At 53.0% G+C, this 63,654-nt stretch overlaps 3 protein-coding genes and 1 non-coding gene across 10 annotated transcripts; 2 read left to right on the top strand and 2 right to left on the bottom strand.

Annotated features, from left to right (window-relative positions):
* The first annotated feature begins 8,969 nt into the window (after positions 1–8,969).
* FOXN1 (forkhead box N1) lies at positions 8,970–37,355 on the top strand. Of its 7 annotated transcripts, none has more exons than XM_019423801.2 (9): positions 8,970–9,188; positions 23,726–23,857; positions 24,212–24,670; positions 26,984–27,097; positions 28,876–29,006; positions 29,745–29,841; positions 33,273–33,480; positions 33,682–34,173; positions 35,778–37,355. In XM_019423801.2, exons 2-9 carry the CDS (start codon positions 23,735–23,737, stop codon positions 36,095–36,097), a joined length of 1,944 nt encoding a protein of 647 aa, XP_019279346.1. In that variant the 5' UTR covers positions 8,970–9,188; positions 23,726–23,734; the 3' UTR covers positions 36,098–37,355. The 7 variants fall into 7 exon arrangements, with proteins under 7 accessions (XP_019279346.1, XP_019279347.1, XP_019279344.1 ...); XM_019423802.2 differs by having other exon boundaries at positions 23,721–23,857; XM_019423799.2 differs by having other exon boundaries at positions 23,706–23,857.
* Positions 37,356–42,112: 4,757 nt separating this feature from the next.
* UNC119 (unc-119 lipid binding chaperone) lies at positions 42,113–47,986 on the bottom strand. Its single transcript, XM_019423795.2, has 5 exons — positions 47,701–47,986; positions 44,058–44,171; positions 43,490–43,592; positions 43,113–43,285; positions 42,113–42,827 (listed from the first exon to the last, which is right to left on the bottom strand). The coding sequence occupies exons 1-5, from the start codon at positions 47,924–47,926 to the stop codon at positions 42,715–42,717; spliced, it is 729 nt and encodes a 242-aa protein (XP_019279340.1). The 5' UTR covers positions 47,927–47,986; the 3' UTR covers positions 42,113–42,714.
* Positions 47,987–48,912: 926 nt separating this feature from the next.
* On the bottom strand, positions 48,913–63,347 carry PIGS (phosphatidylinositol glycan anchor biosynthesis class S). The gene is made up of 12 exons (XM_019423784.2): positions 63,242–63,347; positions 62,825–62,964; positions 62,628–62,739; positions 56,958–57,047; positions 56,597–56,688; positions 54,682–54,889; positions 54,259–54,401; positions 53,439–53,553; positions 52,221–52,366; positions 51,546–51,646; positions 50,315–50,525; positions 48,913–49,955 (listed from the first exon to the last, which is right to left on the bottom strand). The coding sequence occupies exons 1-12, from the start codon at positions 63,273–63,275 to the stop codon at positions 49,680–49,682; spliced, it is 1,668 nt and encodes a 555-aa protein (XP_019279329.2). The 5' UTR covers positions 63,276–63,347; the 3' UTR covers positions 48,913–49,679.
* LOC128774364 (small nucleolar RNA SNORA1) lies at positions 59,420–59,554 on the top strand. The gene has a single exon (XR_008418942.1). It is a non-coding gene; the product is annotated as a small nucleolar RNA SNORA1 (small nucleolar RNA).
* Positions 63,348–63,654: the final 307 nt, after the last annotated feature.

Below are 63,654 nucleotides of genomic sequence, written 5' to 3'. Positions count from 1 at the left end.
GGGCCGGAAGCTCATCTTTGTTTCAGTCCCAAGTCTCTCACTGTGGACAGTGGCACGTAAGCCTTGGGTTCATCTGGATGGAAGTTTCCAAAAGTCTCATCCAGTTGCCTCCTGCAGCAGTGGGAGAAAAAAGAGCCATTTACCATCACTGTCATGCCCACTGACAGAGGGGCTGGTTTGTGAAGACAGAAAACCAGAAAGGATGCAATTGTGGATTCCCCCTCTGCTGGGCCGTCACTCAGTCCTCCCGGAGCTGGAGGTTCGAGGTGCAGATGGGAGGGGGCTGCCGCGTGTGGGAGAACATGGCTGTCCCCAGGGGACAAGAGATCCTGACAGGACACGCCAGACACCCAGCAGAGTGAGGAGTGTCAGGCAAGTGCTCCGCCCCCCCCCCAGCCCCCCAGGCTGGCATTCCTCACTCATGAAGCACAGTCATAAATCACGGCTCTCTCCCAGACCCACACTAGGACCCCCAAGGCCCAAGGCAACAGCATCCCTCGACTGGGAGTGGGCCAATCGCTCCAGAATGGTGGGATTTTTCCAGGGGCTTACCCACAATGCAATAGGTTCTTAAGGAGCAGCCCCAGCCTCATCTGCAAGGAAGACCCGCCTGCTCTCCTTTCTTCTGGATCCTAGTTGGGTACCCACCATCCAACCTTAGCTGGGGAAGAGGTAGGTGTGCTTCTCAGGGGCACATGCCCCCACCCACTGTTCTCAGCTTCCCTTCATACCTACCCAGATCCCCCTCAGTCCTACTCAGAGAGGGCCAGATGGGGACAGAGGGCACACAGCAGTCCCAGCAGGGGAGGACCTGAGTTCTCTGCGGATGAGGTGGGCGAAGGCTGGCCTGACAGTTGAGGGGTCGGTGGCGGTGGGTGTTCTGGCAGAGCTCAGGGCAGGCGTCCCCCAGGTGTCAGAAACCACCCTTCTCAGCAGGCGGGAGGGCGGATGGGAGGCAGGGAGCACCTGTCGGCCTAATCACCGTCATTAGCTGGGCCATAAAGTGGCACGGACTGGGCCAGCCTTTGAAGGAAGGGCCTGTCGGCCCAGGTCCGGTTTGCGCAGGCAGCCTGGCAGCTCGTCTCCTCCTGCACACACTAGGGCTGTGGCAGGTGGATGGGGCACTGCAGGGACGAGGGTCTGCCCCCTCTCTGCCTGGGCACCCGCACCCTTTCTCCCACCGCTTCCAGAAAGGTAAGGAGGTGGGGCTCTGGGTGTCTCCCCGAAGCTGAATCTGCACAGTGCTGGGACACAAGAACTTCTGTGGTAGTGAACTCCCTGTTGCTAGAGAAGATGAGTGAGGCCAGAAACAACCTAGGGACAGTCTGCCTCGTGCAGCTGTGTCCCCAGTTCCCAGTACAGGGCCTGGCCCAGTGACTGTTGGGTGAATGAATGCATCCGAAGGGGGGGCTTCTTGCTCCCAGAGGGAAGTTGGACCTGCTGCCCTCAAAGCCCCTTTCTAGACTGCTGGGTGTGGAATGCTTGCTGTGTGACCCTGAACTGGTGTCACCTTTTTTAAAAAAATTTTTTTTTAATGTTTTTATTTATTTTTGAGAGAGACAGAAAGAGACAGAGCATGAGCAGGGGAGGGACAGAGAGAGAGGGAGACACAGAATCCGAAGCAGGCTCCAGGATCTGGGCTGTCAGCACAGAGCCCGACGCGGGGCTTGAACTCACAGACTGTGAGATCATGACCTGAGCCACCCAGGAGCCCCTGAACCGGTGTCACCTTTAAGCTCAGCACATAGGCCCAGATTTCTGAGACATCTCCTACTGTTTCCCCTTTCCCCTAGGGCCCTGTGAGTGTCCTGTTTGCCTCACCCCTCCTCCTGCTGGCCAGCCCCAATCTCAGGGGCAGCTGGTAGCCAGAGAGCCCAGGGAAGACCTTCAGAGCCAAGTTTCCAAAGAGAAACCTGGTGGGGTGGAAAGGGGGCACTGGTCAGGGAGATGGAGAAGGTGGAAGCAGGGTTGTTGACCCCCCTCTCTGGTTCATCTTGGCTTGGCCCTTAGGTCAAAAGCAGCTCTGGGGGTTAGGGTCCTCAAATCCAGGTTAGACCCCTTGGGGGCTCAGGCCGTGACTTCTCTGTCTCCCCAAAGTCTCAGATGGGAGGCTGCTTCCTGAAAAGGAGGGGTGAGCTGCGTAGGATGGAGGGTGGTAGAGCCAGGGGGTGCAGGGTGAAGGGTGGGGGAGGACTGGGATGGGCGAGGTCCTGGTGGGTACCAGCCTGAAGAGAGTGCCGCACGTAGCCTCCGCCCCAGTCTGGGCCCCATTAGTCATGATCGCAGAGCCATGAGGTTTTACTAGGGCCAGCCAGTCAAAAGTGAGCCCTCGACTTCAGGGAGGGGAGCGGGGGGAGGGGGGGGACAGAGTCAGGGGAAGAGGATAGAGCAGACTGATTGGAAGGATCAGGATGCACAGTGTCAGACCTGAGTATTCTCACCAGTACGCAGGTGTTCACGCACATCAGGACATACGTTCTGCATTGGACACGCCCAGCATCACAGTGTAGCTCCACGGACTTAATGCACACTCAGAGCATGAGCACAGCAATGTAAATACTTGCACGCTCACACGCAGGGACACCTGTACTTCCAGAGACACTGATGCCAGTGCGCACACACACACACACACACACACACCCTGGCATTACTCCCCGCCCCCGCTCGCTCACAGCTCACAACCTTGCCTCCTAAAGCAGGAGGGATTAAGACTAGCCAGGAGAAGCCTGTCCTGCTCACCCAGCAGGACTCTAGCTGTGTCCCTCCCTCCCGAACCCCCCCACCAAGCTCTCAGCTTGGAAACTCCCTGAATTTCCCAGAGGGTCAGCCAACCAGAACAGGCTCAGACCTCCCAACCTGGTGCCCCCGCCACACGCCCTCCACAACTCTGGCCGGTGCTCCTCTGCCACCCACAGCCAAGGAGCTGCCCGCTCTCCCCCAGGAAGCCCATCCGGATTAACCTCAGATCTCTCCAACCCTTTTTGACATGGGGTCCTAGGGCCTCAGAGCCTCAGTTCCTCTGCAGATGTTCATCAATGTCTTCCATGCCAATGGAGCGAGACTTGGAATCCATGTTGGGAAGACAAGTCCAGCTCACGTGAACAGAAGCGGACAGAAGATGGCTAGTCCCGATGTGGGGTGCAGGGAGGGGGCCCCTCCTCCATCACACTGGGGCCTCCAAGGGTGGAAACATGTTCTTCCTTCTCCCTGGGGTCACCAGAGTCGTACCCAAGACTGGAGCGTGGCAAACATTGGCACCAGGGATTTCCATCCCCAGTTAGGGCTGCTACAGGCTCAAAGCAGCACAGCCCTGGGCAGAGCTCAGCGGCAGGCCGTGAACTGATTCTGACGTCCAGTCTCCAGAGAGAATAAGAGTTTCCCCTGGTCCCCGTCTGTTTGAACACCCAGCTACGGTCCCACCAGGCCAGATCCCAGCTCAGCTACATCCACAGGCCCCGAAATGAGGGTGCTGATGTGTGTGGCACCAAACCTCCAGACACAAGTCCCTTCCAAGGGGAGCAGAGCTAACAGCCCGGCAGCTAGAGTTGAAGTTAGACAGCAAGACAGACTTTCTGAGTCTAGGAGAGAACTCTGAGGAGCCAGTGTGACGAGAGAAGGAGACGGTGGTCCTGTCCGGAGGTGGAGAATGTGAGAAGAGAGACCTCACAAATCCCCGTTCAGTCCAAAAAGCTGCAACTCCCAGGCTGCCTGCAATGAGGAAGTAATACTTCCCAAAGGAAAGAGGGAGCCCGCACCCATTCCTGGGGCAGAGGTGGATCCTGTCTCTGAAGAAAAAGAAGTTCATCTCACCATCAAAAGCAGAGTCCCATTGTGCAAGAAGGTGAAAACCACAGTGTCTCCGGCATCCCATCAGAGCCCCTCTGGGACCCTTGGCCCCTGAATTAATTTGCATTTCCTTGATTTCGAATGAAGTTAAAAATCTTTTCATGTGTTTATTGGCCATTTGTATTTTATCTCTGAATTGCTTACTCATGTCCTTGGCCTATTTTTCTATGATCATTTTATCTATTTAGAGGAGTTCTTTATATATTACGGATATTAATCCTTTGTCTGTTATATATATTGCAACACTTTCTTCCAGGCTGGGTTTTTTTTTTAATCTTTTATCTTTGTTTATGGTATATTTTGTTCTAATAAAATTTATACTTTTTACCTTGTCAAGTTTATCAACATATTCCTTTATGGCTTCTGGATTTGACGTTGTGCTTAAAAATGCCTTCTCTATTCCATAATTATTCAAATGTTTTCTATATTTTTAAAATTTATGGTTATGGCTTTCATTTTTATGTCAGGTCTTTCATCTGCCTTTTTTTTTTTTAACTGTTTATTTTTTTTTAAGTTTATTTATTTATTTTGAGAGAGAGAGAAAGCGAGCACAAGTACAGGAGGGGCAGAGAGAAGGAGAGACAGAATCTCAAGCAGGCTCCTCACCATCAACACAGAGCCTGATGTGGGGCACAAACTCATGAACTGTGAGATCATGACCTAAGCTGACCCTAACCGAATGGACCACCCAGGCACCCCTCTGCCTGAATTTTTTTTTTTTTAATGAATAGTGTGAAGCAGGATTTAATTTTACTTCTTTCAAATAGAAAGTCCATTATCCCAAGTCCATTTATTGAATTTTTTTTACGCTTTCCTGCTGCTTAAAACACTTGCTATTATACACCGAATTCTCACAAATACCTATTTATTCTGAATTCTATTATCTTCCATTAATTTATTTGTTGGGGTGCCTGGATGGCTCAGTCAGTTGAGCATCTGACTCCTGATTTTGGCTCAGGTCATGATCCTAGGGCCGTGGGATGGAGCCCCGAGTCAGGCTCCTTGCTGAGTGTGGAACCTGCTTAAGATTCTCCTCTCTCTCTCTCTCTCTCTCTCTTTGTCTCTCTCTCTCTCTCTCTCCCTCTGCCCCTTTCCCTGGTCCATACTCTCTCTCTCTCACTCTCTCTAAAATATATATAAATAAACAAACAAATAAATAAATAATAGGGTTTTTTATTTATTTGTTAATTTGCACCAAAATCACACTGGTTTTTTGTTTGTTTGTTTGTTTGTTTGTTTTGAGAGAAAGCACATGCGAGTTGGGGAGGGGCAGAGAGAGAGGGAGAGAGAATCCCAAGCAGGCTCTATGCTGTCAGCATGGAGCTGGATTCAGGGCTTGATCCCATGAACTGCAAGATCGCGACCAGAGCCAAAATCAAGAGTTGGTTGCTCAACTGATTGAGCCACCCAGGTGCCCCTAAATCACACTGTTTTAATTGCAGAAGCCTTATCAAACATTTTGAAATCCGGGAGGCAAGTTCTCCTGACTAGTCTTCTTTTCCAAAAGCTCTAAGCTATTCTCATGTATTAACTCTTTCCCAAAGTTTAGAATCAACTCATCAGGTTCAAAGGGTGAAAAATTAGACTTGACTTGAATTACATGCAGTTTATAGATTATTTAGGGCAGAACTGACATCATTATAATATTATATTGAACTTTCCATTCAGGAACATGATTGCCTTTATATTTATTCAGGCTTTATTTTATGTCTGTCAATAAAGTTCTATTTTCTTCAAAGAGATTTTTTTATACTTTATTTTATTTTAGAGAGAGAGAGCATGTGCATGCAAATGGGGAAAGGGAGAGAGAGAGAGAGAGAGAGAGAGAGAGAGAGAGAAAATCTTAAGCAGGATCCATGCTCAGTGCAGAGCCCAGTGTGGGACTCAATCCCATGACCCTGGAATCATGATCTGAGCTAAAACCAAGAGTCAGACACTGAACCAACTGAGTCACCCAGGCGCCCCTCTTCAAAGTGATTTTATGTACTTCTTATGTTCTCTGTGTTTCATTTTGGGTTATTTCTATTGTTACGTCTTCAATTTACTAATATTTTCTCCTGCAATGAATGTCGACGCCATTCAGTAAATCTTCCATCTGATGCATTGTAATTATCATCTCTATAAGTTTAATTTAGATTTTTCCCCCCCTTCCATGTCTGTAACTTTCTGCAACTATGGAATTCAGATATGAAAACTCTTTTTAATGTCCTTGCCTGCTAACTCTAACAGCTTTGTCATTTGGGTTTGGTATTAATTGACAGATTTATCTTCTCATTACAGGTTAAATTTTGTTTCTTATTGCTGGGTACTATATTTATTCCTGGGTACTGTATGCTATTGTGACTATTGTGAATGGGATCTTGTGTCTCCTTTTAATTTCCACTTGGCTGTTTTAGTTGCATAGAAATAGTTTTCGTTTTTCTATACTTAACATATATTCTGGTATCTTACTAAATTCTCTCATTAGTTCTAAGAGCTTTTCAGCTGATTCTCTTAGATTTCCTATGTAAACAATCACATCATTTGTAATTTTTGAAGGTTTTGCCTCTTTCCTTCTCATATTTATGTCCCTTATTTCTTTTTCTTATCTTACTGCACTCGTTAGGACCTTCAGAATAATGTTGATTCATAGCAGCCTCCCATTTACAACTTCATGGTTCCCTGTGTCCAGACTATCCCTATGGAAACATCCATGAGTCAAAAACTAACAATTTGGGGCACCTGGGTGGCTCAGTTCAGTTAAGCATCTGACTCTTGATTTGGGCTCAGGTCATGATCTCACAGTTCGTAAGTTCAAGCCTCACATCGGGCTCTGTGCTGACGGCTGGAGCCTGCTTGGGATTCTCTCTCCCTCTCCACCTGCCCCTCCCTGCTCTCACGTGCACGTGCACTCTCTCTCTTTCTCTCTCTCAAAATAAACATTTAAATAAAAAAATAATAGGGGCGCCTGGGTGGCGCAGTCGGTTAAGCGTCCGACTTCAGCCAGGTCACGATCTCGCGGTCTGTGAGTTCGAGCCCCGCGTCAGGCTCTGGGCTGATGGCTCGGAGCCTGGAGCCTGTTTCCGATTCTGTGTCTCCCTCTCTCTCTGCCCCTCCCCCGTTCATGCTCTGTCTCTCTCTGTCCCAAAAATAAATAAAAAAACGTTGAAAAAAAAAATTTAAAAAAAAAAATAAATAAATAATAAATTTTTAAAAAGCATTAAGGGACCTCTGGGTGACTCAGTCAACGAAGTGTCCGGCTCTTGATTTTGGCTCAGGTCACGATCTCACGGGTTCGTGAATTTGAGCCCCATGTTGGGCTCTGCGCTGGCAGCATGAAGCCTCCTTGGGATTCTGTCTCTCTCTTTCTTTCTCTCTCTCTGCCCCTCCTCCACTTGCACTGTCTCTGTCTCTTTCAAAATAAACAAACTTTAAAAAATAAAAATTTTAAAAAGCATTAAAAGTAACAGTTAGCCCAGCATACATCAGATAGGAGTAATTAACAAATACACTAGAAGGTCTTGACAGCTGCTCTTCACTACAAAACTTCATTGATGATCAGGTTAAGGGAACGGGGCTTTGATTGCCAACATGAGCCCCAGAGAAAGGTGGCTTGAGTCAGGGCCCCTGTTCTAGCCCCAGAATACACTTTCTATAGCCAAGCGGGCAAACCAGCAATTTCCCACCCAGCACCACTGGGCCCGGTGAAGAGAAAGGGGGCACGCATTTATTGAACACCTACTATACACCGGAGATTGTGCTAGGGACTTTAAACACAACCCGGAGTCCTCACAACAACTCTATGGGTAAATAATTTAACAGATGAGGAAACTGAGGCCCGAGTGGTCGGTATGCAAGATGACACAGCTAACCGTCACTCACAGATGGGTTCATTATTATCTGCCTCTGTACTCTCTTTTCTGAAATGATTATTCCCTACCTAGACCAGAAAGTCAGGAAACGTTTACGTGTGCTCCACGCCGGTGCCTGATGACCACCACCATCCTCCAGCCCAGGTGAACATTACCTCCCTTCTTGGAATAAGAGTAAGTGGTGAGGAGCTGCCCCCTCCGTACCCTTAGGCCAGAAGCCAGACCCCAGGCCCCGCTGGGGAGCAGACCCACCGCTAGGTCCCTGGAGCCTTCAGCTCCAGGAAGAGATACAACTGGGTTTAGAAGCCAGGACGAGTGGGAAGAGGGTGGAGGGAAAGGATGGCCAGGAACGGGAGACAGGGGTGGGGCAAAGATGAAAAGGGAAGCAGCGAGAAGGGGGTGGGGCAGGATCCCAGGCAGAAGCAGGGAGGACTGTCAGGGAGCCAGAGATAGGCTGCAGGCCTGGGTCCAGGTGGGAGCCGGGGAGACCAATTCCCAGGGCTCACGAGGCACTCCACTCTAACCAAGGGACGCCCGTCTCCACCTGCACCGACACACACAGAGCCAGACCTCTGACCCAGAGCACAGACCTGTGCACAGACCCAGATGACCTACAAGCGGACACGGACATAGGATATAGGGTAACAGGCCTGCACACAGACGTGGGGGAAGACGTAGCTGCAGGGGCACACTGCCCCAGGTGACGAATGTACAGACACATGGAAAGACTCACGTGCCCACGGACACATGGAGGGAGTCACAGACACAGAGGCATGTGGGTGCACACACCCACACACACCCACCCACACAAGGACACACCCTGAAGGTATCAGAGGGACCAGAGAGACAGACAGACGGATGGACCCCATGGGCAGACAGTTCTCTGCACCTCTGTGCTTGTAACCTGGCCCTTGAGGGGTCACAACCCCTGCCCGTCCACATTAGGCCGCAGAGAACCCTGGGCCGCCACGCAGAGCTGCTCCCTGGAATCCCTTTGCAGGCGCCGTGAACATACATGTGGTGGCCCAGCTCTCCTGACACACGTGTGCGTGTCCCGACAGGCCTGTGCCCCACCCGTGAGGGCTGACATCCCCCTTCTGGGGTGCAGGTGGGGGCCATGGGACAACCCCCTCCTCCACGGGCCACAGGCCGTGCCCGCTGGCAGAGATTGGGGGCCAGGGCTGGCCCAGGAGAAGGGAGGGGTTGGGGGGAGCCGGGGTGTGGCTGGGGCGGGCACAGGAGCCGGTACCTGTCAAACAAGAGCCAAGGAGCAAACTAGCTTCTTAGTCACCTTGCTCTTCTCCCCGTTTTGGCAGCAGCCCCTCGGGGCAAGGGGAAGCTGATATCATAATTATTGGCTCACCCAGCAGCTGCCTCCCCTCACCTGATGTCAGCACAGACCCAGGACGGCCAAGCTGACGGACTGACAGGCGGACGGAGCTCCTGGCCCCCCAGACCCGGGCCCCCACGCCGACCTGCTTCACTGAGCAGGTAAGAGGAGACCTGTCCCAAGTCAGCCGTGGAGGCCAGCAGGGCCGGGCCAGAGCATGGGGTGGGGGTTTGCCTTTTTAACGGGCCCTGGGAGAGACTGGGAGCCCCTGGGTGCTCCCCATCTTCTCACTGCAGCTCAAGGGAGACTCAGGAAGCAGGGTGAGTGCCTGGAGGCCAAGGAGGACCCCCTCGTGGTCCTCCCTCTCGTCCCTGTCCCAGGCCGTCCAACTCCAACCCTTCTTGCTGTAGGAGGGCTTTTCATTCTGGTGTTTTGTTGGATTTTGTGTGCGGCTCTGTGCTTGGAGAGGCTTTGCTTTGCCACCCCGCGCTGGGAGAAAATGAGGACTTGGCAATGCTAGAACTGGAAAACAAGAGCTGAAAGACAGGGAGGCAGATTCCCAATGTTAGTGGCTTTCTGGGGGAGAGGGGGGACCCCAGCTCTGGGAGCTGGGTGGTGCCAAGGGGGTGTGTTGATCAAGAAATCGCTCAACATCTCTGGGCGGTCTGGGCTGGGGTCTAGATGCCTGGGGGCTCCGGGGAGGCCTGGGGTGCAGGAAGGGGGTGGTGCACCTGGTGGAGAAGCAGACAGGTGGCAAACAGGTGCTGTGGCCGGTTGCTGATGCTGAGCTCAAGGCAGAATCCCCTGGAGGTTTAGGAATACCTCTCTCCATCAAGACTTCTGAAATCGGAGGGCCTAGGGAGCAGACCTGGGAGAGGCAGGCAGCTCTAGGACCCCTGAAACCCAGAATTGGGAGTCTGGGAAGCAAAGGCCCTTAGGGAAACGGCTGGACCAGCAGGAAGCCCTCTCTGGCTCCCAGGGCTTCTCCCCACCCCCTCCCCGCATCAGGTAAGCTTCTGGCATTCCCCAGGGAGTCCCCCAGGTCCTCCCGAAGTGTTGTTCAAAGAAGCAAGTTAGATAAAGCATGGACTCTAACAAATGTTTGCCTCTTCTCTCTATACCCAGAAGTGTGTGTGAGGGGTATGTTTGTGTGCGTCCCGTGGCCAGGCACAGCTGGCCGGTGGGAAAGGACCCAGGGGAAGAGGGCACACCCCAGGGAAGTCACTTCATCCCTCTCCCTGCCTCTATACCACGCATCCCCCCTGCTCGCAGGGGTGCCCTCCTCATTTTGCTAATCCTGAGGGAGGACGTTTGGTCAGCTCCCTCGAAGTCATGAAGTCTCCACTGCCACGGAGTCCAGCTCTGCTTGACCGTGGCCTTCCCCCACTGATGAAACCCAGCTCCTCTGGGCTGAACTGGAGGGTGTGGTGGAGGGATGGCATCGCACTCCAGCCCATCCCCGCTCCCGCCCCCCGCAGGGCCCGGCTCAGGCCCTTATGCTACATTGGTCATTCTCTGACCCCCAGGACACAGGCGGTAGGGGGGCGTCCCCAACTGATGGTGTGTGTGGGGGGGGGGGGGATGGACAGCACCTCCTGTCCCGGGACCTCTCTCACGTGGAGGGCCAGGCAGGGCCACAGTCAGGCTGGGACTGGGGAAGCTCGGGATCGTCAGGGGCCACGGTGCCATGGGGAGAGGCGCTCATCCTCCCAGCTCCCCGCCCGGCCCCGCCCAATGCCGCTGCCTGTGCGGAGCTGAGCTCCCGGCTCCAGGGCCTGCTGAGGCATGCTGCCCCCCCAGGCCCGGCGCCTCACTCACCTCCCAGGGCCAGGAACCTGTTCTCCCGGGAATGCCAGGGAGTTCTCAGAGGACTTTATTTCCCAGGGGCTCGGGGAGCCCCAGAATCCTCTCAATTCTGCTCTTGGGAAGGAGGGCAGGACCCCTCCCTGCCCCCATCTTTGTTTCACTCTCACACCGAGCCCACATTGGCCCCCTACCGACAGCCTTTGCCATTCCTTGTGACAGAGGGAGGCAGGCTGGGAAAGTTAAAGACAAGGGTAAAGCCCACGGGAGACGCGTGCCTTCTGGGAAGTTGTGGTGTGCCAGCCCCCACCCCCACCCTGGTCTCAGGGAGAGCCTTTTTCTTTAGCCCCCAAGGAGAGTCCCATCTGCCCTCTAAGAAAGCGACACCTCTTCCCATGGGCTCTGTCAGTCCTTCCCAGCCAGGAAATCCTTCCTGATGTCTAACTTCCTCCTCCCAGCCGGAGTCTTCATGTATCAGCAGAATATGCCAGCACAGGGCTCACGCGGATAGCCAGAGACTGTTCCTAAGTCACGCTGAAATTTCCTGAGACCTTGTGTACAGGAAGGGACGGAAGGAAGGCCCCCTGTCCACTGCCCCTCTAATGGTCTTTCCAGCTCCGTATTCTCATGAGGTGGGGCTGCTGGGAGCCACTTCTGCACGCCTCCCCTGATTCCCCCATAACAGAGGGATGCAAGGGACAGGGGTCCCAAAGGTATGCCCTCCCCTTTTTCCTTCCCAGTCACAGCCCGCCATCCCTGCTCGGCCTGCAGGGAGCGAATCCAACAAGCCGAGATCGGCTTCTGCCACAGGAGAGATTGGCATTAGACATCATGACATGTTTCAGTATCGTAACTTGAGTTTGGCTGGACTGTGTGACCACAGGAGGTGGTTTCCTGAGTGGAGAGACAACCATTGATCTGGGATGGGTGTGGTTGGGCTGGCAACATGCCCAGGAGCAGGGAAATGACAAGATGACCTCTGGGAGAGTGCATTTCAAAGTATCAAACGTCCCTGAATAATTTTGGTCTTTCCAATTTATTGCCCCTTCCTCCACCTCTGTGCCCGCCTCCAACCTCATCCCCAAACCCATCTTCCACCACCACCTCCCCAGAACGGATCTCTCCATACACCAGAGGTCCCGCTCGGAGCCCAGCACCCCCGCATCATCACCCTCACTACGTCCTTCTGTGTCCTTCACATTCTCCCAGTGTTCAGGAAAAGCCCAGAGCAATGCCACTAGAACAAAGTGGACTGGAGGGGGTCATCCCTGGAGAAGCCCTCTCTACTTCCTGATCCTATCCAGGCCTTAAAGGCCGGGCGTTGACCAAACAGTAAAAAATGAGGCCAAATGCAACAAGACAAATTGAGGTCTGATGTCCAGGTGGACCTCTCCACACTGCAGGTGGGTGGCAGGTGGAAGGGGAAGATGGAGAGACATGCCCGGAGGGCCCCAAAGGGAGGCAGTGGCAACCTTTCTTGGGGGGCTGCAGGTGTAACCGATCCAATTAGGCACGACCAGGCCCAAAGCAGGGAAATGGACAGAGGCTGAGGCAAGAAGGCCTGCGGGGTTAAGAATGACTGCTGTCGTGAGCGTCCCCAGGTCTCTACCCTGCCTGTGGCTCTTGCTTAGTCAGCTCAGATGAATGGGGCCGGGGAGAGAATTAGCTGAATCGTGATCGCTCAAGGAACTTGACTTGAGAGCCAGCTGTGAGTCACAGAGAAAAGGGAACCCTTGCTCTCACGGTTACTCTGGCCACTCCAGGGGGTGGGCACCCCTCGAGATGCAACAAGAGAACCCACTGGGAAGTCTGGCCTGAACCTCCACCCCATGCTCAGGGGAAGATGCATAATCAGTCAGCTTCAAGCCCTGCTCCTCTAGCCTGAAACTATTGCTTCTGACAAACTACAGCCGGCTTGGGCACCATCACACACACACACACACACACACACACACACACAAACACACACCCCTAGAATGGGGTGTGTCCCTAGAACTGGATCGCCCGGAGACAGTTGGAGATTCCACCTACACTTGTAAATTCCATAGCCATGTCCCAGACTATACCAGCCAAGGCATAGGATGTGCTCAAGGACACACACACACACACACACACACACCCCACCATGCTCAGAAAACCCAATTATCAGACTCCACTTAGCAGAACCAGAGTGATCTTAGCAGAGACAGAGCAGAAGTGTCCACTGTCAGAGACATCCCCAGGTCCTTCTGGGAGGGGTTCCTGGAGCCCACACTGAGCCCCACAGAGCATGTGGTTTTGGAGAGGAGGCTTGGCCTCTCTGGGCCTTCCCATAAGTATGCCCAATCTCTGAGGCAGGAAGGGTTTTGGAGAGAAAGTTCTTTGGGATGACCATGCCAAGCCCAGGGGGATCTGGAGGTGCTGACGGGAGAAAGGTGGGGGCTGGAGCCCAGGAGCTGTATGGGCTTGGGGGAATACCCCCCAGAACATGCCCCTTCTCCACATCCTTCTCCTCAGAGGAGCAAGGGAATAAGTAGGCACTCAGCCAGCTTCACCCAGCCCAGGTTCCTGGAGGAAGGGTCGGTGCCCAGGTACCTACAGAGCAGAGAACAATCTCCTCCACAATCCCTTCAGTTTCTTTATCTGTCAAATAGAGAGGGACTTGGGGGGAGGGGGAGGGGAGGGCTCCTCAGTGCTCTTTTCACTTCAGTTCAGTGAATTCAAGCACTAAGCTTACTGTCTGCCTTGTATGCGCTCGCACGTGCTCAGGATGGCTTGGGGGGAGGGGCTGCACAGTATGTATTTGTCTGGTACTAGATCTGTATTATTAGTAGTGGTGGCAGAATTAATACCCCTAATGATAGACTGGTAATAATGAGCAGGGCTTCCGGAAATGATATGTACAGAGCACAAGAGGCCCCTGGCCCAAGGGATGGCAGGAACCTGAGCCCCCACTAGGGTGGGCAGGCAAAGAGGGGGCCACCCACTGGATGTGAGCACTCCTTTTTTTTTTTAAGTTTATTTATTTTTTGAGAGAGAGAGAGAGAGCGACAGGGGAAGGGCAAAGAGAGAGGGAGAGACAGAGGATCCAAAGCAGGCTCTGCACTGACAGAAGAGAGCCCCATGTGGGTGTGAGAGCTCTTGACCACCCCCATAGGGAACAAACACCCTGGGAAGGGCACATGGTTGAAGGGCAAAAGATCTCAGCCCTCCTCCCTTTCCTGAAATCCCATGGGCCCAGAATCTGAGGGGAGGACACAGGAGCACCAGAAAAGATGGTGTCAGTTCGTCTTCCTTCAGGCATTTTTATTGCCTGGTTCTCACTCCGTCCCCAGGAGAGTCAGGTGAGGTACGTAGGGCAAAGATGAGCCCATTTAATAAAGGAGGAAATGAGATTCACTCCCCCACTAGCCGATGCTGATGGCAGAGCTGGGAAAAGGACACTTCTGGGGTCCTTGATCAGAAGGATGATGGGGCTTATGAGATGACAAATGCCAGACTAGGGGATGAGGTGAAACAGGGCTCCAGTCATCCCTATTGGTCTCACAGCTCAAATCCTCAGCTGCCAATCATACCACAGCCAATCAACTCTGCAGCCAGTTATCAATGCAGCCCACAGGGGGAGAACCACAGGTTCAGCTCAGGGACTTCCTGATGGGGGTGGGACTTCCGGACACAGGACTGCAGCGCTAATGGGTGCTCAGAGGCAAGCAATGTGGTCCCGTCCCTCAGCCCATTCCTCTACCTCCCTACAGATGGCATGGCTGGAGGAAGCCTGTTGTAAGGGAAAACAAGGCCATATTTCATAATCTGTGAAAAATCCTCCTGTTCCTCCCATCACTCCCCACCTCACCCCCACTCTTCGGTCCCTTTCACGGCTGGGCAGACTGAGGATTGGAAGGAGCTTGCTTCTCTGGGAATCAGTGTCTAAGGCCTCAGACCACTGCTCTCTTCACACTGTGCCCCAGGGGGGATTAAGCAGACAAGAAGTCCCCCCCTTCCAGGAGCCCAACTCTCTAGTCAAGCCGCCAATGGTTCTGGGTCACTTTGTCTACCTACAAGTCCCTTGTCAAGCCTGTTCTCACCATCAGACCCAATCATGCTTTTTTTTTTTTTTTTTTTTTTAAATTTTTTTAACGTTTATTTATTTTTGAGACAGAGAGAGACAGAGCATGAATGGGGGAGGGGCAGAGAGAGAGGGAGACACAGAACTGGAAGCAGGCTCCAAGCTCTGAGCCATCAGCCCAGAGCCTGACGTGGGGCTCAAACTCACGGTCCGTGAGATCGTGACCTGAGCTGAAGTCGGACGCTCAACCGACTGAGCCACCCAGGCGCCCCCCCAATCATGCTTTTAAAAACCTCTGGGGAAGGTAGGAGGTGAGGGGCATCTTCTCCCTAAATTGCCCATCTAAGGGGCTCATGGTTTTGGAATTGAGAATTTTGCTTCCCTCTTCTCCTGCTAGCCTTGGAGGGCAAGCTGACCTTGCTTCTGGGAGCAAAATCTGGAGGTGGGCTCACAGCCTCAGAGCCTGGACTCAGGAATAGGCAGGAGGAAGGAAAAGATGGTCCGTCAATGATCTGCAAGAGTAAGAGCAAAAGATCTTTGGGGGTTGGGGTATTTAGGTGAGAGGTCTCCGGAAAGGGGCATCCGAGGAGAAGGGAGACCCAGCAGAGCCAATCCCTCAGACTAGGTGGCCAGTCTTTTCTAGGAGAAAAGGGGTCCTGGGAAGTGTGTCTTAGAAGGGACTGGATGGGAGCGTGAGGGGTAGTATTTCTTATTTCCTTAAAACCAAGCATCCCTTATTTCCCATCTACCAAATGAACATCCATAGGCAGTTCAATCTGTCCCCTGTCTATTCATCCATCTGTCTGTCCATCTATCCACCTATCCAGCTTTCCATCCAGTCATTAGTCCATCCATCAATCTGTCCATCCTTTGATCTGTCCACTCTAACCATCCGTCTACCCTTCTGTCTATCCACCTGTCCATCCACCCATCCATTGTCCATCTATCCAGAAAGGTCAAGCCCCAATTGGTCTCCCCAGGGCTGCTGGGAAGGGCCTGTGGTCCTGTGGCATTTATGGGGCATGTGACCTGCCTGCCAGGCCTGGGGAGGCAGCCCCGCCCCAGCCCTCAGGCAGGGGGCTGGTCCAGGCATGTGGGAGTATTTATACCTCGATGGAGGCTGCTGGCTTGTCGCTGGGCTCAATGACTCCCCGAAGCCGTGATGGTGGCCATGGCCCAGAGCCCACTGTGAGTGCTTGGAATCAGCTCCTCTGGGGCCAGAGCTGGGTGGCAGGGGCTGGGGACGGGCTGGGGAGATGGGGAGGTGGCCGGGGATGGCGGGAAGGAAGGGGTGCAGGGCCAAGGAGAGTGGGAAAGCAGGAAACTGTCGGAGTCAGGCACCCACAGCAAGGCTGTGGAGAGGGGATGAGTCCATTGCCATTTAACAGCCTCTGGAGGATCCCTCGGTAGATGGCAGGAAGAACAGAGCGGGAGGGCTAAGATGACATGGGAGATTAAGGTTAGATATCTGGAAGAACTTCCAGGTCAGCCCCAGACACAGAAGGAGGCTCAAGTATTTTCTCAGGATGGGCCTGCCTAGAGTGATACTCTAGGACCAGCCTACTTCCAGAAGCAGGGGGATGGCTGAGGTGGCTTTGGGTGAGCTCTCCTTTGGGGGGTGGGAATGGCTCTGCTGTGGGTGACAGCGGCTCAGACTTGAAGAAAGTCTCACAGCGGGGACACGCTTGCTCTTGTCGCTTTGTTCTTCCCCACTCCACCCCACCCCACCCCCCCACCACCCCCTCTGCCCGTAGCTGCTTCTCAAACCACTTGAATCAGATCTGAAGGCAGGGGCAGCTGCCACTTTTCCTGAACCCGAGGCAGGGCGAAGAGCCAGAGGGGCCAGAATTTTGGCTTCAGAACCCCCAACCTTGACGGGATGAGAGGATCTAGAAATTTCTTCCTTGTTGGCACTCTCAGACTCCCGCTGTCCTGGGGTGCTCAAGCCTCAGGAGCAGGCCCCGGGCCCTCCAGTGCCAGCCCCAACTGGGTAATTACTGAGCTGCTCCAGGGGCCCCTCCCAGCAGCCGGGGCGGGCGGAGCCCCGGGTGGGGCCACAGGCGCCCTGGGCAAGGCCCGCCCCTCATAAAACATGCTGCCGCAGCCAGTGACAGAAACCATTAAGGCGGAACTGCGCCATCTCCACCTGGCTCATGAAGGGCGGGTAGGAGGCTGCCCGGTGGGAGGGAGTGTGGAGAGAGCCCAGTCAGGGCCCTCGGTGTCTTCTGTGACTCAGCTGCCCACAGAGGACACAGGGACAGACCCTCCCCAGGAAACCTCCCACGTTGCCCGCCTCCCCCGCCCCACCAGCCGCTCTGGCTTCCAGGGGTGAGCGAGGAGGCTAATGTGCCCCCGAGGCTCGGCCGTGTAGTACAGTGGCTAAGCCCACTGGCTTTGAGACCTGTGTCTGAATGCTGGGGAGCAGAATCTGGTAGCCGAGGGAACTCAGGCAAGTCAGGCTAACCTCTCTGAGCCGGTTTCCTCATCTATAAAATGAGGATGATGACACTCTTCTGGGGTATAATAAGTCACCCAGCTATTCCTGATCCTCTTGAGGATCTCCTCAGGGAGGTCCCTCCTGAAGGCAGGCCAGGGGTGACGGCCCTGCGGACGGACGTAGTCACCTCCATAGGACCCGCCTCTGCATCTTCAGATGCAAATGGTCCCAGCCTTTCACTGTACTTATAAGGGAACAAAGGTACGGAAAGAGGATGCCACTTGCCCAAGGTCACACGACCAGCAAACAGGATGTCCCCCAGCCCCCACCCCCAAATGGCCCCTTCTGCTGAGTCCTAAGGCACTAGGAAAAGGGTCTCAGAGGTGGGGAGATGCTGGGTAGAGGGAGCACAGGGCCCAGCTGTTTGCGGGAAGGGCACAGAGCAAGCATTCATTGATGCGCCTTGTGGATCCTCTTGTCATGCCTTTTGGGGAATTTCTTTTTTTTTACTTTGTTTTTTTAAGTTTATCTATTTTGAGAGAGAGAGAGAGAGAGAGAGAGAGTGCAAGAGCTGAGGAGGGGGCAGAGAAGAGAGACAGAATCCCAAGTAGGGGACGCCTGAGTGGCTCAGTTGTTTGAACGTCTGACTTTGGCTCAGGTTATGATCTCACGGTTCTTGGGTTCGAGCCCCGCCTCCAGCTCTGCGCTGATCGTGTGGAGCCTGCTTGGGATTCTTTTTTTTTTTTTTTTTTTTTTAGTGTTTATTTTTGAGAGAGAGAGATAGAGAGAGACAGAGTGCAAGCGGGGGGAGGGGCAGGGAGAGAGGAAGACACAGAATCTGAAGCAGGCTCCCGGCTCACAAACCTTGAGATCATGACCTGAACCAAGATCAAGATCAAGAGTCAGACGCTTAACCACTTAACCGACCGAGCCATCCAGGCACCCCCCTCCTGGGGAATTTCTTACCATCATGCTCCTTACTCAAGTTAGGGAGCAAGGACTCTGCTCTGACTTCCCTTTGACTCCAGGGAAGATCAAGTCTACTTCTTCCATCCCCACCCATGCCCTCCTACTCTCCAAGGGTGATGGACAGAGGAGAGGTAGTTCAAAGAGCAGAGGGCAGACAGAATGCCCAGATACTGAAATGGTCTTCGGCTAATGTTTTGCCAGGGTTGCACCTCAGGAGTGTGTGTGTGTTTGGGGGTGTGGTTGGGGCTCTGGAGGCCCGAGAATCAGATGTGATTTTCAGCTTTTAGCTATGTGGCACTGGGCAGGACATTTCCCCTCTCTGGGTCTCAATTCTCTCCTCTGAAAAATGGGGTTAATGACCTTGCTCCCCTACTGGGGGTGTGCTGATCAATGTTCACCAACCAGCTCTCAAAAAAAGAGAAAAGGCTCTGATTTGTAGCGTTTGCTAGTTTCCATGGGTAAATACTTACACGATGGCCAATTTGGGCTCATAGGACTGAACCAGGAGTTGGAAAGAAGTGGGTACAGATGACCCTTGCAAACCCATAGTAGGTGTTGCCAGCACACCTAACTGCTTGTTAGCCTCTAGGGCAACAGGTGAATGAAATGAGATAACAGATACAGATACAAGTGCTTGGTAAGCCGCAGAGTGCTTTATAGATATAGAGTTGTGAGAATGCTCGTCCACACAGTCGAAGGGACCCCAGGGCACAGTCCACCATTGAGAGTCCAGGCCTGGCTCCAGTCCAGGAAGGGGGCAAGCTGTGGGGTGGGGAAGCCTACCCTAAGTGAGAGGGTCATGGGAGCTCCTGGGATCTGGGAAAGGAGGAGAGCAGACTGGACTTCCCACACTGGTTGGCTGATATTTGCAAATACACATCCCATCATGCTTCTTGGAACAGAAGCAGATAGGACAGAGGTTAGACTTCAATGAAAAATTGCCTCTGGAGATGCCTGGGTGGCTCAGTCAGTTAAGTGTCTGACTTCAGCTCAGGTCATGATCTCATGGTTCATGGGTTCGAGCCCCGCGTCAGGCTCTGTGCTGACAGCTCTGAGCCTGGAGCATGCTTTGGATTCTGTCTCTCTCTCTCTCTCTCTCTCTCTCTCTCTCTCTCTCTCCCTGCCCCTCCCCACTTACATCTTCTCTCTTTCTCAAAAAATGAATAAACATTAAAAAAAAAATTCCCTCTGAATGCAGTTGCCAGCCTCAGGACACTGGAGCCATTAGCAAAGCCTCCTGAGGGATCCAAAGCAATAGAGTAACCCCCCTGCCTCCCACTTTCCCTGGGAGTTTCTACAGGCACTAACTCTACCACAGGGGAAGAGTTGGAATGATCTCTGAGGCCGGAGAATCAAGCAGAGGGAAGTTTAGCCTCTGCCAATGCAGGAGGGTGAAGTCATGGAGACCGAGGTGGGAGGCAGGAAAGAGGAGTTCCCTCTGTTCTCCTTCCCCCACCCCACCCCCAGCTCATGCTTTAAATTAACTCTGTCCCACTGCTAATTATTAATAATAGCTATTCTTTATTGAGCATGTACTATGCATTAAGCGATTTACAAGCAATATTTCATCTAATCCTCCAGAGAGGTACGTATTATTAGCCCTCTTTTACAGATGAGGAAACTGAGGCCCAAGGAAGGAGGTTAAGCAACTGGCTCAACCAAAGTCCCACAGTTACTGGACTCAAACCCCATCCTGACTCTAGAGCTTCTGAACCAGATCGTCCAACTTCAGGGGCAATGCCGGCTACCCCAGGGAGGGGTCAGGGACCAAAGCAGCTCCATCCCTCTCCCCACAATGAGCTCTTCCCTGTGCTGGACAAGAGCGTCCCATATACACCCATCAGAGCCCCACTGCTCAGCCCCTGAGGCAGGAGGGCCCTTTTGAATGCAGTTGGTAGAGGCTGTGTGGTCTTAGGCAAGTCACCTAACCTCTTCTCTGGGCCTCCTTTCCTTATTCGTAAAACAGAGCTTGGGCTGAGGCAACCAAGGGGGTGCCACTGAATCGGGAGTCGTCACTTATAAAACCAACCCAGAAGAAGCCCCACACCGAGGACCATTCGAGGGCTTCTGCATCCTCCGCGCAAAGAGAGGGGTGGGCCTCTAGCTCTGTACTCGCTCCTTAGTTTTAATCCTGTCCCTGGGGGCCTGGAGGTGGAGGGTGAGGGGTGGGGTGGGGAGGTATAAAAGTCACGGCTATAAACTAAAGCATTCAGTCAGGGCGTCTGAGATGCAGGAAGTCAGACAGGGCTACAGATAATGTCCGGGGACATAGAGGCTGGTACAAGGATGGGGGTGAGGCAGCTGCGGCCGCAGGGCTCCTCCTGTGAAGGCCGGACCCTCAGCAGGAGGCGCGGCCCAGGCTGCGGCTCCGAGAGGCCTCCTCAGGTTCATGTCTCAGAAGAGCAAGGGCAGCCGCCAACTGGGGCTCATTAGCCCATGTCCCCAAGCCTGCCAGGCCTAAATTTGAGACCATCGGGAAGCTAGGGTCTGGGGTCAGAGGCCACAGCCACATCTGACATAGGTCCTTGAGCATTTTCTATGTGCCGGGCATCTTACACGCATCATCTCTCTTAAGCTTCATGGCAACAACCCTGTGAGGTAGGTCCTCGTGCTCCATTTATCAGAGGAGCAAGATGCAAAGAGTTACACAGGTACACAACTGGGGCTCAAACTCAGGCCAGACAGACCAAATCTACCCCCCTTGCTGTTGTAACCATGCACAATTCTGCCTCTGGAGAAGGGGGTGACCACCACCGGTTACAAGCCTGAGACCTGGGGGGGCGGGGGGAGGGGTCGGGAGAGGCAGGGAGAGCCCGGGGGCCTTGCCTCTGGAGGTGCTGGAGAACAGCTTGGGAAAGCGGCTCTGGGCCAGATCCAGGCGTGGCAGGCAGGCCCCAGCTGTCCCAGAGCTATCCGGGGAGCAGCGGCCAGGCCTGCGGTCATGCGGAGCCAGAGATGGGCCGCCCGGCACCTTGGGCCCCATGCCTGCTCCACTGTGGTGTCCAGTTACGGCCAGCTCGGCGCTTCCCTGGTCACGCCACATTTAGCATTGCCGAGTGAGAGGGTGCCGGGACATGGAGAAGGGGCGGCAGAGACTCTTGAAGGGGAGGGAGAGCCTCCCACCAGGCCCCCACCTGGACCCCAGCTACTAGCCTCCTCTGTCACTGATCCCCTGAGGGACTTGGGGCAAGTGCCCTCCCTTCCTAATCCCCATTACCTCCAATCAAAGAGAGGAGGTAGTTTATTCCCCAAAGGTGTGCCAACCCTAGGCTGGGCACCATGGGGCCACCAAGGCCATCCCTCCCTCCCAGAGCTCCCAGGAGATCATGGCCTGGGAAATGCAGTCATCCTGATCTGCCTGGTAGAGGTCTTGGACGGGAGGGGTAAGTGTAAACCTCACACGTTTCTTGTTGTTTGGCCCACACCCACTCTGACCCCCACCAAATGATGAAATCGTAAGAGTACAGCCTCCAGAGTCGAACAGATCTGGGTTCAAATCCTTAATTTTTTGTAATTTTATTTTTGAGAGAGAGAGAAAGCAGGGGAGGGGCAGAGAGAGAGAGAGGGAGACACAGAATCTGAAGCAGGCTCCAGGCTCTGGGCTGTCAGCACAGAGCCGGACACGGGGCTCGAATTCATGGACCGCAAATCATGACTTGAGCCGAAGTCAGACGCTTAACCGACTGAGCCACCCAGGCGCCCCTGGGTTCGAATCCTTACTCTATTAAGGATTAGCTATGCGATTTGGGCAAGTCAGGCAACCCTTCTGAGCCTCAGTTTCCGTATCTGTAGAGCGAGGTTAATGATGTACCTTCCTGACAAGTTTGTTCTGAGAAACCAGTGAGAAAATTCTCCAAACTGTTTACGCAGCAGCCAGCCCAGAGCAGGTCCTCAGCAAATGGCAGCCTTTATCGGAGACTACTTGGCAAAGAGGAGGACATTCAAAAAGAAATGCCCTTTGCAGGTGGTGGAGAAGGAAAGCAAAGAGCTGAGGACGATAACAGTAAGGCCGTACTGATAATGATATTAATAACGAGAGCTGGCGTCTACTGAGCACTTACAATATGGTAGGCACTGTGTTAAATTCTTCCTATGCGTGATTTCATTTACTACAGCATCTCCATGCGGGAGGCCCTACCTCTCTCCGTGTTTTGTAAATGATGGGGTTCAAGCTCAGAGAGCTTCCCTGACACAGCGAGCAAGGAAAGGCTTGGAGCTGAGTCCTCTCAAACTCTTGGGCTGTGCCGGGGACAAAGTGCTTATAGCACTTCTAGAAGGTCTGAGCAGAAAGGGCCCTCCGCTATCATCCAGTACAAGCCCCTAGTTTTTCAAATGGTGAAACCAAAGCTCAGAAAGGGCGGTGGCCTGGGGCACCTGGCTGGCTCGGTCTGTAGAGAATGTGGCTCTTGATCTCAGAGCTGTGAGTTCGAGCCCCACGCTGGGTGTAGAGATTATTTAAAAATAAAATATTTTAAAAGGGGGGGAGGGGGGCGCCTGTGTGGCTCAGTTGGTTGAGCGGCCGACTTCGGCTCAGGTCATGATCTCACGGTCTGTGAGTTCGAGCCCCGTGTCGGGCTCTGTGCTGACAGCTCAGAGCCTGGAGCCTGTTTCGGATTCTGTGTCTCCCTCTCTCTGCCCCTCCCCCATTCATGCTCTGTCTCTCTCTGTCTCAAAAATAAATAAATGTTTAAAAAAAAAAAGGGCGGGAGGAGGGGCAGTAGCCAGCACAAGGTCACAGGTACGAGATGCAGTTTGGAGGAGGTAGGAGAAAACAGCACTGGCCCGTCACTGCACATTGGGCCAGTGGCTGCAGCCCGGCGTCATGCCAGGCTCACAGGGCCACCAGGCAACCGGGTCACCTCAAGTCCCCGGTGGCACTTGACACTTTCAGGGTCATGCCAGCCCCTGAAATGGCACCACAGGCCCAGCCTCTACTGAGGGCTGGGTCACCTGCAGCGTGAGGGTCACTCCCACCCTCCACCTGGGCTTGACCCACTCTCCCCAGCTCCCCTTCTCTCAGGACCACCTGCTTGCTCAGCCACTGAGCAGAGACTGCTTGTCACGGTCACCTAGCCCAGTCCCGCACTGGGGAGACGGGGGCCGGAGGCAGGGTCTCCATCTGCCACTGAGCCCCAGAGCAGCCAACTCTCCTTCCTGGGACTGTGGGGGTGGCGGGTTTCCTACCTGGTGTGTTTTGTTCCGTCTCCACCAGTCTTCTCTCTGTGCTTTCTTCCTCTGCCTCTCGTTTATCTGCTTCTTTCTGTCTCTGATGTTCTCTCACTTTGTCTGTTTATCCGCCTATCTGTCTGTGTCTCACCGGATGTCTGGTGGGAGTCAGGGTCCCAGCCCAGGGAGGGGGTGGGTGTGGAGGTGGTGAACTTGGGGTCGGTCACCGCAGGACCCTGGTCCTCACTCTCATCACAGCCGGCTTTCTTCGAGGCCAGGACCGGGTGATGGTGTCGCTACTCCCGCCGCAGTCTGACGCCACGCTGCCCGGCCCCGCCAGACTGGAGGGCGAGCCCCAGGGGGACCTCATGCAGGCGCCGGGCCTTCCAGGCTCTCCTGCCCCACAGAACGTGAGTATCTGGCACCTAGGCCCCACCCCCAGAGCCCTCCCGGGGTCTGCCTTGTCCCTTCCACCAGCGAACGAGTACCCAGTGACTCCAAGATCCAGAAGTGTTCGATAGAGGCCTCTGCTTCTCCCTTCCATCTGGGGCTTTCCCGGGGCAAGGCTGTATATCCATCTGACTCAGGGCACCTCAGATCTAAGAGCAGCATACCCTCACAGACGAGGGCTTCCAAAAGCAGGCTATGTCTCCTCCATCGTTTGGGAGCCCCTGGAGCTCAGCCACAGACCCCTTTACCCTAGCACAGGGCAGAGTCCTGGTCCAGCATCCACTCACAGGCTCTCTACCCTCTGTCCACCCCAGAAGCTTGCCGGCTTCAGCTGCTCATCATTTGTGCCCGACGGCCCCCCAGAGAGGGCATCCTCACTGCCCCCACAGAGTCCCAGTGTCGCATCACCTGGCCCTGAGCAAGTCCACTGCCCAGCCGGCCCTGGCCCGGGCCCCTTCCGGCTCTCACCCTCAGACAAGTTCCCCAGCTTCGGCTTTGAGGAGGGCCCAGCAAGCAGCCCTGGGCGCTTCCTCAAGGGCGGCCATGGGCCTTTCCACCCATACAAGCGGCATTTCCATGAAGACGTCTTCCCTGAGGCCCAGACCGCCCTGGCCCTCGATGGACACTCCTTTAAGACCCCGGGGGCACTGGAGACCTTCGAGGAGATCCCCGTGGATGTCGGGGAGGCTGAGGCCTTCCTGCCTGGCTTCTCGGCAGAGGCCTGGTGCAACGGACTCCCCTACCCCAGCCAGGAGCACAGCCCCCAAGTCCTGGTGAGTACCAGTGGCCGCTGGGCATCCCACCTACTCCTGTCCTAGTTCCCAGAAGCCCTGAGATCAAACTCCGCCTTCCCTTTCCAGACTTTTCCACTCAGGGTCAGTTTATGCCAGGGAAGCGGCAAGTTCAGAAAGTTGGGGTCTCGGCTTCATTCTGGCCTCCAGGTCAGCTGGGGAGGGGATGCTGACCTGGCCTGGCATGGAGAGGGCAAGGTGGGGGAGATCAGGCTAAGGAAGCTGGCAGCTTCCCAGAGGCTCCTGAGTCAGGATTCCAGTGTGTGACTTCTCTGTTTGCCTAAGTGTCAAGAATCCCCAGCCAGACCTACCCGCCCATATGCAAATGTGAGAAGGAAAACACATTCCAGACGTCAAGAGAAAGGGTTTGGGGATAAGCCACGGAGCACAATGTTCTCCTCTCTAGCATCAGCATAGAGTCTTGAGAGAGGGCTTAAGTCTCCTCAAAGGACTTTCCGGGCCCCATTCTTTGCCCACAATGGGGCCTGGGTATATTCATAGAAATACCTTGAAAGCACCTTGGAAGGTCAACCAACATATCCCTTTCACAGCCATACCCACAAGCTGTATGATCTTGGGCTAGTCACTTAACCTCTCTGGTCCTCGTCTGAAAAGTATGGTTACGAGGACCTGCCTTATAGGCTTGTTGCCTTGGGCAGAGGAAATCTAAAGGGAGGTTTGGAGACCCCTGAGATAGTGAGCACTGAGTGGCCTCAGCCTGGGTTGTGCCTTCTCCAGATGCCCACCAGCTCTCCTCACCCCTTGCTTTCTAACAGGCTCCCATTCCATCCCCAAGCCACCCCCAACAAAGCCTGATTCCTAGACTTGGAAGATAGAGAAGGGCTTGGGTACCTACCAGCTGTGGCCAAGGCAAGAGCCTTGGTTCTGGGGCCCTTTGATGGCTTTTCCTCAGGCCCACTGAACACGACAGCAACTCGTGGTGAGGACACCATCATGTTAGCTTCTGCCTCCCAAATGTCCACTCAATGCCAGCCCCTGCTTGCTGTGCCAGATCTTTTCTTCCAAGTGGTCCATTTAATCCTCATAACAACCCTCTAAAGACTCCTCACTACCCTCATTTTGTAGGTGAAGAAACTGAGGTTCCATAGAGGCCAAGTGACTTGCCCAAGGTGTCCCTTGGCCTGTGAGGCTGATTTGAGGCCACTCCCTTACTCCTTGCACAGTGGAGAGGAGCTCAGGCCCAGAGAACCAGCTAGCTGGTCGATTCACTGGGTGACCTTGGACACATCACTTCCCCTCAGTGGGCTCAGCCCCATCATCTTCCAAATGAGGAGGTTGGACACAGTGCTCTTGACCCTTCCAGGCCTGAGATTCTATGATTATGGCTATCTCTGCATCAGCAACCCCAGGGCACATCCAGAAAGAGCTAACCGTTGAATTTGACCCTCTGGGCCCAGATGCTGGCTCCCAAGGCCCCTGATAACCCAGGAAGAGTGTTCCACCTCCTCCTGGCCTGGTTCGCCTTCCAGGACTAGCTGTGCATGCTTTCTGGCCCTACTCAGGGTAGAGATTGTGCTAGACTCTGGGGGCTCCCTGTGGAGCTCACAGCCCCTGGGAAGCCAGAGTCTGGCCACCACCACTGGCAGCAGCTCAAGACAGGTTCCCTGTGTCGGGGTTGAAAGTGTGCCATGGGGCTCAAGCAGACCAGCTGCTTTGAGTTGAGAGTGGCCAGAAGATAGAGCGGAGAGGACTCACTAGCCCCCTCCAAAGAGCCTGCTGGAGCTCCCTTAGGCTTTGCCGAGGAGGAAGTACAGAGCTTGGGGTCATGAGCCCGACCAACCTGTCCGGCCACTTCCTGTGCTCCCCTAAATATGGCTCTGCGATGGGAATCCTAGAGCAGTGGCCTTTTCCAGATGTCCTTCACAGACCCGCTCTGAGAGGCTGGCAGCTCTGAACGCAAGCAGGCCCCAAACCAGGCTTGATGAGTGGACTCAGACACTGCATCCTTGTGCCATTCCAGGGAGGTCTCTGACCCTACCCACCTTCACTGTGACCCAACTCCTCTGGACAGCCCAGCCTCTGCCTCTTACCTGAAGTGAGGTGGGGGGTGGGGGGTGGGGGGTGGGGAGTGCCGTCGACTCCGGCCCCAGCTCCACCACTAATTTGCTGAGCTCCCTCAGGAAAACCCCTGACCTTCTCTGTCCTCTCTTTGTTCTCTAGGAATAAGCTTTGGGGGAGGCAGAGTAGAGGTTGCATTTGTGTTAAGTTTCAAGCCACAGAAGAGCGGGAGGAAGAAAACTAAGGCCCAGCCTGGTCATCTGTTTTTTCTTCCAGCAGGGATCAGAAGTCAAGGTCAAGCCCTCAGCTTTGGAGACTGGTCCTGGGATGTACTGTTACCAGCCCCCCTTGCAGCACATGTACTGTCCCTCCCAGCCCCCCTTCCACCAGGTGGGTCAGGGACACGTGGGCATGCTTCCCTGGGGCCTCAGGATATTATGTGGTGTGAGGTGTGCAGGCGTGTGTTGTGGGTGTGCACACCTGGATGGGCAGGTGGAGGCAGCAGGACCCTGGACCTCGGGCCAGGCCACCGGGGCTGGGGGGACAGGGGTTCATGGGGAAGGAAGGAAGCCACTGCCCTTCTCTAGGAGTAGGTGGGGTTCCTCTGAGAGTCTCTGAAAAGCGAATGGGGCCTATCGTGGGACAGGGCCCAGATGTGAACCAAAAAGGGAGGGAGGAGGAGGGCCAAAGACAGGGGCAGAGAGAAAAGGGTTATGTGGGGTGACACACAAGACGGAGCAGAAAGAAAACAATGGGCTCCCGTCTGGGTCAGCCACTGTCTCGCTATGTAACCTTGGCTCCAAACTTCCCTTTCACCTCAATAGGGTGGGACCGGGTATGGAGTTAGGCGGCCTTCCCACCTGGAGGGCTCCAAGACCTCCTCATCTTTGGTCCTTTCCCCCCCTTCCCCACCCCACTGCCCAGCCTCCGTGATTTGGACCTGTATAGGATGCCAAGTACTTGTCCCACGTTGGCATGGGATGCAGGCTTTTAAAAAGAGGTAGAAAAGAGCCCCAGAGCAGCCAGGCAGCTCCCAGGAGTCGCTGGGCAAGACGGAGCAAGTGACTGCCCAGCGCCCCAGCTCCATCCACCTGCAGCCTGGCACTGAGACAGGCCCTGCCTGTGGAGCAGGTTCTACTCCCAGCTCTTTGGCTTTGGCCCTGATCTTGGCCAAGCCAGGGAGGCAGGCACGTGGGGGGGAGTGGGGAGGTGGTCAGACTGCTTGCTTTGTGGGGGGAAAGAAAGAGCCGGAGGGAAGCCGAGGGAGCACATGAGGGGTCACCCTCGCTGCCATGAGGAGCCTAGCTGGAGAGGCTAAAGCCATCCTGAGGCTCAAGGTCTGGCCCCGGGTAGGGGGTGTCCCTGAGGCAGCCTGGACCATCAAGGACTGAGCCACAGCAGGGTTCAGGGGCTGCCAGACCTTAAATGGCCTCACCATGCCCAGCCTTGCTTTGATGCTTTCTGCATTCCGCACCCCCCTCCAACAAGATGGCCGCACCCAGGCCTTTATGGAGCCTGCAGAGAGGGTGACTCAGGCACTAAGTGTCTCTCGGGTGACCTGGAAAGAGCACTTCAGCCTGGAGCAGATGGGGGAGTCAGAGTCTCCCACCCCCATGGCCCCCATAAAACGCCACCCCTGGCACCGCAGCCACTCCCTTTGCCGTAAAACCACCTCCTACCCCCACCGGCCCACCACCATGACCTGCCCTTTCAAAGAGCCACTGAAACTCATAAAAGGTGGCAGTGCCCAGCAGACGAACGCCCAGGCTGGACACCCTGCTTCCGGCCCAGCCGTTCCGGGAAATTCCAGGGGAGGCCTGGAGGCCCTCAAACTCTCTAGCCCCGCCAGGCTGCTCTCCCATCACCATGGCAACCAGAGCACCTAGATGGCAGGAGAGGAAGGAAGCCAGGAGGTGGGGGGGGGGGAGCTTTGAGGGCTCTGAGACCCCGAATTTGGGAACGTGGATCACCTCAGAGCCCCTCAGATGTCCACACCCTTGGCCAGCCCCCTCAGATCGTTCTGCTATTGGAGCCCATGACCAGGGAGAGAAGAGTCTGGCTTCAGCTCCCTCTCTGGATGTATATGAATGGGGCGGGGAGGGGATCATCCCCACCTTGGGAAAGACTGGTTACCATGGCAACCATTCTGCCCCCTTTGACCTCTACAGTACTCACCAGGTGGCGGCAGCTACCCCATACCATACCTGGGCTCCTCACACTATCCATACCAGCGGATCGCACCCCAGGCCGGCACCGACGGGCACCAGCCTCTCTTCCCAAAACCCATCTACTCCTACAGGTATGTTTCCCAGCACCCCTGTGATGAAAGGGAGTAGGTGAGAGGAAGAGTGGAGAAGCTGAGGCATGGAATCCTCAAGGTAGAAGGTGATGCCAGAGGAGGGAAGTCATACCCCGCGGGTTTCTAGAGGATGTGAAACCTCAGGCAAGCTATTTGACCTCTCTGAGCCTGTTTATTCATCTGTTTAAAAAAAGGGGGGGGGGAGGACAGCAATATTCAGGCCTTTGGAAGGATTAAGTGAGAGAATATGCCTGGCACATTGCAGGGGCAGGGGCTCAAGGAACCTCAGTTCCCTCCCTTACTATCCAACATTCAGTGTGCAATTGGCTGAGGGCTGACTGGTAATGACAGCTTCCATTTAATGAGTGCCTTCTATGTTCTAGGCATCATCCTTAATCGTCACAACTCTGAGGTAGCTATTACTTTTTTTTACTTCAAAGCTGAGGAAACTGAGGCTCAGAGAGGTTAAGGCACTCACCCAAGGTCACATAGCTAGTGAATGGCCAAGCCAGGATTACAACCCAGGGCTCTCAAGATTCCACAAGACCCTCGTATAGCCGTAATTCCTGGCTTCAGCGGAAGCGTCCTCATCCTTTCTCTTTTCAACCTCATAGAGCCTCTCACCTAAATCTGCGGCAGGTTCCTCCCTCAACCACTCTTGCCGGGGCAGGTGGGGTGGTGACGGGGAGACTCCCAGCCTGCTCCCAAGTTCAAACTCAAGGCTTTCTCTGCCTTCAGCATCCTCATCTTCATGGCCCTTAAGAACAGTAAAACTGGGAGCCTTCCTGTCAGCGAGATCTACAATTTCATGACGGAGCACTTTCCTTACTTCAAGGTGAGCCCAAGATCCACCCCATTCCCGCCATCCCCAGGTCCTGGGCAGGCCAGGCCTCTCTGGAGCCAGAGGCTTCCGTTGGAAGGTGGAACAAGGGTTAGAACGAAAGCCAGGAGAGGGTTTGCCCCACTTCCTCCACATTTCCCCTTGTCTCCATGTCAAAAGGTCAGACTTCCGTGTAAGGAGCAGAGAGCTCAAGCCACTCACACAAGGTTACACAGCAGGCTGGAGTCAGTCCTTAGGCTGCTGGAAAGTGGACCTGTCCGTCCTGACAGGCTTCCAGAAACATCCACCTACCCCAAGTGGGGAGAGACACCTTGGGAAGAAATGAGAGCCTTTCCCCACCCCTGCCCCCAGGCTGCTGTAGGGCTAAAGGAATTTGGGTAAGAGCTAGCCAGCCAAGGTGGCATGGGATGCTGGGACCACAGGACCCATTGCCTTCCAGGGAGAGATTAAGATCTGCCTCTGTGGGCGGCAGGCTCAGCTACAGTTCTGCCAGAAAGCGGGGTGTGGGCTTCACGGTCTTCGAGAGTTCCAGGGAACTGGGTGGCTTACCTGTACAGTATCTAGTTCCTGTCACCCACTCAAGGGGCTTCTGAGGGCTCTACCAGACTCCCTCCGTAGAGGCAGGACAGACGTCCTTCTCTCCAGAGGGGCAAACACATCAGAAAGGGTGATCCACCTGCTCAATGTCACACAGCAGGGGGAGCCGTTGTTGCCTCCAGCTGTTTGGTTTCACACATCTGCCCACCCCACCCCACCCCCGCCCCCAGACCCTCCAGCATAGACCTCTTCTTCCAGGGTGGGTGCAGGGGAGATCAGAGTTTGTGTGTGAGGAATGCCTTCTCCAAGGTCTACATCCTGGGGGATACAGTCCCGTCTGCTAACCGGACAGCAGGCAGGAGCTGAGGCCCGGGTCCAGAGCTCATCTCCACCTGCCAGTAGGTGATCCCTGGCTTCACTGGCTTCCCAATGGTCCTGCCTGGGGATAATTAGAAGCTGATATTCAGACAAGTTTATACTTGCTGCCTTGCCATCAAATGAGCGGGCGAGATGGCCAGAGTGGTCTGGCCGGGAATGGCAAAGTGTGGTCATCCGCCAGAGATTCTGGGAGAGAAAGGAAGAGCGGGGAGAGTGGTCTCTGGGATTTGAGAAGCATCAAAGCCAGTATCCAGGGCTGCCCCTGTATCCCAATCGGTCTGGAGACCAAACTCTTCCTAATCCCTGTAGATCTGGAGGGCCTTCTCTAGGGTTTCCAGGGGCCGGGCTAGAGAGAGGGAATTGAGGGCCCTGCCCTGTTCCTCTCAGCCATTCCTCCCTGCCAACTCCCAGCCTGGCCCCCAGCCCCTCCCTGCATCTCATCTTCCTGGCTTAATTATTTTTCCTGGGAGCTGTGTAATCCCTGTTTTATGGGGCTGAAGAGTGAAGAGGTCTAACAGCTTTTTTTTGTTGTTGTTTTTGGTTCTAGTTGTTGTTCTTAGCCAGTTGCATCACCCCCTCACTCCCGAGTTTACATTTGACTTCAGAGAGAAAGCATCTGTGAGGCTGGGACGGGCCCCGGTGGTGAAGCCAGCCCTATAGGGTGACCTGGGCAGGGCCCTTAATGAGGGGACAGGGCTGGAGTCAGCTCTGTCACTGCCTCCTGTGTGATCTAGGGCCAGGCCCTTTCTTCCCTGGACCTCAGTTTCCCAATCTGTAAAATGGTCAGGTTGGACCAGTTGGCACATACATTCCTTCCAACTCTGACGGATCCCCTCTGACCTGCCCAAGGAATTAGTTCAAAGATCCTCTGCCCCCTTTATCTCTCACTCTCCATTTGAAGGTCATGTTTCTGGGCAAGAACAAGGTGGACCCTGGGGTGCATAGCACTCATGCCCAAGGCAGCTGAGGTGGGTGTCCTCTAACCCCATGAGTCAGGGATGTGGGACCGGGGAAGTGTCCATCCACTGGACATAATTGCTAGTGCTGACCATCCCTCTTCCAAACAGGAAGTGGCTGGGGTGGGGGCTGTCCTGGCATCCCAAAGTCACAGATTTATGGGCCCATAAAAGGGCCCAGTGCCCATTAACTCTGCCCATCGGGCGACACAACCTCGACTCTTAGTAGGGACCGTCGTGGGAGTTGAAGGCAAATCCCCAGCTGGCTGGTCTGGTGGCTCCAGAATCCTCCCTTACGACCCTGGGAGCCTTGGGGGTCATCTCAACCAGCCCCCTGTCCCAGGCCAGCTGCCCCTGACAAAGGCTCCCGCAGCTCCTGCCAGCAACTTGCCGTGACGCTGGCATCAGGACCCAGTTCTGCTGGGCGTGATTCAGCCTGGCTGCTCCCTGGGGCAAGTGAGCCGGGGAGGAGGGAGTGGCCGCCCCTCATTAACCAGAAACTGCAAGCTGAAAGGGAAAAGGGACCAGGGACTAAGGGCATAGGGGCCCCGCTGGCTGGAGCAGATGTCTTGCCCATAGTTGGCCCCTGCTGGGCCCGGGACCATCACAGAGGCTGGAACAGAGCTGGAGGTGGGGAGGATGGGGGTGCCCACTGGCACCCCCGCCACCGCCTCTCACCCAACTGAGTCAGCCTAATGGTTTTTACAACCCTCCCTGAGCACAATTACCGCACTGGTGGCATGACCGGGCCTCCTAATGGGTGTTTATTCTGTTGGCACGAGCCCCCCCACTCCCCACCTGAGGGCTGGCCTCCCCACCAGGGCACGCCCCCCCCCCCCGGGCACACTCATGTGAACACTCACACCCACACACGCATGCAATCATGGGTACCCCCACACACCCAGAGACACTTTCTCACACACACATCCTTACGCTCAAGGGAACTCGCGGCCCACCAACCCAAGAGAAGGCTCACACCGGGGAGACATATTCAGGGACACTTGCGTGTGCGTATGCATAGCCAATCTCTCCCTCTCTCCCTCCGTCACCAAAACCCAGATATTCAGGCCACATGTGTGCAACGCACCCCTCTTTCTTTGCTTCTGAGTTTGCCCCAGCAGGGATGAGGCAGACCCAGGAAAGGAACATTCCATAGCTTCCTCCTAATTCCAAAACTGGCATCCAAGACCTAATTCCAAAACTGGCATCCAAGTGAGTTCCCCGTCCACAGAGGGGTCCCAGCATGGGCCCGAGGTCCCAACTCCAGATAGGGAACGCGCCCTCCCTTTATGAATCACTTCAAGAATCCTCTGAAGGGTCGCCAGAGGTGGGAGCGGGATAAAGGCAGATTTTAAGCAAAAATAGTTTGCAGTCAAGATTCCTGCCCACCACTGAAGGGGGTGCCAAGCATGGGCTGGGCGCCGAGGAGGACGCCAAGATCCAGACGGGTGGCAGTTCTGTGCCCAGAGGGAGCAGGAAGAGTTTCCCGGAGCCCAGACCCCGCCCTGGCTACTTGACCCCGGCCTGAATTCTTGTCTTGCTCCGCTCCGGCAGACGGCGCCCGACGGCTGGAAGAATTCTGTTCGCCACAACCTGTCTCTCAACAAGTGCTTTGAGAAGGTGGAGAACAAATCAGGAAGTTCCTCTCGCAAGGGCTGCCTGTGGGCCCTCAATCCGGCCAAAATCGACAAGATGCAGGAAGAGCTACAGAAGTGGAAGAGGAAAGACCCTATTGCTGTCCGCAAGAGCATGGCCAAGCCAGGTGGGAGGCCAATGGGCAATGCAAGGGAGTGGGGGAGGGCCTGGCATACCCACTAGCAGACAGAGAGGGAGGGAGGGAGGCTAAATAGGTTGAGCAAAGAGAACCTGTTAGTAAGGGGAGGGCCCGAGCGGTTCCAAGGCTGGGGAGGGATTGTGGGGAAAGGGAGGTCTCATGATGTCCCTCTCTCTTGGGTCTTTTTAGAAGAGCTGGACAGCCTCATTGGAGAGAAGAGGGAGAAGCTGGGCCCCCCACTGCTGGGCTGCCCACCCCCCGGGCTGGCAGGCTCAGGCCCCATCCGGCCCCTGGCACCTCCAGTTGGGCTCTCCCAGCCACTGCATTCAATCCACCCAGCCCCAGGCCCCATTCCTGGCAAGAACCCCCTGCAGGACCTACTTGGAGGACACGTGCCCTCCTGCTACGGGCAGACATATTCGCACCTCTCACCGGGCCTGGCCCCTCCTGGACCTCCGCAGCCATTGTTCCCACAGCCAGATGGCCACCTTGAGCTGCGGGCCCAGCCAGGCACCCCCCAGGACTCGCCTCTGCCTGCCAACACCCCACCCAGTCACAGCGCCAAGCTGCTGGCTGAGCCTTCCCCAGCCAGGACCATGCATGACACCCTGCTGCCAGACGGAGACCTTGGCACTGACCTGGATGCCATCAACCCCTCTCTCACCGACTTTGACTTCCAGGGTGAGCCGGGGGTGGGAAAGGGAAGGTGGGACAGGACTGGAGAGGTGCGTCCGGCAGCACTGCCCATCCCCTCCAAGTCTCCAGGCTGCAGCCCGGAGCTGCCAGGCTTCTGGTCAGTTGAAGCAGACAAGTCTCGAGCTGGCGAGGGATGCCAAGGGGCAAAGAGGAAGGTCCTTGCCTCCACCTCCCTCCTCCTGGTGCCCCTGAACATGTTCCGACTGACCCCGTCATCAAACCACCCTCAGCTCTGGGTAGGTGGGGAAGAGCCCAAGTTCCATTCCACATTGACGGTGAGCAGATGACAGTCGGAACATTCCCCAGAAGCGGTTGCATTTTCTCAGAGTTCATCTTTTAATACAGAAGGAGGAAAGAGCTCTCCCCCCAGGAAGAATGTAAGGCCTCAGAACGAGGCCAGTCCCGGAGAGCTTTGGGGACAGGAGTCTGCGGAGAGGTTCTGTCTATTCCATTCCACCTTGCCTGCTCCACCTCTGCTCGCGGCCAAGCCCAACCGTTCTAATCTAAACTTCAGTGCATGCCCAGGCCCTGGTCCCGGCCACAGGACATTTGGAGGAGGGTGCTGACCCAGGCCTCAGAACTTCTGGGCGCACCGGGGTAGGGGGCATCCACAAGCAGGTGGAGACAGCTGGCCCTCGCAGAGCTCCCAGTCCTGTGGGGAGACAGCCCAGGTCTTGGGAAGCTCATTAGAAACGTACAGCTAGATCCTCAGCCCTGTCCAGAAGTGGGAGTCTCAGAGGAAGCCGTAGACATGTGGGCTCCCATAGACACGCATCTGAGCCCCTAGTAACAATCAGACATCGTGTGAGTTGCTTTACATGTGCTCTGTCATTTGGGCCTTTAAAGCAGGAGCGACCGTTAAACCCATTTCACAAAAGCACGCTGAGGTTACGTAACTTACTGAAGGTCACTTAGCTAGAAAGAAGGAGAGTTAGGATTGGAACCCAAGCAGCCAAGTTCAGTCCAGGGTTTAGTCAGGCCGCCTTCCTCCATCCCCGCAGCCCCGATACCCAGGCCAGGCCCTGGCCTGCCGTGACGCACGCAGGGCACACAACACAAAGAGGAGGTGGGGGGGCAGCATTGTCTCCTCCCCAGAGTCAGTGTTCCCGGCTCCTCTCCTCTCCCTTGGGCCTGCAGTGGAGGAGGCCCAGAGAGCCGAGCCCAGCCACCTCATCAGGTCCTGCAGTGCATTGTTGGAAGATCCTTAGCCTTGGCTGTGTAACCACCTTCCTCGGGAGCTTGGGCAGGAGCCAGGGGGAAGAGTTCCAGGGGCTCCCTCTGCAGGCTCGCTCCAGAGTGCGCAGCGTTAGGTATCAGCCCTTCCAATAGGCAGCTCTCAAGTCCTTGACTCCTCCACTCTCCCTCCCCTGACCTCCAAAACACAGAGCCCCAGAGATCATTTAGGCTACAGCAGAGGAATCTGAGAGTTCCGGCAACTGCCTGGGGTCACACAGCGAGTGCCAAGGGGCTGCTCCCCAGCCAAGGTTACCCCAATCCTGTTCTCTTTAGCATGTGAGAGCCATGGGGTCAAGGGGACAGACAGGGCTCCTTTGCACCTCCCAGTGACACCTGTTCTCTCCACCACCTAGGAAACCTGTGGGAACAGCTGAAGGATGACAGCTTGGCCCTTGATCCCTTGGTACTGGTGACCTCGTCCCCGACATCATCTTCAATGCCACCACCTCCGCCACCACCCCATTGCTTCCCACCTGGGCCCTGTCTGGCAGAGACAGGCAGTGGGAGTGGCGACGTGGCACCACCAGGCGGTGGAGGCTCCGGGGCTTTGGGTGACCTGCACCTCACCACCCTCTACTCGGCCTTCATGGAGCTGGAGCCCACACCCCCCACGGCCCCCGCTGGCCCCTCTGTGTACCTCAGTCCCAGCTCCAAGCCCATGGCCCTCGCGTGAGCCACACCCAGAAGCCTTTATGTGGCCTGGAAGTCCCAGCTGGCCGCCCGCGTCGGGCTCACCTTAAAGGTCAAGGAAGGAAAACCATCCCTGTCCCCTGTGCCACTAAGCCAACTGTTTGTTAGCTGGCAGCCGGGGGGTGAAGAAGACACCACCCACGATGCTGCCCCTCACACATTTCCGCCACCTGAGCGAGCCAGCTCCTCACTCAGGGTCCCTGAAGACCCAGTGTCTGGGAAAAAAACAAAAAAAACAAAAACACTCTCCTTAGCTCACACTCATCCCCACTTAAGCGCTTCTGCATTAATGTGTACATACATATGCACCACACACACACACACACACACACACAGAGTCTTTCAGACATACACCCACCCATATACCTTATACCCAGAGGAATCAGAATTACACCACTGAGAGCCTGGCTGCTCCATTCCTGGGGCAGCTGAGAGCTGAGGGCTCAGGGTCCTCATGCCAAGCCCAAGACTACCCTGAAGCCCTATTCTGATGTCTACATTTTCTGCAGGCGTGGCCCCTCCTAGCGTGTTCTCTCCCAGAAGCCCCCTGTATTTATTCTCCCAACTTCATCCCAGCAGCCTTTCAAGGAGGAGTAGGGATGGGGCCTCTCCCCAAGTTGTCTGTGGGTCCCCCACTGGCTGAGTAGCAGCCCCCACTCTGCCAGGCTCTGCCCATCCTCAGTAAACACTCTGTCCGACCTCCCCCAGAAGGACACACAGGAGGGGCAGCGTCCACCCCAGGACCAAACTGAGCCCAATTCTGACACAAAGTGTTTGGAAAAGTCCTTGCCCTTGGAAACTTAAAAGTGTCCTCTCTTCCCAGCCCTGGGTGCAGGAAGGGCCCCTCCAGATCACTACAATCTCACCCCTTCTCTGTAAGAAATTCATGTAGTTTAGGTCCTAACTTACTAATTACTTCCAACCGTCCCGGGCAGTCTCTTCCTTTCAGGGAAGGGAAGCCTGATGCAGGCTGGCAGGGTGGGGAGTGAGCACCCACGCTCCCCTCTCTCTGACTGCTTGGCAGACCCAGGATGTTCCTGGAGCTAGGGGGTGTGTCCAGGCTGCCCACCATGCCCTACCGGAGAGCCCAACCCACACCAAGTGGGAGCTTCTGCCTACCCTGGAGGCCTGGGGGTGACAAGAACCCCCAAAGGTTTTCCTGGGCTCAGTTAGGCACAAGCACATCCCTCGATGGCCTGCCATTATCCCCTGACCTGGAACAATAAAGCAAATGCCTTGTAGTCTTGGCTCCCGAGGCTTCATTTCTGGATTTCCCCTCCCTGGACAGAAAGGCCAGGCCTCACTAATTGTCGATGCCCTGGGTTTGTGTTGTCACCCTGACTCTCGTTCTTTGCTGTCAAGTTTCCAAATCTAAACAGTGAGACATCTAGGAGGACTTCCTGATCAGCCTGGGGAGGATGAGAGGGCAGGACAGTGGGGCCTCTTCTAAGGAGAACTGTCAAAAGGATGCAAGGAAGCAGTTGACCTGCCCACAAGGAGGAAGAGGATTCCCTCCCCCTACACCCCGTCCTACTGCGACCGCTTCCCTCCTCGAATGCTCCCATCTCCTCACACAAGAAGGGGTCACTTCCCCATCCAGCCTGTGCCTTCCTGACGCCATCTTTCCCTGGCTGGAGCTCTGGGTTCCACAGGTGACATGAATGGAGCACAGTCTGGTTCTATTCACACTGCTAGCCCTGGACGGTGATCTCTGGAGGGTAAGGGGCCCCCTCAGTCGCACTTCAGACTCACCTCCCAGGTGCCACCTTGGTGGGCTGCCGTCACCAAAGGATAGCCTAAGAGGAAGCCCCACGCTCTGCCTGAACAGGGACAGGATAGGTGTGGGAGACAAACGCACATACATGAACCTCAAGGCTTGGAAAGTTCTTCCAGGAGCCAGGCAGCACCACTTGCTTGCCCCAGAGGACAGCTCTGTTGAGACACCATAATAGAGCCCCACCCCACAGCGACACCCTCCCTAAGAGGCTCTAAGCCTGTGTCCAGGACGGCAAGGATAGGGTGCCGCCGAGTGTGGGGAGGCATGGCCAGCCAGTGCACCTGCCCCAGCCCAGCCCTGGCTGTGAAGGAAAGGGGTGAAGCCCCCTACGCTACACTTCCATCCTAGGTGGTAAGCAGAGGACATCTCCAGAGGTACTCAGACCTTTGTCCCATGGGCCCCTTTAGCACACCTACTAGTGAGCTGGGAACCACCCGAGTAAGGCAAACAGGATCTGGGGTCTTGTGTTTGGTTTTGTTTGGAACCAGACTGGCCCTTCTTTTAAACCTGGGCTGTAGCCACTCTGAGCTGAGCAGCGCACTCCCATTCATATGCTGCCCCCTGCTGGTCACCTCACACGAACCGTTCACTCATTTGAGCTGAGTGGATGTAGGGTCTGGAAGCGCCCCGTTTGCCGGGAGTTAACCTTTTTTTTTTGCCCGGCGGGGGGAGAGGGGGTGCTAAACATACAGGTTCTAAAACTGGTTAGAATTCATGGGCTTATCAAATTGGATGAAGAAATTATACCTTCATTTTCATTCATCTCTACCTCAAATGTAGTATTTCCCTCAATTACAAATGTCCACAACAAACCACAATAGCTTTAGTGGAATCTGTGACTTGGTCACATAAGGTAGAGAAATCGCAGATTAGAAATCACAGATGTTTTTATATTACAGGTATTGCAGAACAGATATATAGATTTCTATTATATAGTGTGTTGTGTTTAGGATTGCCATATATGTTGTACTCATAAAAAAAAACAAAAAAAAAAAAAACAAAAAAAAAAAAAAAAAAAAACCTTATTGTCTGTAGGCTTCAGCAGACGATAATAAAGGGGTTTGTGACACACAGGAAGGTAAAGCACCCTTGCTTTAGTTGCAGGGTGATGAGGGATGGAGGGTGGCTCTTAAGGGGAGGGGCCAGGAGAGGGAAGAAGGCACTAGGGACTTGAGATAGCAGCTCTTCACCAACTGGAAGTTGGATATTAACCGCAAGTTAATATCTTGCGGTGGGTTTGGCAGCCCCAACGTGCTTCACCCAGACCAGCCTGGGTAGGCATGAATGGTGGGTCTCTTGGGCTTTCTTGCTCAAGCCAGTAATGGGGTTCCCATGACATTCCTGAAGAGTCAAAACAAAGAATTCTGGCCCACTTCAGAGAAATGGAATCTGAGGCCCAGCCCTGGCAGGGTCAACAGCTCATCATCATCAGAGCCAGGACTAGACCCACCCCCACCCTATCTTCTCCCTCCTTCTTCTTCCTGGGGATCCTCTAGGTTCCTCGGGAAAGTGCCAGGAACTGAGGGCAGGACCAAATGCCAGGAACCATTAGCAGCAGGACCAGTGCCAGAGACAAGAAGGCTTAAAAGGAGGCAGGGGGCCAAGACTTCTCTCATCTGAGCTCCTCCAGGCCCAAGGGACCCGGGACTCTCAGGGTAAGTGCTAAACTGCTACCCGTGTCAGGGATGAGGACCTCAGCCCAATCCAGAACCTCAACCCAGATCGACTTAGCAGGCACAGTGAAGAGTAGTGGTGAAGAGTCCTCTTTCTAACAGCTGTAGGTCTGAAAGTCCCTCTTGCTTGCTATAGCTTCTCTGTAGCTTTTTAACCCCATCAACAGCACCTCCAACTCCAAATACTTTGTATACCTATACAGCTTCATCTGCAAACCACCCCCCACCCCACCCCAGGCCCCTTCCTCACTTTTGGGACAACTGACAATTCCTGACCACTCACTTCTTGGTAAAAGTCTTTCTTCCCTTAGCTTCTAACATATCCTACTACAAAAGAGGCTTCTCTTCCCCCTTGTCTGTCTGCTCTTCCTTTCTCCATCATGGATTCCTCTCCCTTTGCCCTGTTCTCAAACACTCAATGGCCTTGCCTAGGGTTACACACTCCCATTCAGTGACCCTTTGTTGGGAGGTGTGGACTATTTGCATGGAGCACTCCATTGATTGGAGGGCATTTAGCGTTCCTGCCTCCTGCTCACTAAACACCAGTGGTGCCAGTTGGGCGCCCCATAGCTCAGCCACCATTGGAGCCTCTGCAATTGTCTTGTGGCCAATAACCTCCAAGGATCACCATCTCCAGCCTGCATTCGCCTCCTGGTCTCAGTGCCTGAATTTTCTGTCCTCCCAGTCGCCTCCTTCAAGAAAGCTGTCCCACACCACAGCAGATCTCAACCTGAACTCATCACCTCCCCCTAGCTCCCACCCTGATCCAACTTGGGTTCCCAAGCCCAGTGACAGCACCCCTACCCACCCCAACATTCAGGCTGTGGACCAGGGCTTCAGCCTCGACTCCTCCCTGTCTCCAACCACCTCATCAGCCACCAGCCCCAGAAAGATTCCCTCTTAAAAATCTCAACTTCACCTATCTCTCTCCATCTCTATGGATATTGATCTAATTCAGGGTCCCTTCAGCAGTCAGTCAAATGACTGCAACACCCTCCTCGGCGGCCCCTGCCCGTAGCATGGTCATCCAGGGACTCCAGAGCCAGACTGCCGGGGTTAGATTAGACTTCTGATGCCACCACTTAATAGCTATGCAACATTGGCAGGGCATGTTACCCCCTCTAGGCCTGCATTTTCTGTAAAGTGGGCATAATAACAGTGCCTTCCTCACAAATGACTATGAACATTCCAGCACATATAAAGCGCCCAGCCAGAGGTCTGGCACCCACTATGTGTTGGCTGTTAGTCTCACTCCTTCAGATCCAGCCTTCCAGAGATCATCTGAACAGGTCATTCCCGATTAATCCTTCCCCCTCCCTCAGGAGAAGCCTCACCACCTGCACTACAAGGCACCTGTGTCTTCCTTCCACATCATAAATACCCACCTTCCCAAATGCCCTGGATAAATCTTGCCTCCAAACATTTGCTTTGTGCTGCTTCCTGTGCACAAATGCTTACCCCACCTCTTCTGGCCAGTCATGCTGAGCCATTCAAGCACCTGCTGCAATGCTGCCTCCTCCAAGTGTCCTCCTGAGATCTCTCCAAGTAGGACCACTCTTGCTCCCCTGTATGCCTGGTCCATCTTACTCCTGCAAACAAGTATTTGTTCCAGGTCTCACTCACTTTGGAATTCCCAGAGTTCGAGGCACCCGGATGGCTCAGTTAGTTAAGTGCCCAACTCTAGATTTCGGCTCAGGTCATGATTTCATGGTTCGTGAGTTCGAGCCCCACAGCCGGCTCTGCGCTGACAGTGTGGAGCCTGCTTGGGACTCTCTCTCCCTCTCCCCAGCGTGCTAAGTAAATAAATAAACTTTAAAAAAAAAAAAAAACAGAATTCCCAGAATTCAGCCCAGGACCCAGTCCCGGCAAGGGCTCCACCAGTCGAATTCCAGCACTTCTAGACTTCTTAGTGGGTTAAGTTAAAGCCTCAGCCCAGAGAGGGCTGTCACCAGGCATATCTAAATTAGTGGGTGGGAAGAGTAGGGTATGAGCTCTCCACCTATCTCAGTTCCCCAGTTTCCTCCACTAAGGGAATTAAGAGCTCTTCTGGGTCTGGGGTAGTGCTGGGGGCCAGAGGCAATGTTCTATGTAGGGCAGCCAGGCCAGGGGCTCCCCAAGGCAGCTGAGGCCAAGGAGATGGCTCCAAACCTTAGCCCAAACTGTGTCCACTCTGCGTCTCTGATGAGGGCTACAAACACAACCTAGTAGTCCCAGTGGGCTCTGGGTGAGGGAAGAAGGGGTGGAGAACAAGACCACCTCCCCCACACCTTCCATCCACCTTAGAGTTGAGGGCTTTTGTCCCAGCCCCCGTTTTGCCAGAGTGGTCTAGGACTTTGAGCCAAAGTTTTCCCCTCTCAGGGCCTGGGTCTCCATCTTTGTCAAAGGAAAAACCCTTTCCAGCTGTAACATGTAGTAAATGCTGACTCTAGATGCTGTGATGTCAGGGCATAGAGGACTAGGGGACAGGAGGAATTGGGAGTCACATTAATGTTCCACCCCCACCACACCCACACCCCCAACACCCACACACGCTGGCCCACAGCCAAAGAACAGAAAAGGAGAGAGTTTATTGAAAACTATATACAGTTGGTCCAGTCCCTACCACAGGCTGCAATCCGGGGGGCCATCCCTCCCACCCCTCGGGCGGTGGCTCAGCCCCTGATGGTAAAGGTTGGGGCTAGGGCCAGGGCCTGGACTCCCTTGGGAAGCTTGGCAGCCAGACACCCTCCCCCACCCACCACAGATGTTCATCTGTGAATTTACAATTCTAAATGGCCTGTAGGTGGGCAGGGGACAGGGAATAGGTCTCTGCCCTGACCTGGTCAAAGCCTGGATAGGGGAACGCTATTCTTAAACTTGGGCCCAAGAGGCCCAGCGAGGCTGTCCAGAAGTCCTGGCTACTCTTCTCACAGGAGGCCTTCCTGGACATGGAGGCGGACAGCCCTCCTACCACCCCACCCCATGCGCCAGGCCTCATGGGCTTCAGAGATTTGGACTGGGGCCATCAAGTACCCTCCCTCCCATTGCTGACTCAGGGTCCAGGGCTCTTGAAATACTCCTCAGGCAGAAGCCTCGGGTGGAGAGGTGAGTGTTGGGGAGGTCACAGTTGAGGGTCCAGGACCCTCCCGGGGTATGGGGCTGTTTTGGGGGTCAGGGCGTTCCACTGTAGGAATAGTCTGCTTTGTTGTGCATCACCAGCCGATCATCCACGAAGTAGAAGCTGTCAGACTGTGTTTCGTATGGGTGACGGATCATCTCGTTGACTGTAAGAGAGGCCCAGCCAGATAGGGCAAAGGTCAGAAGCCTGAGCCAGGACACTGCAGGGGCTCCAGGACTGTGGGATGGGGCCAAGCTGAACAACCTCAGAACCACCACAAAGAGTCCCCCCAGCCCATTTGAGCCTCAGTTTCCCCACAGGTGGCATGGGAATGGTGGCCAAAACACAGGTGACCCAGGGTAGGAGAAAGGGGGTCGGACCCACGCTACCCCCACTTTGGTCTCTCTAGCCCCTCCCACCCCCCTACTCCCACAAAGCCCTGCCCACGCACTCAGCTCCTCAGAGAGAGGGGGGAAGTCGTAGATGTGTTCGCAGGTGTTCTTGCTGCTGGGGATGCAGAAGCCAAAGTGGAAGTCAAAACTTTTGAGGAGCTGGTTGCGAAAGTAGTGCCTCTCAATCATGCGGAAGTTGTTGACAGGCTTATCTCCCACTGTGAACTCCACCCTGAGAGATTGGAGGGGGCGGGTCTGAGTTTGGCTTTGAAGTCAGCTAGCAAGGCTCAAGACAGACACCACCCCCAAAAGAGAGGCTCAGTAAGAACTCAGGAAGGGCTCATTTCCACCCTCACCCTTACCCCCAGCCCTTGCCCACCCCTCCAACTGCCCCCCACCCCCCCCCCCACCCCCCCGCCGCCGTCCAGTGACTTACGTGGCTCCCACCTGCCTCAGGCGGAGGAAGGCGGGTGTGAACTGGTAGCGGACAAAACGTCCAGCGTTGGGGTCCAGATCTCGCCGGTTGATGGGCAACCGCTCTGCAATGTACCCCGACTGGGGCTCAGTGGGCTTCAGGCTGGGGCCCATGCCCACCCAGGGTTCCACCCCAGGGCCCACATCTGTCTGAACTCTTAAAAATTCCCCAGGAGAGTCTGATGCACATTTAGGGTGCAGACCTTTGGCCAAATGATTCCACAGGGAGGGGGGATGGTTTCTAGTTCAGCAATCAGGTCACCGGTTTCAACTGAGGGTTCCAAGGGCCACGGGAGACACAGAGGCCTGGGGCCTCTAGGACTGCAGTTCCCAGGAAGGCCTGCAGAGGGCAGGCTGGCAGGGACTGAAGGGGCCATACTATCCTCCCAAGATGTCCAGCCCCAAAACCGGAAAGAAAACCAGAGGACCAGCCCCAGCTCTATTCTGCGGCCTGAGGAATCCCTCGGTAGCCCAATTCACAGCCCTTGCCCACCTCCTCCCTCTGTCTATGTCCTACCTAGCCTACTCACCTGAAGCTGGGGGCTTCTTGATTTCAAAGAGGACAGTGCCCGAGTCCATGTCTCGAATCTTGAACCTGATGAAGTCGATCTTGTAGATATTCTCCTCGGGGGAGCATAGGTAGTCTAGGGAAGACAGGCAGCTAAGCAGAAGAGGGACCCGTCCGGAAGCCCCCGCTACCAGCTCAGCCTTTGTGAGACCCCAGACTAGTTCACTGCCTTCTGGAAAGAGAGAATTGAGTCCCTGCCCTGGGGGCACACCCAGAGTGTGGGGGATACACAGCCCTGTCTCTGGGATCTAATGGGAGACAAACAGCACCACCCTAGTAGCCTCTGAGCTCAGGGAGGAGCAGGGTGAAGGTGAGTGGAAGACAAGGTCACCTCCCCCCACAGCCCCTCCCATCCTGGAGTTGAGGGGCTTTATTCCAGCCTCTGCTCTGCCAGGGCTAACTCAGTGACTTTGAGCCAGATGGGTCTCCAATCTAATGAGCAGTCCCCAACACGGAAGGAAAGGTTCAGCCCTGCCTTTGAGAACCTCATTCTAAAGGGGGTGACACAGCTTTGCCTCAGGAGATACATAGTGCTACTCTGAAGGAACCCCCCCCCCCCCCACCTCCACCACATAACTGCCTCTCGAACTACATCTAAGTGCATTAGGCAAGGACTTCCCTGACCTGGGTCATACTAGGGCAGGCAGACAACCCCTTCCCTGCTCCTCCTCACCTCCCAGCCCCCTCCTCTCCCCATAAGCGGCTTATATCAGCCCAGCTCCCTTAAGCAGCTTAGTCAAAGCTCTGCTGACTCAAGCCCAGAGCCTATAATATTGGGGGAAGGGGGCCACCTTTGCCCCCAACCCCTGTTGATCTCCAAATGGGAGGAAGTCTTAGCAAAGAGAGGGAACCCCCTCAAAGGTCATCTACCCGGCCTTGGCTCTGAGCCACCCCCATAGTGAAGAGTACAAGCAAAGCCAGGAAGAGGGTGTGGCAGGTGCATTTGGGGGTGTGCATGGGGGTAAAGGGAGTCCTCAGGCCCAGAAGAGGAACCAGGAAGAGTGGTGAGTCCTGCCAGAGGAAGTTTAGGAATATCAGCGCCTGATCCAACCCTCACTTCTCTTGCAGCAGCAAGTGCTCAGGGAGGCCCTGGCAGCAAATATAAAGGAGCAGTGGTGGGTCTGGTCTGTCAGCCTGCCCAGCATCACATCCTCCCCAGAGAGGCCCGGAAATCACCCTCCAAGCCCCTGGGCCACCTCCAATTCCTCTGGGGCAGGAAGAGGAAGTGAATGTAAAGTCATTCTCTCTTCCCCAATCCTGGGGCAGCCCCCTCCAGCAAGCCCTCCCAGGAGCCTCCTGGCACCTTGGGGTCCAGCAGGGGCTACACAGGGCTTGGGGAGAGGCCTGATCCCTGGCCTGTCCACCACAGTCCAGGGTGTGGAGACAGGAGAAGGAATGTAGGTGGGCAACGCCCACCTCACCCCATACACACTTTATTTTCACAGAAAGTAAGCACCAATCCCAAGATGTGGAAAGAAGGTGCAGGGACAAGAAGAAGTGGCAGAACTGGGAGCAGGATCCTAGTGGCCCAACTCCAGCTCCCTGGAAAACCCTTCCTTCTCCTCCACATTCTCTTGCTTTCGGAGCCTCTCCTCTCTCTCACGTGGGAATAAGTTCTTGCAGTCTGCCCTCAGTCTCTTCTACTGCACCTTGAATCATTAGCCCTTTTGCCCTTAGAGGACATGACAGAAATGGAATGCCCATGGCTCAAAACACTGCACCTACTCCCTCCCTTCTGCCAAGGGAAGGATGAGGCCTGGGACCCAGGGTAAGGCCAGATAAAGGGGCAGAGTGGCTGAGGGCTCAGAACACAACTGCCCCCTTTCCCTCTGCCACAAATAGCTTCCTAAGCTGGATTCAGGGCTGGTAATCCAGGAGGAGCAACCCTCAGACCTGTGTGATTAGGGTCAAAAGGGTGGAGATCCCTGGAACCCTGTTCTCACCTTCTGTACAGAAAAGGGTTCCCATGAAGCCCTTTCCCCTACCCATCCCCCACAGCTGCCCCATCTCTAAGGGCTATGAACTTCCTCCAAAATAGGAGACACATTGTGGTGCACAGGCTGGAAGCCCCCACAGTTGCAAAATAACCTTTAAAGTTACCTAGGACCCAGACAGGTCAACCTGACCTCCAAACATCCTATAAGGAAGTTCTGTCCCAGAGCTACCCTAAATTCTAAACCTGCTGTTGCCAGTTACAGCTCAACTGGCAGTAACATCAGATTGGTCCAGGCTCCCTCCCTCTACTAGTGTCTGCTTGGGCAAGGCAGCTCAGCACTCTGGGGGCCCAGCCAAGAATGGTTGTTGCCTGGCTCAGAGAGGAGAGAGAAGCTGGTCCCCCAGGGACCCAGATGCACAGGCCTAGACCTGCCATTATGGTCCCCTCCCCGGCTCTGTCTGGCAGCCTTGGGCTCTGCTGCTCCTGCAACTGCAGGGCTCAGGTCCACTCCAGCACCTGCCCCCCACTACCAGAGAGAGGTCCCAAGAGTTGCTCTCACAGAGGGAGCTGGGGCAGGATTACTGATAAATGAAGCTAGGGTAGAGGGCCACTCTCTCTCCAAATGCCATCTGTTCTTTGAGGTTCAGCCACCACCCCTGCCATGAGGCTTCCTAGCTGTTGTTCCCTGCCTATGGTAACCTCCTCCCCTGCCCTGAATGCCCAGTTGTCTGCCTCTAGGCAGCAGCCAGGGGCAGTCTTGTGGGGCCCTCAGTACTGTGGATAAAAGAGCCCTATTATACTAGAGCATGCACAGCATGCCAGGCACTATGCAAAATCAGAAAATTAATTTCCACAACAGCCCTATAAAGTAGGTGCCATTGTCCCCATTTTATAGATGAACATGCTCAGAGAGATGAAATTACTTGCCCAAGGTCACACAGTCAACTACCTGGCACAGTTGGGGCTTCAACCCAGGCAGTCCACCTCAGAAATTCAACCACAGCGGAGACCAGGCCTCCGGAAAGAAGACAGGCTAAGGGCGGTTTTAACTCATTCCCTTGAGAGGGCCCAGAGCCAACCCACTGAAGCTTCCTGCCCAGGTCCTTTCCTGGGGTTGGAGGATGGCCCCAGACTTCCTGGGGGATCCAGGGTGAGGGCATTACCGGTCAGGGAGACCCGAGGGTCTTAATGTCACCGAAACTGTAGCTCAGCCTCCACCTAGCCTCCAGGGTGGGGACTGAGGACAGAAGACTACACTCAGCACCCATCTTCATTATTGCAAAAAAAAAAAAAACAAAAAACAAAACCCAGCTTCAAAGGGCTCTGAAGACTCCACGGGGAAGGGGTCACAGTTGCAGCTGCTGCCCCACCTCCACCTTGGAAAGGGGGACGGCCTCCTCAGAAAGGAAGGAATAGGGTGAAAATAAATGTCTAAAGGGAGAAGAGGCGGGCACAAGGAGATCAAGGGAAGAGGGGACATGGAGATCTCAGGCTCAGAGGCAGAAGGGTAGGGGACTCAGACGAGGGGGACCCGGGTGGGGGAGGGGAGGTAGGGGGAGGGCGGGAAAGGGGGCGGGGGCCCGGGCTCGGCACACCGCGAGGCCCCCCCTCCCGCGCTCTCTCCCTCCCGCCCTCCCACCGCGGGTGGCGCTGCCTCGCCGGTGCTCACCGCCCGTGATCCGCTGCAGCCCCAGCACGTCCTCCGGCCCGATCGGCTGCTTCCTCTGCAGCGGCCCCGGCCTGGGCCCCGGGCCAGCCTCCGGCTCCGACTCGGACCCGGACTCGGATTCCGCCTGCAGCTGCGGCTCGGGCTTGGGCTCCACGCTCTGGCCCGAGGCCCCTGGAGCGGACTCCGCCCCCGTCCCAGCCCCGCCGCCGCCCTTCTTCACCTTCATGGCCTCGCAGGGCCGCCGCTTGCCTGCTGCCGCGGCGGCTGCCTGCGCCGGCTAGAGCCGAGAGAAGGGGGAGCGTCCGCAGCCCCGCCCCCGGCCGGGGGCCCAGGTACCGCCCCGCCCCCGGGGGTGGGCCAGACGTTCGCCCCGCCCACCCCTGCCGTAAGGCTGGCCGGCGCACCAACCTGGGTCTACTCCCGCGGGGCTGGGTGGGGCCTCGCCTTCGGCTTTGGCTCCATTCAGTTTTTTGGATAGGTACTTTAAAGGGTCGCCTACGTCGACTACCTCTCCTCCTTACTCGGGGCGCTCCAGCCTTTGGGCTCGTGCGTCTGACCCTCGAGAAAGTTCTGACTCAGGATCTTTGCCTGGGATGCTCTTCCCCCAGATGGCCTCCTCTTCTGGTCTCAGTTCCAATGTCATCTGCTCAAAGGCCCTCCCTCACACCCAAACTACAGATCCCCCCCCCCCCCCGCCCCCGCCCTCCACCCCAGTCACTATCAGATCAGCCTGTTTTTTCCTTCTAATGCATTGTGGGAGTTTTACTTGTTCACTGACTCTTCCCCCTCAACGATCAGTTCCAAGAAAGCAGAGATCCTGTCTTTGTTCTCTATAATACCTAGCACTTAGCACAGTGGCTGTTGCAGCCCAGGCTTAATATACTCTTTTTCTGAATTTATGAATGAGTTTGTATCTGAGGGCTTACACTGGTACAAGCTCTTCTCTCCCAGACCCCCTGCGGGGGGAAAAAAAAAAAAAAAAAAAAACAGGAGACACTAACAGCTGTGCTGGGCAACCCTGGACATGTTAAGGGACAACAGCCTAGGTGTCTAGCCACCAGAGGGCCCTCCAGGGCAGGGAGGGAGGAAGGGGACATGGCCAGGTGAAAGCAAGGTGGACCTGTGAGCCCAGGGGAACAGCTACAGGAAACCATTACAGGACACCAAGGAAAGGAAGAATGAAAGGTATGCTCATACTTTGTATCATTCCAATTCACATTCAACCAATGTTTATTGAGAGCATAAAATATGTCAGACACTTTCATATGCTTATCACACTTAATCCTCATAACCACCTTGTAAGGGAGCTATCATTAGTGCTATTTTAACAAATGCAAAACTGAGGCTAAGGGAGATTAAGTGGCTTATTCACTGCTCCCCAGATGATAAGGGCAGAAGGAATTCAGGCATGCTTGATCCCATCTGGAACTTTCCCCACTGCACCAAGCCACCTCTATAAGAGGGTGAAGGGAAACTTGGCCACACACACAGCATCAGGCTATACCCAACAGGCATAGCCAGCCAGAAGGGAGGGAAGGGAGAGAAGGCCCCAGAGGTGACCTGGCCCTTTCCATGAGAGCAGTGCTAGGGCTCTCCCTGAGGGGTTAGAAAGAAGCGTAGAGGGGAGGAGGCTAGAATCAACCCAGGGCTTTCCCCTAATGTTCCCTGTGAGTGCAGGAGGACTTCGAGGAACAGGACAGAAGCACAACAGACTGCCCCTGCCCCACAGGGAGACAGGAAAGGGCCTTCAAGTTCAAGCCAGATAAGAAGCCCCCAATGATGCATCTTCTAGACAAGGCCACAAAGGGTTGGGGGGGAGCCTGAGCCAGAGGAATGGGAAGGATTAATCCTGCTTGGAGTGTTTACACTTTGGTTACTGGAGCTAAGTCCTTCGTGGCAGGCCCCATTTATGTGCCTCTCAATCTAACAACTCCCACTGTGGCCAGAAAGGGAACTTTCCTACTGAGATGTTGTCCTACTCAGTCTATCTTCTCAGGCTTTTTCCAGGACTTGCGGGTTTCCAGGAAGATCTTGACCAGGGACAGGAGGATGGGCACAGCCATAGGCAGGAAGAGCGGGATGTAGATGGCAAACTTCTGGTCGTCAGGGAAATAAAGGAGGTGGAGGAGCGAGGGATCAAAAAAGGCACGCTCCGAGGACGTCACAGCTTCCTGGCTGGCAGTGAAGGCAGAGGCCAGGTGCCCAGAGGCTAACTCCTCTGCCGCCTTCTGGACTGCAGCTACAGCCCTGTACACCTAGGAAGGGGGCAGGGGATTACCATTAAGTCCCAGGCATCAGTGAGGTGTTGGGGTGGGAGGAAGGATGGGCCTTACTTTGTCTTCCGCCTACCAGGCAGGTTGCCTGGAGTTCGCCCAGGATATGGAGGCCAGTATAAAAGGGCTATGGTATATTTTCTTAGCGCCTGCCTAAAACCTCACACCCCATCTGGAGTCCTGCTGGGGAGCTGGCACTGCCCTCTAGAGGAAGCCTGGGGGACTCAAGGATGGCATGCCCACACACACCCTGGACCTCGACTGGCTCTCTGGTCTCACCATACCCTGGTCCTCGCTGGCCACTCCAGTTACAGCACAGAATCCATCCTGTGCCCACTCACCTCAGATGCCACATCGTCCTTGATGACAATGTTGCTGATCTTGCCCAGAAGCTGGGCCAGGGAAGTGAGAGTGGTAGTGGCTGTGGCCAGGTTTTCCACTGACCGAGCCCAGAGCAGCCGGTCAAGCTCCCAGGTCGTTAGCCCTTCACTCTTAGGCCCTGGAAACAGGCATTTCACAGGCAACTGGGGCTGAGCAATCCCAAAGAGCAACCTGTGGGAAGAGCAAAGTAAGGTCAAAGGGGCTGAGAGTAGAAGATGGCTATGATCCCTTGAATGATGACTAAGATTTTCCATCTTACCCAGAACCACAGGAGTCATAGGGAAGTACCTCAGGGTCTCAGGGGGTGAGTGGCAACACTCAGTAATACAGAGCCACAAGCCCCCCTTTTAAAACCTGTGTTTTTGCTCTTACCTGTTTCTGGATTAGATTTCCACGATCTTGTTTGAAAAAAAGGTCCCGTGGCTACAATATGTCTGATAACACCAACCTAGTTTAATCCCCTAACCCTGTCTACCGTCTCTTTGGACAAATGGGACCACTGAGCCTTTAGTTAAGGGATGATCCAGGACCACTTGTGATAAGCCTGTGTGTTGTCCCTCTCTAATCCTGCACCCAGGGCAGACATTGCTAATCAATCAGAATCCTCTTTCCTAATGATCCCAGACACAGCCGTAGAATCCTCAGTCTAGGGCATCCAGCAGCCACTACCAACCTATCAGTTACCAGGAGAATTAACAGCTATTTTCTTAAGTAGCCCTATCTACGTCCTATGGACCTGACATTCGGGAGTCTGTTTTCCTTTTCTCTTTTTTAAGTTTATTTACTTTGAGAGAGAGAGCGAAAGAGAGAAAGAGGACACACATAGGGGAGGGGCAGAGAGAGGGGGAGAGAGAGAATCCCAAGCAGGCTCCATGCTGTCAGCACAGAGCCCGACACAGGGCTGGATCCCATGAACCAAGACCATGACTTGAACCGAAATCAAGAGTCAGATCCTTAACCGACCAAGCCACCCAGGCATCCCAGGAGTCTGTTTTTTTAAAACAGTTTTTGTCAGCAACTAGTCCTTCTTACGAGAAGGATAAAATGATTCTTCGAAACCCTTCTTGGTTTCCCTGGGGCTCTAGGCCCAGCCAAGGTATCCCTGCCAGGTGAGATTTCATTCCAGTCAGCTCAGAAGACTCGGGTCAGATTCAGTGGCCACACCCCCAGGGAGATGAGCCAGGAACTCACCGCAACTGAGCCAGGAACACCTCCATCACTTGCTCCATGTCCACTTCAACCCTCACCGGCAGCTTCGAGGCATTGTAGGCTTTGGGGTCCACATTGTATACCTGCAAGGGGAAATAAGGCTGCCCGAACACCACGCCAGGACTGTGAACGCCTCTGCTCTAGACACTCTGGAGGCCATGAGAGAAAAGGGAGACATATTCTGTGCTCCTTAGAAATTACAAACCTGATGGTATAGCTAACATTTTTTGAATACCGGCTACTAGGAGCTTTTCATAAATTATCTCCATTATCCCCTCAGAAGACCCGTAAAAAATATTTATTCCATTTTAAGAGTTCCTACCTATGAGAAACTCCCAGTCTAACAGGAGAAGTTGTCATTCATACAAGACTCCCATAAATAGGGCCAAGATCTAAGATGTACACACGGAAAAGTCCTCAGTGAGTGCGAACCGCTACATGCCAAAGGGTCACATTACAGAAAACTTATAGAAATAAGAAGCTGTGGGGCCGGCAGAGTAGGGGCACAAGCTCACAGCACCCTCACCAACTTGGTGCGGCCCCTCCCACAGGCTGGGCCATGGAGGACACTAGAGGAACAACAGAAGGAACAGTCTCAGGGAACATGTGTCTGTCCCTAAAGCTGGGGCTCTGGGGTCTGCAGAGTGTGACCGTTACCATAATGCCACCCCAACGGGGACTATGGAAGGCGTTGGTGGCCACTGGAGCGCCGTCCTTGTCCTGAATGTACAGGGGGGAGTGGGCAAGCTCAGGTACGTAGAGCAGAAAGTTGAGCACAGGGTAAAGGGAGGCAGCACTGGATCCTGCGGTACAAAGAGAAGGGAAGTCAGAATACCAAGGTTCCAGGTCAGCCTCTAACTTGCTGGTCACTCACAGTGGGCCTCATTTCCCCCAACTGAGAGTCCCCAGAATATCCTCCAGTCTGGGGTTTCTGTGATCGAAACCTCTGAACATTCTCCCGAGATGGGCCACACACATGAAGCAGAGTCCCTAGCCCTCTTGTCTGTCTAAGACCACTCTCTCGGGCCCTGCCACATCACACCCATATAACTATAACCCATTTTATAGACAGGTATACATATGACCTCATGTCGGCTCCCTCTTAATATCCTTCAATAGCTAGCCAGTCACACCAGGTAAAAGTTCAAGCTACTTAACATGGTCCTTATGATCAAGCACCTGCCTGCCTTGCCAGCTTTGTCTTGGTCACTCCCTCGCAATTCAGCGACACTACGCTTCTCTGAGCTTCCCGAATGCCTATCCGTCTTACTCTTCTACATCTAAGCTCAGAGTTCCCTTGCCTGGAATGCCCTTCCATCTCTGCATTCAGCACTGGTAGAGGGAATGAGGGAGAAATCACACACAGCCCTTCCCATATCTTGGTCCACACTGGCCTAGCCTTGGTGCCCGAAATCCCACAACCCGTGATATACTGACTTTGGTTTGTCTGTATTACACTCTGTGGTCACCTATGCTTCCTAGGTACCATCCCCCAAATGAAAAACTGGAACCCCAGCTTCAAACCTCAGTCAGAACTGTCAATCCAGATTCTGCCTTTGTGTACTTTTGCTGTTATCTTTCCTACATGTGTGACCATATTTTTCCTGGCTGGCTTGCAAAGAGGGAGACACAGCCTATCCATTCGTTTACAGAAATCAGTGGGAGTCATGCTTAATAAACGTTTTTGGATATGATAGTGTGGGGTTGGGAGATGTCAACAGAGTCTCATGAAGAAGCCTAAATGCCCAGTACTTCCTTAATGCCCTCAGACCACCCAACCTGGGAACCAGAACCATATACTCCCAGCCTCCAACTCCACACTGAGCCTTCAGGGTCCTGCCAAGCCTAGCAAAGAGGCCCTCATCCTTAGCTCACCCAGACGGGACTCCACTGGATTGATGACATGGGGGAGGCTATGTGCGGCCAAGTAGTAGCTAGAGGAAGCTGGGTCAAAGCGTGGGTTTACCCCCAACACTGCATAGTAAAGAATCTGTAAAGCAAAGAAGGAGAACATTCCTTTGTTTATTGATTCATACTCCACTCTGTCCCAAAAGTTTTGAAGTGCCTTAAAAAAGATACAGTAAGCACAGGACAAAATATAAGAGATAAAATCAGGGCTGAGAGAAAATAGATGTAGGAAAAAAAATAATAAAGCCAAGGGTAAAAGTTAATACGCTATACACGGGCTATGAAAACCACATTTTTTACCAGGCTTTCCAAGAGCGTAAACAGGGAGGGGAAACGAGTAGCATAATTCAGTGTCTGCAAGCTCAACTCAAGTCAGTTATTCAGAAGTACTCCCACTTACCAAGACCTGATAAAAATTTCTCGCACATTTTTCCTAAACGGATATTGTGTGATACAGAAGGCTACATTCTTCACATCTTTACTGTTACTACACTAACATATTTCAGGAAGTTTTATTTTTTAAATAAATTTCTTAAGGATGGCACAACTGGGTGAATACAGTTCTGGAGGGAGCCATAAGGAAGGTTGTTTTTTAACAAACGTTGACAGAAGTCCCTGAGCTGGACACCACGGAGGGAAAGTAGACACTAGAACCACATCTACACGCAGGAAATTCCTAGCAAATCAGCAAGCTCAAAGAGCTGGAAGAACAGACTACACATGTAAATAATAAATATGGATGGGCTTTGAAAAGGAAAAGGACCCCTCGGCTTGCTCCCTGTCTTACCTGAGAGTCCACAGAGAAGTTGCCGGCAGCACTGAGGGCGCTCAGGAAGGGCTGCACATAGCGCCGGACAGCCCCCTCGATGTCCCAGTGGACTTCGTGGGACTTGGGGTCTGGGTTGAGTAAACTGAAGGTGATCTCATAGCCTATAGAAACAGGAGTCAGGGAAGGCAGAGGCTTCTGTGGCTCAAGGGCAGTCGTACCCCTGGCTGAGCTGAACTTGTTTCTCCTCTAGAATGGGGTTGGTGGCCATGATGGAACCAAAGGGAGGACAAAACTGGGATGAGGAACAGTGAGTGCTTTCAACTAAAAGATGAAACCACAGAAGAAAGGAGTAGAGTCTGCATGCAGATTCCCCTCCTGCCCCAATGCCCCCACATCATTCACTTCCCTCTCCCTTCTCACGACAAAGCTCCATCACCCTACCCAAGCTGGACTTGAGAGGCCGCCTCTTATCAGAGCTCCACTTGTCCTCTGGAAGGTGGTCAGCCAGGGCCGCAGCAAGCACATCTTCAGTCAAAGACATGGCCTGCGCTACTTGGATCACCCGGCGGCCGACTATGTTAAAGGCCTCGCGGTGCATTATCCCTCTCACGACTGCTGTCCTCTCGGGCCCGATGTAACTCATCATGTCCTGTGAGAGAGGCCAGCAAGGGAAAGAATGCCCATGACTCAGGGAAGAAAGCAGAAGAACGTGCCGGCTCCTGTCTCTGAGAATCTGGCTTTTTGCCACTGACCAACAGGCTGACTGCTCCCTTTAGATTCATAGTGAACCATCCCAGCATCTCTGACCAATCAGCATGCATGAATGTTTTCATTCATTTCTGCGACCTTTGCCTTCCTGGCCGACTTAAGTGCAGGCATTATCTAAATCTTCATGGACTGGAAAACTAGGAGACGGCATGCTGAACAAGGAAAGCAGAATAAACAAACACCTGGAAAGTTTGATGTAAGTAAACAGCACATGGCAAAGAGGCAAGGACAGAAATGTTCACAGCAGCATTATTTCCTTTTTTTAAGTTTATTTTTATTTATTTTGAGAGAGAGAGCGTGCACGCATGCGCGCACATGAGCAAGAGAGGGAGGGGCAGAGAGAGAAAGAGAGGGAGAGAGAGAGAAAGAGAGAGAGAGGAAGAGGGAGAAACCCAAACAGGCTCCATACTGTCAGCACACAGCCCAACGTGGGGCTCAAACTCATGAACCGCAAGATCATGACCTGAGCCGTAATCAAGAGTTGGAGGCTTAACCAACTAAGCCACCCAGGTGCCCCAAGGCGGCATTATTTCTAAGAGTCAAACACTGGAGACAATCCAAATGCCCATCAGCACAGAATGGATAAATTGTGATATTTATACAATAAAACATATTAAAAATGAACACATGAGATTCAATTACACCTTGATTATCATGGAGGATTGTCCCAAACATAAATGTTGAATGAAACAAAAGTTACAAAAGAACATGTGCTGTATTATTATAAAGCTCAAAAGTTTGCAAAATTAAATATATTGTTTATAGAGATATATGTGATGAAACCTGAAAAAGTAAGAAAATGACACGCACAAAATACGGTCACCTTGAACTAAAATAAAAGGGAGTGGGGTAAACCATGGAAATACACAGGGTTCAGCTACTATTACTAGACTGTAGTTTGCAAGCCAGGGGTGGGTTCATTAAAATTTTCTTTCATCTTTTTATAAGAATTAAATATTTCAGGGCACCTGGATGGCTTAGTTGGTTAAGCGTCCAACTGTTGATCTTGGCCCAGGTCATGATTCCAGGGTTGTGGGGTAGAGCCCCATGGAGCCTGCTTGAGATTCTTTCTCTCTCTCTCTCTCGCTCTCGCTCTCACTCTCGCTCTCTCTCCCTCTCCTTTTCCCTCTCTTCTTCCTTCCCTCTCTCCCTCCCTCTCCCCCTTTGCCCCTCTCACCCACTCATGTGTGGTCTAAAACAAATAAATAAATTAAAATATTTCATCGTAAATTTTAAAAGAAAACACTACATGGCATAGCTCCCAATGAGCCTCTTGCTCATAAAGTGGAAAGGTCAATGCATCGCCCATTTTACCACCATAATCCATTCAAGCCATCTTCTTTTTTTTAATCCTGTTTTTTTTCCACTTCAAATGGTCACTGGAGCTTTAACCATATAGAACTCTTGGAGTTAGAAAGACCCAGAGTCAATGAAAACAACCCTATTTGCATTCTTTTAAAAAAATATTTGGAAAAGAGTTTTCTGTAGCAAATGCAAGAAACGGGCAGCACTACTGCAAGAAGGAGTGACCTAGGAGAGGACAAGCAGATGGGATAAGGCAAGGCCATACCCTCCCTGCTCACCCTACCTGGGGCAGAAGTGAGGAGTGTTCGGGGATCACGTACACAGTCAGGGAGCCCTCTGCTTGCTCCTGCGGCTCAGCTAACATGGTTTCTGCCTCTGGGGACAAGAGCAGAAGGTCTACCAGGAGCAAAAACACCATGCCCTATCCCTCTGCCCCCCAACAGAGTGCCTAAGCCACAACTCCACCTCCCTTTCTACATGGCTGACATTGTGGCCAGGCTTGGCCCCCAGTGGCCCAGGCTGAAACACACTCTCATCCCCAGCTTTCCCAGGAAGTTAGAAGATGGTATGGAAACTACACACTTAGAGATCAGAAGAAAAAAGAGGGCTCCGTGTTAAACTAGTGTGATCACTCCTTCTGGTACCTTGCATACTGCCCAGTGACAGGGCCTCTTCCTCGTGGTCCAGAGCCCTCCGATAGGCCTTCTGGAAACGGCACTTGATTTTCATTTTGTCTGAGAGGGAAAGGAAGAGGATGAGAAGACTAAGGGGTGCCTGGGTGGCTTAGTTGGTTAAGCGTCTGACTTCAGCTCAGGTCATGATCTCGCAGTTCATGAGTTCGAGCCCCACATGGGGCTCTGTGCTGACAGCTTGGAGCCTGGAGCCTGCTTTGGACTCTGTGTCTCCCTCTCTCTCTGCCCCTCCCCCACTCACTCTCTGTCTCTCTCAAGAAGAAATAAACATTGAAAAAAAAAAAAAAAAAGATAAGACTAAATACAGACCTCTGCCCATCTTCCCAGCCCTAACACTGTCCAGTGTCTCAGGACATCAAGAAAATCGTTTGCAGAGAAAGTCCCAGAGGCTACAGCCAATTCTAATGATTTCTACATGGATGATATCAAATACACGACATTCCACCTCTTCCACCTAACCAGCTCTTGCTTCTACCTGTGTACACACTACCTTCAACCTGAAGTACTCTCCCACAGGGAAATCTATTACAATATTTATTCTATTAATAGGTGAAAGGAGCAAAACCATACGATCTCTTCGATAGGTGCCTCAAAATAAGGCGACAAATTCAGGTTGTTGTTTTTTTTAGAGAGAGCGTGAATGCGCAAGCGTGCGTGCACACAAGCAGGGGCAGAGCAGAGAGAGAGAGAGAAAATCTCAAGCGGACTTTGTGACGTCAGCACAGAGCCTAATGTGGGGCTCAATGCGGGGCCTGATCTCACAAACCATGAGATCGTGACCTGAGCCCAAATCAAGAGTCCGATGCTTAACCAAATGAGCCACTCAGGCGCCCCAATGAACATTCTTGATAAAAATGCACACTTAATGACAAAACACTAAAGTAGTTCCATTAAAATCATTAATAAAATGAGGATGCCCACTACTTCCTCTATTATTCAGCACTGTTCTTTCTGAAGTTCCTGACCAATGAAGAAAGTGAAGACCAGTGAGGAAAGAGACACGAAATCTGAATATTTGAAAGAACAAAATGTCCACTTTTTGAAATAGCATAATTATTTTCCAAGAAAATCAAAGAAAAGCAACTGAAAAAAATATCAGAACTGGTAACCATTCAGTCCTATGACTAGATATACACAAGAATTAATAGCTTTCTGAGAAATACCAGCAACGTCCAATTTGAAAAGCAAGTATTTTTTAAATCCCAATCCTCATCATAATAAAGAATGTACAAACACCCAGGAAGAAATGTACAAAACTATAAGAAAAACACCCAGGACTTTACTGAAGGACCTAAAAGAAGATTTGAATGAAATGGGAAAGACTAAATATTCTAAGGATGTCAATTCTCCCCAAGTTAATCTATACCTGCAAAATAATCCCATAGGGATTTTTTGACACCCCTTCCCCGCCCCCCCGCCTGGAACTTGAGAAGTTGAACCTAAAACTTCTTGTGAAAGTTCTTTGTTATAGAAGAATTCCAGGTCATAATATAGGAGAAATTACAGAATTTTAAATTTGCCATTTTGGGGTATCTGGCTGGCTCAGTTGTAGAGCATGCTACTCTTGATCTCAGAGTTGTGAGTTCAAGCCCTACATTGGGTGTATAGACTACTTAAAAATAAAATCTTAAAATAAATAAATACATAAAAATTGCCATTTTGCAACTGCTATGAAATGGATGCCAGCATCATTGGATGCTAAAACCATCAGGTGAAAGGTTGACAGGGAATTAAAATACAGACATCGAGGGGCGCCTGGGTGGCTCAGTCGGTTGAGCGTCTGACTTTGGTTCAGGTCATGATCTCACAGTTCGTGAGTTCAAGCCCTGCGTCAGGCTCTGTGCTGATAGCTCAGAGCCTGGAGCCTGCTTCAGATTCTGTGTCTCCCTCTCTCTCTACCCCTTCCCCACTCGTGCTCTGTCTCTCTCTGTCTCTCAAAAAGGAATAAATGTTAAAACAAAAAAAATTTTTAAAAAAATACAGACATCAAGCTGACAGTATCTGAATTCACTAAATCATCTTTGTATCACCCAAAGTGAAAAAAACCCATCCATTCTATGCTTCCTGATATAACACAATAGGAAGTATACCACACTAATTATAATGTATTCTTATCTAAAAAAGTGAACTGATTTTGATCAAATCTCCTGATCTGACTACCAGTTTACAAAAAATATGGATAATAGAGGAGTAAGTTAAATGAAACTAGGAGGAAGCAATCTGCCAAATCCAGAATGGGAGAGGTTCTAGAACACAAGTGGCCTGGTTTCTCCACAAAACCAAAGAAAAAGAAGTATATCAGGATGGGGTAGGGGGAGCTGATATATAACAAAAAAAGGCAAAAGAAATGTAACAAAATATGATGTGTTGATCTCGATTAGAATAAAACCAACTATAAAAGGACACCTGTGAAAAGCCTCATTCTAGATGGAAATGGGTACTATCATTCATGGTGTCCAGAAATTGTTAACGTGGCTACAATAAGACACAGGTTATGTTTCCATTGCAGCAAGTTTATTGCAGTGGTGACATTGAGAACTGTAACATTTTTTCCTAGGCTCATGGAGTAGAGAGTGGAAGTAACAAGACTTTTCAATATTACAGACAATGAAGGAATAACAATTTTAGATCATTTGCCAAAATAGCAATCAATGTACTTCCTACAGTTTGACTTCTAGGGCCCTAACATAAAGAAATTGGATCCCAAAGATTACAGGTGGGGAATTTCTGAAGTAGGTCCACATGCCAGTGGAGATCAAAGAAGTCCAACCAAAAGAATCAGACTGACTGATAGTGACAACTGTGGATTAAACAAAAGTTCTTTTTAAAAGGATTATTTTGGGGGCGCCTGGGTGGCTCAGTCGGTTTAGCATCCGACTCTTGATTTCAGCTCAGCTCATGACCTCACAGTTGGCGTGTTTGAGCCCCACGTCAGGCTCTGTGCCGATGGTGTGGAGCCTGCTTGGGATTCTGTCTCCTCTCTCTGTCCCTCCCCCACTTGCTCTCTGTATCTTTCTCAAAATAAGTAAAAACATACTTTAAAAAATAATAAATAAATAAATAAATAAATAAATAAATAAATAAATAAATAAATGGGTTATTTTGAAGATTATGATTCTGGTTTTGGAGGAACTATGGTGATCGGCTGCAGCAGTGGAAGGACATGCATGTAAAATTCCCGAAATAAAATTTATTGGGGCATCTGGGTGGCTCAGCCGGTTAAGCATCTGACTCTTGGTTTCGGCTCAGGTCATGATCTCGCGGTTCGTGGGACCAAGTCCTGCATCAGGCTCTGCACTGACAGTGGGGAGCCTGCTTGGGATTCTCTCTCCCTCTCTATCTGTCCCCCCCCCACTCACACTCACACTTTCTCTCTCAAAATAAATAAATAAAAATATTGTTTTTAATTTATTGACTTAAAAAATTAAGAGGACACCTTTGAGATAATTGGGGAAATATGAATATAGACTGGAAATTAGGTGATACTCAAGAATTACCGTGGACTTGGTTAGGTGTGATATGGTAGTTATGTTTAAAAGCAACAAAATAAAATCTTTCAAGGGCTGCCCTTCTCATCTAGCATAAAAGCTGTATGTGAGCCTAGCCCCCTGTCCACTGCTCTGGTTTTATTTCATTTCCTCTTACCCTTTCCCTCATTCACCTCACTCTCCCCATAATGGAATTCTCACTGTTCTGCAAAGGCACCACTTCTGCTCCTACCACAGGACCTTATATTTGCTTCTCTCTGTACCAAAAAATGCTCTTTTCCCAGATATCTACACAGTTTACTACTTTACCTCTTTGGGTCTTTACTTGAAAGTCCTGTTTTCAAATGATGCCGTCCTTAGCCACCCTCTCTAAAATAGCATTGACCTCTTTATCCCCCAAGAAACCTCCCTATACCCCTGTCCTGAACTATTTTTCCCCTGTCACCATCTAACATACATACATACATTTATTTATTACAGACTTTATTTTTTTAAGTAATCTCTATACCCGATGTGGGGCTTGAACCCACAACCCTGAGATCAAGAGTTGCAGACTCCACTGACTGAGCCAGCCAGGTGCCCCCCACCATGTAACATATATTTGTTTATCTTCCTGTCTGTTCTCTTCTTTTTTTTTTTGTCTATTTTGTTCAATGTATTTTGTCTACTTTGTTTGCTGTATCTCCAGCGACTACAACAGTATCTGATATGGGCACTCAATAATAAATATTGGTTGAATAAATGGACCAGCCTGTTACTATTCCTATGTAGTAGATAAGAAAACCAAGAGTTAGAGAGGTTAACAACCTCACCCAAATTCACACAAGTGGCAGAACCAAGGCTTTAATCCAGCTCTCTTACACCAAATTCTCCATACTCTTGGCCACTCCACCCGACTACCTTCACAATATGTCCATATTATTGAATACCATGTCACTAAATATGAATGTCCATGATAAATTGACAACAATCAAAGTTGCAAACTAACATGTGAGGCATGATCCAATTCTTGTTTTGAGAAACGAAAAGTATGTGTGTTTACATTAGGTTGAACCATATGAAATATGACTTTTAAGAAACACGGGTGACCAAGGTTAAAAAGCTAGAAAGTAAATGGTACACAGGCACTTCACCATCTGGACTCAGCCTACACATACAGTCACTCACAATTTTCACTTCACACTCCAGAAAAGTAAAACTGCACACAGATTCCCCCAACATGCTGACTCACCCCCCCTCCATGCTTCTACACGGGAGGCAGTATAGGTTGTCGGTTAAAAGCCCGAACTCTGGAATCAGTCGGGCCCGGATTTAAATTTTAGCTCCACCTCTTACTAGCTAGCTGTGTGATCGTGAACAAATTAAAATCTCTGACTCTCTTTTTTTCATTTATAAAATGGAGATCATGTTAGAGACGATTAAATGAGACAACACATGTAAAGTGCTTCACCTAGTTTATGGCATATAATGAACAACAATTTAGCCATTGCTGTATCTGGCTCAAGCTGTTCCCTTCCTCCCTTCCCCATTTACCCTGAATTCCTTCACATCCTTTAAAAATCTGACTTAAAAATGACATCCTCAAAACCTTCTCTGCCTTTTTTTCCTCCCAGGCTGTTAAAGGCTCTTTTTTAAATACGATCTCTGTTTCTTACATAATCCCCTATGATTTCTTTATCTAAGTTCCCCCCCCCCACATGACTATGAATTTCTCAAAACCATTATCAATTCTTTATTTATCCCAAAATTCCTGGTACCAAAAAGTGCCTACTAACACTCAACAAAGTGTTCCATGTCAAATTGAGTAAGAGCTGTATACAACTCCAACTTGATTCCAAACCCTACCTTCTTTCTACTACATCCCACCTCCTCTCCTATCTTCTAATGAGCATCAACTGCTTCTCATCAGGTAGCACAACTGTCATGAATGAAATTGCTGCCCTAACGGTGAATAATTTTATTTAAAGTTGCCTTTCTTCTAACCAACCACACTGTTCATTCAGAACTGTTCATTCAGAAAGGGCTTTTAAGAAATTTTTAACTACATTTAAGGGACACCCACGCTCCTCCAACCTAACCCATCTCTGGACTGAGCTCAGACCAGAAAGGCAGGCTTGACTCCCCAAGAACTCACATTTCAGAGGGATCTCTCTCTCATGCACAACAGTGAAGGGCAGCTTCTCCTGGTCGTCCGACGGCACTGACTCTCGGGTAAATACGACAGTGACGGGCACCATGAGCCGCAGCTAGAGGAAGGAGCATCAGGGCCATCGGCTGAGTCTCCACCTTGCCAGTGGGCTGTCCCCAGGCCTTCTCCCACAGAGGTCTCACCTGCAGGGCATTCAGCCCACTGATCTCAGAGTAAGGCAATGGGGCCCGGTAGGTCTCCGTAGTCTTCCACCAGAGCGGCAACCCCAGCACGATGGCCACGGCAGCGAAGAAGAGAGCGGCCCGCTTGCCTCGGACCACCTCTAGGGGCACGGAGGTACCGACTTGAGGCGCTGGAAGTGGGCTTGGTTGCCCTCCCCACACCTGACGCGGACGAGCCCCAGCAACCCTCACTCAGAAGCTCTCCGCCCGCCTTCATAGGGATCCCTGTGCCAGGGGCCCGCGCCCGTCTGAAAGGATCTTGTCTGAAACGACCCCCGACCCCCCAGTCCGCGGGACCACTGGCACACCACAATCCCCAAGCCCGCATTCCTCGCTCGCAATCTACGAGTCTCAGTTCCCACCCGAATGCCACTGCACCTAGGTCTGTAGCTGCGGCCCCGGGAGCCGCCATGCTTCCATCCAGTTGCTCTAGCCGCCGAGGGGCGGAGCTACGCAAAGCCTCCCCCAATCGGAAACCTGCAAGGAGGGGGCGGGACCACGGCAGAGGTCGCAGCCAATCGCAAGCGGTACTCAGGGAGGGCAGGCGAGAGAAAGAGGTAGAGGGTGGGCGGGGTCCGCAAGGAGCCTGGCCGCGAGTTTGAAAGGAATTTACCCAAGCACCAAGGCCAGTGGAGTGGCTGTGCAGGTTTCTGTGTTGCCGGAAGATTCTTCGTTAGTACCCCGTTTCCTTGTGGAACACACTCCTAGCCCCAGGGATTAAGAGAGCAAATTCTGCAGGCGTTAAATACTAGTTGAGCGACCACAGGCAGCTCTAAGTCTCAGTTTTCTCA

This window comes from Panthera pardus, unplaced genomic scaffold, assembly GCF_024362965.1.
Source record: "Panthera pardus isolate Hobbes unplaced genomic scaffold, ASM2436296v1 HiC_scaffold_3, whole genome shotgun sequence".
Classification (NCBI taxonomy): domain Eukaryota; kingdom Metazoa; phylum Chordata; class Mammalia; order Carnivora; family Felidae; genus Panthera; species Panthera pardus.
Note: the sequence above shows the minus strand (reverse complement) of the source record. Positions and strands in the feature narration are given on the sequence as shown.

Excerpts from the sequence above, each read along its gene's own strand:
- PIGS (XM_019423784.2), bottom strand. The coding sequence starts at position 63,275 with ATGGCGGCTCCCGGGGCCGCAGCTACAGACCTAG. Across the intron at positions 62,740-62,824 it reads GTGGGCTGAATGCCCTGCAG|CTGCGGCTCATGGTGCCCGT; the intron begins GTGAGACCTCTG and ends TCCTTCCTCTAG. Across the intron at positions 54,890-56,596 it reads ACTCCTCACTTCTGCCCCAG|GACATGATGAGTTACATCGG; the intron begins GTAGGGTGAGCA and ends CCTCTCTCACAG.
- FOXN1 (XM_019423796.2), top strand. The coding sequence starts at position 16,019 with ATGACTCCCCGAAGCCGTGATGGTGGCCATGGCCCAGAGCCCACT. Across the intron at positions 24,671-26,983 it reads AGCACAGCCCCCAAGTCCTG|CAGGGATCAGAAGTCAAGGT; the intron begins GTGAGTACCAGT and ends TTTTTCTTCCAG. Across the intron at positions 29,007-29,744 it reads AAACCCATCTACTCCTACAG|CATCCTCATCTTCATGGCCC; the intron begins GTATGTTTCCCA and ends CTCTGCCTTCAG.
- UNC119 (XM_019423795.2), bottom strand. The coding sequence starts at position 47,926 with ATGAAGGTGAAGAAGGGCGGCGGCGGGGCTGGGACGGGGGCGGAGTCC. Across the intron at positions 43,593-44,057 it reads CAAGAAGCCCCCAGCTTCAG|AGCGGTTGCCCATCAACCGG; the intron begins GTGAGTAGGCTA and ends GGTACATTGCAG. Across the intron at positions 43,286-43,489 it reads CTGAGGCAGGTGGGAGCCAC|GGTGGAGTTCACAGTGGGAG; the intron begins GTAAGTCACTGG and ends CCAATCTCTCAG.